The 70863-nt window shown below is 46.7% G+C and overlaps 3 protein-coding genes and 1 long non-coding RNA gene across 4 annotated transcripts in view; 2 read left to right on the top strand and 2 right to left on the bottom strand.

Annotated features, from left to right (window-relative positions):
- Window positions 1-7492: 7492 nt before the first annotated feature.
- On the bottom strand, window positions 7493-11910 carry PROK1 (prokineticin 1). The gene is made up of 3 exons (XM_059055689.1): window positions 11839-11910; window positions 9144-9269; window positions 7493-7612 (listed from the first exon to the last, which is right to left on the bottom strand). The coding sequence occupies exons 1-3, from the start codon at window positions 11908-11910 to the stop codon at window positions 7493-7495; spliced, it is 318 nt and encodes a 105-aa protein (XP_058911672.1).
- A 27189-nt stretch (window positions 11911-39099) lies between these two features.
- Window positions 39100-56209, bottom strand: LOC131751869 (uncharacterized). Its single transcript, XR_010841983.1, has 3 exons — window positions 55885-56209; window positions 43415-43718; window positions 39100-42784 (listed from the first exon to the last, which is right to left on the bottom strand). It is a non-coding gene; the product is annotated as an uncharacterized lncRNA (long non-coding RNA).
- Window positions 56210-56307: 98 nt separating this feature from the next.
- On the top strand, window positions 56308-60633 carry LAMTOR5 (late endosomal/lysosomal adaptor, MAPK and MTOR activator 5). The gene is made up of 4 exons (XM_059055700.2): window positions 56308-56418; window positions 57285-57346; window positions 59257-59374; window positions 60305-60633. The coding sequence occupies exons 1-4, from the start codon at window positions 56384-56386 to the stop codon at window positions 60363-60365; spliced, it is 276 nt and encodes a 91-aa protein (XP_058911683.1). The 5' UTR covers window positions 56308-56383; the 3' UTR covers window positions 60366-60633.
- An 8657-nt stretch (window positions 60634-69290) lies between these two features.
- The window catches only part of SLC16A4 (solute carrier family 16 member 4), a 21853-nt gene continuing 20280 nt past the window's right edge, over window positions 69291-70863 (top strand). The window contains 2 exon segments of the mRNA XM_067041640.1: window positions 69291-69440; window positions 70671-70789. Of these exon segments, the coding sequence (XP_066897741.1) occupies window positions 70703-70789 (87 nt within the window). The 5' untranslated portion in view covers window positions 69291-69440; window positions 70671-70702.

Raw genomic sequence — 70863 nt, 5'->3', positions numbered from 1 at the left:
AGTTCCCCGACCAGGACCGAACCTGCGCCCCTTGCACTGGGAGCACAGGGTCTTACCCACTGGACCACCAGGGAATTCCCAAACCTGTGCTTTTAAACGACATAATAATAATGGAGCGTGATCCAGACAAACCGGGATTTCTTCCTACTGTGTTCGAATTCTGGGGAAGTGAAACGCATCGAAGAACAGGTTTTTGTTTCTTCCTGGCAGTTTTATGAGTTTACCTCACTGAGGAGATGCCCCAGGTAACACTGGCTTAGTGTGTCAGGCAGAGAGATCCCAGTACTGACTGTCTGAGATGTCTTCATAAATAAACAACAAAAAAAATGTATAAAACATTCCCACAATGCTTCGAAGGGCCAGGGCCATCCTAAGCACTTTGTGTGCACTAACATTTAATACTCACAGCAACCCTAAGAGGTAGGTACTATTGTTACCTAACCAAACTTGGGTCCCCTTGTCTGTGCTCAGTAAAGCCAGTCTACCGACACCAGGTTGTGGTGAAGGAAAGTGCAGGGTTTATTGCAGGGAGTCCGGGCAGTTAAGACTCAAACGATGCAAACTCCATAATGGCTTTCAGGGAAAGTTTTTAAAGACAGAGTGAGGGAGAGGGTGGTGGGGTGTGTGATCAGCTCACGGACGTTCTTCTGATTGGGTTGTGGTGAGGTAATCGGGGGTCAGCATCATCAGCCTTCCGGTTCCAACCAGTCTGGGGTCTCCGTGCTCGTGGGCAGCACATAGTTAACTTCTCCCACCTGCTGGGGGTTTCAGTATCTGCAGAACAGCTCAGAGAACATGGCTCAGGATATTATCTCCAGTCCTTGACTTTGTTTAATGGCTAAACTATTATTATTTTGTCTTGCTTGACTGTTTTCCTTCCTGCATTTTCTCACTTCTCTGATTACATTTATTCTCTGGAACTCAGGGAAGGCCTAGGAGGCTAAAGTTTTTCTACAAACAAGAAGCAGGCGGAGGACATGGGGAGATCTGTCCCTGGAAGGCCCCATAGGGTACTGCTCAGTTACACCATTATTAGTATTGGCATTTTACAGACAGGGAAACTGAGGCAGAGAAGCTTAGTAAATTGCCCACAGTCCCTATCTAATTAGCAGCCTAACCAGGGTTCAAAGTCACACAGTCTTGTGCTGTTAAACACTGTGTCACCCCAGTAGCAAGGTAACTTTGCTGCTAATTCTGTGAGATTCGCCAACAGAGCAAAATGCAAAATGACAAGAAAATGTCAAGCTGCCATTTGACAGATTTGTTTACTTGGTCCTCGGGGCTTAGTTTCGTGACAGAATCTCACAGGCTCCTCTATGCCTTGTCTCTTGTCAGAACTGTGCCCACGACTTTGTACTCATCAGCGTTTCTCTCTGCTTAGACCCAGTTAATCCTCCTCACTAATCTTCAGCCCCCAAATAGAGGCCCCTCTGTCCTCACTAGGTCGGGAGCTTTTTCCTGCCCAGGATGAGGCGAGGCCCTCAGGGGGCTCTGATCCCTTTTAAGAACCACACCTATGTTTTTCCTCCAAGTTGCACTAATATTTAAATGAAACAAAAGTCCCTATGATCCATGGGGAGTGGAGCCTTCCAAATAGAGGGCTGAGACCAGAAAGAAGCTTCTGGATGGAGGATGTCCTGTGGCCTGGGCCCAGTGGTCCTCCTGAGGTCCACACACTGTTCTCTCAGGCTCATGGCTGGCTGCAGGCTCCCATGGGGCCCTTTCTTTATAAACTTTGAGTGGAAGTCTTCAGTGGCAGCTTGTAGAGGTCGAGAGGGCCCTCAGGTGGCCGAAGGGGTAGCTGAGTCTTTGCCCACCTAAAAGTTGTTCCCCACAGTGACTCTATGGCTTTGAGCTTCGGAGGCTAGGGGTGGCTCTCGACCAGGGTTGGAGCAAGGAGTGGGTCATATTTCACCCTTACTCCTACCCAGGATCAGCTGTCCAGAGCCTCTGTCCTCTGGCTGTGCAGCTGCTCCAGCCTGGGCCTCCACCATTCAACCCTGAGGACACAAACAGGACTCAGACAATGCCCTTCCTTCTCTCACAGTGGAGGCTGACCTAGACAGGGATGCTTTCTAAGAGCAAGTGCCAACTCGCTGTCTGCAGTGTGTCCTTCGTGTTGATGGATGCAGTGGAGATGGGGGATGCATTTGCATTGACCTGAAGGATACGTGGAAGTCACCAGACATCAGAGGAAAGCAGAGCATTCCCCACAGAGGGAGCAGCCCGAGCAAAGACACACGTGGCATCCTCCACAAACTGAGACAGTCCTGAGGCCGGGAAGCCTGGTGGGGAGGGTGGGAGAGACAGGGAGAGGGTGGCAGGGCTGGACCACAGGGGCTTTTCGCTCCCTGACAAGACTGGGCTTTCTCCTTTGTTGCTGAGAAGCCATTGGGGGAATTTTTCATGGGGAAAGAACCGGGCAAATGCGCTGCCTAGAAGGATGACTGGTGAACACGTAGGGGTGGATTTTAAGGGGAAACTGGAGGCAGAGAGGATAGATGGAAGCAGTTGCCCCAGACCACACCAGGCAGGATGAGGGCTCAGACACAGCCATGGCTGGAGGGAGAAGGGGCAGGGTCGAGAGATGTTTAAGAGGTAATAGAAACAGAATTTGGTGGCCAGTTGACAAGGAGCTCAGGAAGAAGGGACAGTAGGAGACAGAAAAGTCTAGACTGCTCTTGAGCTTCAGACTTGATACTAGGGTGCAGTGGAAGCACTAACCATCATGACCAGCAGAGAAAACGAAGATTTGGGGAGAGAGGCAGCTCTTCCTGTGCCGTGCCCTGGTGCACACAGACAGGCCAGGGGGGCATCCAGTCATCTTCCTCTGACCCCCATCCACCTCCACTTTCCTAATCCTGGAGAAGCCATGAGAGGAGATGTCTTACAGGAAGATGACAGAGGCTTCCAGGAAAGAAGTTGTAAGGTGGGACCAGACCCAAAGGGGCAATTAAGCATTTATCCTGCGCTCCTTAGGGTGGAAGCCCTCTTTACAGAGGTGGAAACATTGTCCCTCTAGACCTCTGATTGAATCTAACACTTGGAATGTCTGGGGAGTGGTCTCCATCTGCTTTGAGAGGTTTCATCGTTCCGATGCTTCCATCTTTCCCACCTCAGCTCTTCTGTGCCATCCCCACTTTAGCCAATAGATGGCACCAGACTCCACCAGTTAGGAAGGAAGGGTTGCAGCAAATAAGGGGAGGACAGACTGTCACCAAAGGGACCCACATCTTGAAGGGATGCCCATTTACTTCACCTAATTCTAACTCTTAATTCGTCTAGAATATATTCTTATTATGGATATATTATTCTTATAATTTGATTCTTTTTATAACTATGTTTATGAAGAATATATCCCTGAATATAAAGAATTCTCACAAATATACTTTTCTTAGCCTCCCCAGCCTCCCCTGTGTTCTCTCCAGTCTTCAGGAAAAAAAGCAGGGAACTGCAGCAGAGACCAATTATGCATTCCTTGAAATTCTGATATAGAAAGCGAGAATCGGTCCAGTTAGTATAAAGGGAAGTTTCGGCCCATCCATGGGTCTGCAGATCAGCCAGCTCCCTGTGGGGATGGAGAGGGGGGCCCCTAGTGCCTGCAGCCACCCCACCTCTCTGCTCCCTGCACTGAAGCCTGCAGCGATGCCCCACCCAGGCTGGCTCTGCTTGCAGAGGGTGGCAGGACTGAGAAAGGCCTCACACATAGCATGACCTGGCAGCAGCCAGCGGTTCCTGGAGATCCAAAGGACAGGATGGGCAAACCGGATTCCTGGACGTGGAGAGGAACTCTGTAGCCAGTACCTGAGCCTGAAAGTCAGGGGCAAGGAGACTCACGGGCTGGAAGAAGGGGACAAGTCCGCAGAGCAGGAGCCATTATCTGTCAACAGAGCCAAACAAGAACACACCCTGTGTGGGGCACAGGCCCGGCCTGGGTGGGTCCTGCAGTAAAGCCTGTCCTGAGTACACCCTGGGCAGAGCTGTGACAGGGTCAAGGGCAAGTAAGGGAAGCCAGGAGACCCTGGACCTCAGCAACCAGTTTTCTCAGAGGCTTCTGAGAAACACAAGGATACAACGTGTTTTCATCTTTTTTTTTTAACATCTTTATTGCAGTATAATTGTTTTACAATGGTGTGTTAGTTTCTGCTTTATAACAAAGTGAATCAGCTATACATATACATATATCCCCATATCCCCTCCCTCTTGCGCCTCCCTCCCACCCTCCCTATCCCACCCCTCTAGGTGGTCACAAAGCACGGAGCTGATCTCCCTGTGCTATGCAGCTGCTTCCCACTAGCTATCTATTTTACGTTTGGTAGTGTATATATGTCCATGCCACTCTCTCACTTTGTCACAGCTTACCCTTCCCCCTCCCCATATCCTCAAGTCCCTTCTCTAGTAGATCTGTGTCTTTATTCCCATCTTGCCCTTAGGTTCTTCATGACCATTTTTTTTCCTTAGATTCCATATATATGTGTTAGCATACGGTATTTGTTTTTCTCTTTCTGACTTACTTCACTCTGTATGACAGACTCTGGGTCCATCCACCTCACTACAAATAACTCAATTTCATTTCTTTTTATGGCTGAGTAATATTCCATTGTATATATATGCCACATCTTCTTTACCCATTCATCTGTCGATGGACACTTAGGTTGCTTCCATGTCTTGGCTATTGTAAATAGAGCTGCAATGAACATTTTGGTACATGTGTCTTTTTGAATTATGGTTTTCTCAGGGTATATGCCCAGTAGTGGGATTGCTGGGTCATACAGTAGTTCTATTTTTAGTTTTTTGAGGAAACTCCATACTGTTCTCCATAGTGGCTGTATCAATTTAATTCCTACCAACAGTGCAAGAGTGTTCCCTTTTCTCCACACCCTCTCCAGCATTTATTGTTTCTAGATTTTTTGATGATGGCCATTCTGACTGGTGTGAAATGATATCTCATTGTAGTTTTGATTTGCATTTCTCTAATGATTAATGATGTTGAGCATTCTTTCATATGTTTGTTGGCACTCTGTATATCTTCTTTGCAGAGATGTCTATTTAGGTCTTCTGCCCATTTTTGGATTGGGTTTTTTTTTTTTTTTTTTTTTTTGATATTGACCTGTGTGAGCTGCTTGTAAATTTTGGAGATTAATCCTTTGTCAGTTGCTTCATTTGCAAATATTTTCTCTCATTCTGAGAGTAGTCTTTTCATCTTGTTTATGGTTTCCTTTGCTGTGCAAAAGTTTTAAGTTTCATTAGGTCCCATTTGTTTATGTTTGTTTTTATTTCCATTTCTCTAGGAGGTGGGTCAAAAAGGATCTTGCTGTTATGTATGTCATAGAGTGTTCTGCTTAGGTTTTCCTCAAAGAGTTTGATAGTGTCTGGCCTTACATTTAGCTCTTTAATCCATTTTGAGTTTATTTTTGTGTATGGTGTTAGGAAGTGTTCTCACTTCATTCTTTTACATGTAGCTGTCCAGTTTTCCCAGCACCACTTATTGAAGAGGATGTCTTTTTCTCCATTGTATATTCTTGCCTCCTTTATCAAAGATAAGGTGACCATATGTGCGTGGGTTTATCTCTGGGCTTTCTGTCCTGTTCCATTGATCTATATGTCTGTTTTTGTGCCAGTACCGCACTGTCTTGATTACTGTAGATTTGTAGTATAGTCTGAAGTCAGGGAGCCTGATTCCTCCAGCTCGGTTTTTCGTTCTCAAGATTGCTTTGGCTATTCGGGGTCTTTTGTGTTTCCATACAAATTGTGAAATTTTTTGTTCTAGGTCTGTCTGTGAAAAGTGCCAGTGGTAGTTTGATAGGGATTGCATTGAATCTGTAGATTGCTTTGGGTAGTGGAGTCATTTCCACAATGCTGATCTTCCAATCCAAGAACATGGTATATATCTCTCCATCTATTTGTATCATGTTTAATTTCTTTCACCAGTGTCTTATAATTTTCTGCATATAGGTTTTTTTGTCTCCTTAGGTAGGTTTATTCCTAGATATTTTATTCGTGTTTTCCTCTTATGTTTTGCATTTTCCTAGACTAGGGATTGAGGTGAGAAGGGGCCATGGGGATAGTAGCCTGGCACTTAGGGGCTATTCCCAGCCCCTGGTTCAGACACAGGCTCAGGGCCTCACCAGCCCATCCTTGATATGGACTTTCTCACCCTCACACAGTGAACTGAGTGGCATCAAGTATTTGACACTAAACAAAAGCAACTAAATTGCAGAAAAGAGAGCTGCCACCATCCTGAGCTCATTAATGGTCTTCCCACTCAGATGCCAGCTCACGGCCCCCTCCTGCATCCAATCCATCTGAACCACACCCTCTCCGCCCAGAGCCCACTGAGCTGCCTTGAGCCCTTCATTAAAAGAGACCCTGAATCCACTTTCTCAAAAAATTGCCCCAGTTGGGTGGAGGAACTCCAGTCGCATCCCTCCCTACCTGGACACAGCCTAGTCCTGTCCCCACCCCACATCCCCACACCAGTGCAGCAGGAACATGATGGCCACTCGCCCCTTTTTCATGCTTTTATTCTGCAACTAGTGGTCAGTGTGCACAGCTTCCGGCATCAGCATGCTGACCTGGGCAAGCCTCGGGCAGGGTCCAGATGTGAGGTGCTGAGTGAGGCTTGTGTTTCAGACGAGATGGAGGCCAGTGATATAACACCCAGACAAACTGCTTTGAACTTCAGGCAGACCTCACTCTCTAGAGAAGATGACTTATCTAGATGCAGGGCACGTGCAGCCTGGCTGTGGTCCTGGTTGGTAGTTGCCTCCTGTGTCCGAAATCAGAGATCTGCCTGCCCCACCCCCGCTCCTGACCCCTCCCCACGCTGGCCAGATGCCAGAGGCCTCCTCAAGGTCACAGACCTGCTCTTGATCCTTGAAAGGAGCTGTTGGAGGTAACTCCCTCATAGCCACCTAAAATGTCAACAGCTGGTTTAGACTGAACCACCACCATCTGCGTTTCATGGGGAGGCGGTGGGATTGGGGGTTTCGCTGGGTAACTGGTAACTTGCGATATGAGGGACCTTGGAGGCCTGCAGTTCTGTCCCGGGAGGCAGGCCACAGGCTGGCCCCATAGAAGCCGTCTGGAGGCCGACTGACCTCCTGGCTCCCCACGCCTTCCTCGAGCTCACCGACTCAGGCAGAAGAGCACACGCAGGATGGGGAGAGGCAGGGCGGGCAGACAGAGACATGAGGAAGGAATATGTTCCTGCTACTTGCAGGCCCTCAGGCAGCCTGAGCAGCGCACACAGGCTACTCCCAGGACCACAGCTACCAGCCTGGACCCTGCAGGTCACCCTGTGGCGTGTGTCTCGTGGGTGCACCTGTGTGCGCTAGGGAGGAGGGGAGTAGGTAGGCGGTGCAGGGAGTGGGGATGGGACAGCAGAGGGTTGCAGGATTGGGCCACAAGGCAGAAATAAAAGTCCAAGAGAGACCACCCCAGCCTGTGCTCAGGAGTAGGCCCAATGGGTGTCCGGAGACCGGAAAAGCTCCTAAAAGTTGATGTTCTTCAAGTCGGTGGAGCAGCGGTACCTGCCACCCAGGCCTCTGGAGCACAGCAGGCTGGGCAGGCAGGGGCAGGTGTGGTGCTGGCGTTTTCTGAAGAAAGGGACCTGGGGAGAGAAGGGAAGAGGGTGGCACCTTCACCGAAGGGAGATGGGCTCCCGGGGCAGGAACCTATGGCCAGCCCAGCCCTGGCCAATGTCTCACTGCCACCACCCCAGCACAACAAAAACAGTTTTACAGAGGAGGAAACTGAGGCACAGAGTGGCTAAGCAACGTGCCAAAATCACACAGCCAACTTGTGGAGGAGGCAGGATTTGAACGCAGGCAATCTGGCTGTGACACGCTGTGATCAGCCACAACCCTAAAACCCCACAAGCCCTTACACTGCCCACCCGGGGCCCCTCGCTGACCCAGCACACGTGATCACTCACAAACTCACACGTACATCCGTAATTGAATATCACTTATAGCTCACCCATTATACTCTCCACCCCATGTTGGGTGCCGGGGATGCAGCTACACAGGACATGGTCCCTGCCGGGTGATTCACTCCCAGAGGAGGGCGAAACCACTGAGGTTTCCTCGAAGGGGGTGAATAGGAGAGGTTCAGAGCATAGGTAGTCAGGCAGCCTGGGCTCCAATCCTAGGTCTGCCACTTCCCAGCTGTGTGGCAACTGGCAAGTTATTTAGCTTCTCTGTGCCTCAATTTATTGTCTGTAAAATGGATTAATAATAGAGGCTACCACATACGGTTGTAAAGGGGTTTACACTACAAACCTAAAGAGGTTTAAACTTGCAAAGAGTACTTAATACGAAGGGTAGCACATAGTAAGCACTCCGCACTAGCCTGTATTACCTCTGCTGCATGCTTTGGGAATATAGATCTGCGGCTGAACCCCCTGGCGCACCCCAAGGCCACGAGGACTGTGCTCTGTCCCGTCTGTCTCCCCCCACCTCCTCACTCCCAGGCAGGCCCTGCCAGGGAGGACCACAGCCGGAGGATGCTCCTGGGTGCAGGTGTGCTCCCCAGAGGGGCTTGAAGGACGTCTGGAGCACAGGAAGCCCCGGGAAGGGGGTGCAAGCCCACAGTTGCTGCTGCATCCACCTGATGTTCAGAAGCAAAGGCCTTGTGGCCTTTCTGTGCCCTCTGGGCTGGGAGCTCCTGAGGGAGCAAGGCAGGCGCTGGGCACCTGGGACACAGAAGGGTGAACCTCCTTAAAGTGTGTGCACCGGGGGCCTGGCCAGCTTCACCCTGCCCCTCCCCCACCCCCAGGCCCTGGCTGGGAGCCCATTTTACAGTCTTCCCGCGTCGTGTTCTTGAGGGAAGGATGCTGTGCAGCAAAGGGCATTCAGGAGCCTCTCAGAGCTGCAACTCATCAGATCAGCAACAAACATCAGACGTGTCAGTCTACTCCCCTCATTGTATGCACGAGGTGACTGACGCCCAGGACCCTTCAGCAAATGAGGAGCTGGGGTCCCAGCCTCCAGGTCTAACAGGCTGTGTGATTGGACCCCACTGCACCCCGCCACCCCCAAAGCAAGGAGGCAGTGAGATATTCCTAGACTGGAATCAGAGCACTGCAGTCCAGTGCCGGCTCTGGCTCGTTGCCTTGTGCCCCGAGCAAGTGTGAACAGTACCTTGTGCCTGCCAGGGTAGCACTCCTCTCCTTCCCGCCCCAGCGGGGTGCACACCCGCAGCCCACGCAGCCACAGGCTGACTGCGCAGCAGGTGCCCGCCCCGCACTGGGCGTCCCGCTCGCAGGCCTGCGGGGTGGAAGACAGAAGGGGTCGTTAGTGCCCATGAGGCCCATCCCAGAGAAACCAGAAGGGACCGCACATCCAAAAGCCCTGAGAGACGTGCTGGGAACAGCACCCAGGCCGCGGCCTCCCGGGACACCCAGGGCAATGCTGTCCACGCACCTCTCTCGGCAGGATGCTCAGGGCTCAGCTGGGCAACAGACCTGGATCTGAGGAGCCCCCAAGCTCCTTCGAGGTCACTCGGTAGGGAGGCTGTCCTCTTCTGACGGGTCTAGAGCTCAGGAGATGGAGCTTTTCTAGCACCAGGAGATGCTCAGTGGATGCTTGTGGGATTGAATTAATTCAAATCCTTAGACGGGGGAGGGCCTCAATGGCCTGCACCCCAGGGTGTCAGTGCTGAGTTTCTGTGGATGGGGACCCTCCAGCCCTCACCCGGCAGCACTCAGTGTTGGTGCCTCCCCTCCCCGTGGTGTCCCCCTCAGTTCTCACTAGAAACCCAGCCTCATCTGAGGGTCCAGCACGCCTCGACAGTTGTTTCCCCCGGGGCTTCTCTGCTGGCCTGCCTGGCCCCCAGAGAGGGATGGACCCCTCTGGGCTGGGCTTCCAGAGCAGGGGCTAAGTGACCTTCTGGAAGGTGCCATCTGTAAAGCCACACAAGCCCACTTTAAACAAAAGCCTGGATTGGGGAAGACAGACTGAACAGCTCCAGACTCACAGCAGGCCACACTGGAGAAGCACCCAGGCTTTCCACTTCCAGAGAAGCTTTGCAGCTTTTCTGAGCCGAAATTGGGAGCGGGGTTTGGGTTGGCTCTTATTCCCCAACACAAGGCCATGGAGGGCCTTCTGGCTGCCTGGGGGGCAAGGCAGGAACTGTAAGACCCACAATGTGCTCGGCCCCAGGAGGAAAGCGGGAGATGCCGGGGCTGCTCGTCACGCAGAGGAGGTGTAGGTGGCAGTGACCTCACCACTCCGGTCTCCAGCCAAGTGAGGGCACTTCTCACACACCAGCCGGTCCCTGAAAGCTCAGGGTTAGGGCCGAGTAGACCCCATCTGACTATTCCACAAGAGAGATGGGGCATCGCTGTCGCCCTCTGGGAAGAGGGGCCCCCAGGCCTGAATTTGGGACGGTCACAGTCCTGAGAGCAGGGGAGTGCGGGGACAGTACAGCCCAGCCACTTCCTGAGGGTCAGACTCAGGGCAGCAGCAAGGACCGGAGCACAGAGGGAACAGCTCTAACAACTACCTGTGGTCGGATCTGTCACGTGTGTCCTCTTACCCCAGCTTCCTCTCCTTCTGTGCTTTCCAAAGGGTCAAACTGGAGCCTTTACTAGGAAGATCTTTCCTCATGTCTCAGACCTGCCTTCCACGCCCCTCCACTCCCACATCCCGGGCCAGACTCAGGGTCAACCCGCTGCTCCTGTCCCTCTCGGCGGGGTAACCATGGCTTCTATCCTCTGCTCTTACCCTCCTGATCTTCAAGCTGCACAATAGGAAGACAGCCTTTGGTGGTTTACATCCATTAGGTATAATTCTGCCCTGACAGTTGTATTTATGCTCTGGGTCTCCAAAGCACTGGCTTGCCTTTGATACTTCTTCTTTGAAACTCAGTCTTTTTCCTCTAAAAGGGAGAAGAAAGAAATTTTCCTTTCTGTGAACATTAAAATTAATCTAATTCCAGGAATGGTTTGGCCTTTCTTTACATTTCCATTCTCCGTGTAAAAAGTTAGAGGAAGTTGAAACAATAGTGAATGTCCCTCTTTTTTTTTTTTTCCTAGTGGCTTTTATCTGGAAAACTCTCAGGTAAGCCATTACTTTCTGTTTTGATAAGAATTGTCCCACCACCGTCACACAAAGTGTGCCCATGTGAGGGTAGGTCCAGGTGAAGCCAAACTTCTGAGAGAGAACCACAGTTGGGGTGTCTCAAATACTACCATGTGCCCGCCCGGGTGTGCCCACAGAGGGACCGGATTTCTACTTGTTATCCGACACTTGTTTCTGGGTCACTCAGCCAGATGTTGGCGTCGCCCTTATTCTTATCAGACCTGGGCACCGAGTGAAAACACATAAACCATAAGGGAAAGAAAGAGTTTCAGGACAGGCTTTCTTTAAGAGCAGAGAAAGCAGAGATTAAATGTACCCAATAGAAGCTAAATAAGGTCACCGCCTTTAAGTCAACTTGCTACGTAAATTACACTCGGCATGTGGTCTAGACCATATATGACAACCAACGTTTACACAAAAGACAGATTAGGGGGTGCTAATCCACTTTCTAAAAGAGTTCATTATTACACAACAGTAATCTTCCTTTGACCAAAGTTCCAAACTTCAGAATTTGCAATGCTCTCCTCATGCGTTGAGAGCAGAATTTGATTTACACACAGTTTCTCAAAAGCAGATCCCCTTTAGCAGAGTGAGGTCTAACTAACGTGAAAATCCTGTGAAATGCCTCTAGGAAGTGCTGTCTGGTGGCTGGTTCCCCACGCCCTTCATTTGCCTCCTGTTCGGTTCCTCCCAACCCATGCAGACCCTGACGTCCTCCCAAAACCCAGGGAGTAGAGAATATTGGACGACTTACCCCTGTGATCACAGCACAGTCGGACACAGTCACCAGGAGAAGCATGACTGAGACTCGCGTGGTACCTCTCATGGTCGCTTGGGGTGACGGCAAACACTGCCGACTCCGCTCAGCCTCAAGCCCGCCAGCTGGGAAGGCCAGGCTCTCCCCAGAGATTTATACCGTCCAATCCAGGCTGCCCGTGGATGCCTGTCTCCTCTATTCTCTTCCTCATCACACTGTTATTCAGATGATCTCAGAGATGGAGATGAGACCTGAATCCCTAATGACATCAAATCACCATCAAAACCAATAAATGAACCATCGGCGGCAGTGACAGTTGCTCTGACTCTCAGGACGCAGAGATCCAGTCGGCTCCATGCATCGCACCCCACAGTACTCCCTGCCTCTGGGACATCCTTCTGTTCTGCTTGGGGCAGGGTGGGGAGGGCTTTGGCAATAAATCAAGGGATTTACAGCATCGCCATTTACCTTTCCCTGCACCAAAGCATGTGACAGATGCTCAGGATCATCGGTTCCCTCACACACAAGCCAACAAGAATAATCTCGGCACTTAACTCTCCGCTCAGCACGAGCTGGGGGCTGAGAGGACACAGTGGGAAGGCAATGTCCCTGGTCCCCTAGAAGGTTAAAATTCCGATGGGGAGACATGAGACCGTGAGAAAACAAGGCCAGGCTTGTGGGGTTGATGTTCCTGAGAAACTCACAAGGAATCGCCCTCTAAGAGGCTCAGGAACCAGAGGGCAGAAGATGAGCCAGGCCACAGGTCCCTGTGGAAAAGCGTGCTTGGGCTGGGCTGCAGCTAAAAGGTACCAGGATCCACGCGCCTTCCTGTTTTATGGGTTGAGCATGAGAGTGGCCTTATCCAGGGGCGAACGAACACCGTGGATGCAGATGCCAGTCCTGGGGAAGGTGACTCTGGGCACGGCCCCTCCTGCTGTGTGGGGAAGCGCCTAGCCCAGATCTCCCCATGCCAGCCGACCCAGAGAGCTCCCAGGACCCTTTATCAGACAATCCCCGCTTCTCTCCACAGTGATAAAAGCCATTGGCACCCAAGGTACGTCCCCCAATATGCTAATAGGTGATAAGCACAGAAACACATAAACATAAGATTTCCACAGTTGAAGCTCTGGGAAACACTGATTACACAGTTCAACTAGCTTTTTTACTGCAGGATTTTTCAGAGCCTTTCATATGCTAACAAGCATTTGAAAAACCAAGCAGAGAAATGCAACTTGTAGCTATTTCCTAAACAGATTCATCCACCAAACGCTTTTTTCTTGGAGTGTCTCAGGGGAATAGGGCTCCCACATAGACACACTGACAGGCATTTATGAGTGCAAAGAGAGAGGACCCAGCACCGCAGCTCAGATAAGACCCCGGAGACAGACTGGGGCGTTGACTTCTTATCCCAGGGTCATTAGTTTTATGACCCTGAGAATAGTGAGAATCTCTCTAAACCTCAGTTTTCTCATCTATAACATGGAGTTAAGAGTAGCACTTACATCATGGGGTTTTGTGAGTATTCGTCCATTATTTATTCATTGACTACATATTTCTTCACAACTACTGTATTGAAGGCACCGTTCTTGGTGCTGGAAATAGATGAGTGAACAAAACAAGGTCCCTGCTCTCATGTGGGGGAGACAGGTAATAGACAAATAAACAAATAGATTTGTAATAACATGGCTAGGTTTGTGGAGTGCTATTAAAAAGGAAGGCAGGCTTTGTTATATAGCAGAAACTAACACAACATTGTAAAGCAATTATACTCCAATAAAGATTTTTTTTAAAAAAAAGGAAGGAAGGGAAGATGACAGAGCATGACACAGGTGGTACTTTAGATGGGGTGAGGGTGTCTCCAAGAAGACATTTGAGAAGGCTGATGAAGTGAAAGAGTGAGCTGGGCAGAGCCTTGGGGGAAGAAGAGGTGCAAAGGCCCTGTGGCAGGCCCTTCTTGGCGAGTTCCTGGAGCAATAAGGAGCGTGGTGAACAGGGGAAGGGAGAGGAAGGGATGCTGTTGAAGCAGGAGCCAGGGGTCATGCCATACCAGCCTTGTAGGACATGATAGGGAACTCACAGCAAGTGTGACGGGCGTCCTTGGGGTGCCTGGAGCAGAGGAGGGGCAGGATGTGATTTACACTTTGAAGGATTTCTCTGGCTCCTTTTGGAGAATTAAGCGAGATGATTCTTGTGAAGTGCTCAGCACAACGCTTGACACACAGCAGCATTTGCAGCTATTGGCAATTTCTATCATAAAAAGATGGGCCTGTCTGCTTTCATATGAAATTTTTGGGCAAGGTGAGAATCAAAATGACAAGTGTCTACAGCCCATCTGTACACCGTGGCACTGAGCCAGGCACACGACAGGGGAACCAAGACACCACCACCTGCCAGCAACTTACCGAGGGAGAAGGAGGCATGGTGCCGGGCGCTGGGAGGGGGCACAGAGGCAGCCCTGCGCGCTCGGGACGCCCCACACAGACTGCCCGCCTCACACAGGTCACATCCCAAGAGACAATGTTAGATGACAGCGATTCTCAGGCTAGCACCCCCACTCCGCCCTCACCTCCCATTCTCACCCCCTCCTTCGCTCCCCACAACCCCCCAAACTAATTATCCCACACAATGGCGTGAAGAATGGTAGCAAGAAATACTGCTGCAAACAGGACCAATAACATTGATTGAAAGCACTTTATTTCTCTCGAATACTGGTGCTTGAGGAAAAGCCAGTTTCATTAGAGGGAGGTGAGGGATAGGCAGTGACTTGGTGGAAATCCCAGAGGAGACTCCGGGAGCTTTGGAGTTTTAGGCCCAATAAGTCACGTAAGCCGACGTTCATGGAGGGCCTTCCACAAGTCAGGGCCAGGAGCTCACGGCCGTCGGGTCTAATTTCCCTCCAGAACTGAGAACTCTCCTGTCCTGTGCCAGGTGGATTTCAACAGTACCCTTGACACGTGTTAGCCAGATGAGGGTTACTTTTTGGCTGACAGGTGTAGTGCAGAAAAGGAGAGTGGGAAGGAGAGAAGGGCCCTGAACTAAGCCGGCAGGAACCGGAGACTGGAGCAGGGGGTCAGATGTGAAGACAGCGGTGAAAGAGGGGAAATGGTGACAAGTGTTGATGCTGTACTTGCCTCCCTTGAGGGAGAGGAAAGCTGGGGAGAAGATGTGCTGGTCAAACCTCTCCCACCTCCTCCATGGCCAGAGGGAGTGAAGCGGGTGGGCGTTTGTAGGAGAGGGCTGCCTCGTGTCTGGGCCAGGCCCCTGCTTCTCTGCATTAGTGCTGTGGTGTCGGTGTCACCATTTTGCAGGACTGTTTATACAGCCGTGTGTGTGTGTGTGTGTGTGTGTGTGTGTGGTGGCCACTCACTCGCTCCGGCATAGGAAAACCCTATGGCGTAGGAAAGCCCTGGGACGGAGGTGCAGGCTCAGGTAGCCCTGACCTGGCACAGTCCCTGAGGTCACTCACCCACCTACATGGGATAAGTTTGGCTCCTAGAGGGTCCGAGGCCCTTTCTAGCTCTACCATGAGGTTCTGCAAACTAGAAAGCGAGTACATGTCCAGGGGCCATACTGCTCCTGCCTGAGAGTGACACGTGTGATCACGTTATCAGTGGTTCATTGGTAGTTAATGATTAAATAAGAGCTGACTCTGACTCACTGAAGAAAGAAATAAGCAATCAGGGACTTCGCTTGTGGTCCAGTGGTTAGGACTCCACGCTTCCACAGCAGGGGAGCACAGGTTAAAACCCTGGTTGGGGAACTAGGATCCCGCGAGCCACGCAGTGCGGCCAAAAAGAGAAATAAGCAATCAAACAATGGAAACTGGAGCATCTAGGCCAGAAGTTCTTAACCTGGGGTCACAGCTCCCCAAGCAGTTGATGAACAGAATTCAGAGGATCCAAGAACTTGGGTAGAAAAAATAATTGCATCCTATTATTACTAACTGCTAACTGAATTTTAACACTTTCTTCTCTTCTAATTGTAGGCCACAAACACAGAACTATTAATAGTACCTGTGATGAACATTTTGGTACATGACTCTTTTTGAATTATGGTTTTCTCAGGGTATATGCCCAGTACTGGGATTGCTGGGTCGTATGGTAATTCTATTTTTAGTTTTTTAAGGAACCTCCATACTGTTCTCCATAGTGGCTGTATCAATTTGCATTCCCACCAACAGTGAAAGAGTGTTCCCTTTTCCCCACACCCTCTCCAGCATTTATTGTTTCTAGATTTTTTGATGATGGCCATTCTGACCGGTATGAGATGATATCTCATTGTAGTTTTGATTTGCATTTCTCTAATGATTAATGATATTGAGCTTTCTTTCATGTGTTTGTTGGCACTCTGTTTATCTTCTCTGGAGAAATGTCTATTTAATTCTTCTGCCCATTTTTGGATAGGGTTGTTTGTTTTTTTGTTATTGAGCTGCTTGTAAATTTTGGAGATTAATCCTTTGTCAGTTGCTTCATTCATTGCAGCTCTATTTACAATAGCCAGAAGCAACCTAAAAAGTCCATCAAAAGATGAAAGAATAAAGAAGATGTGGCACATATATACAATGGAATATTACTCAGCCATAAAAAGAAACGAAATTGAGTTATTTGTAGTGAGGTGGATGGACCTGGAGTCTGTTATACAGAGTGAAGTAAGTCAGAAAGAGAAAAACAAATACCGTATGCTACCACATATATATGGAATCTAAGAAAAAAACAAAAAAAAAGCTCATGAAGAACCTAGGGGTAAGACGGGAATAAAGACCCAGACCTACTAGAGCAAGGACTTGAGGATATGGGGAGGGAGAAGGGTAAGCTGTGACAAAGTGAGAGAGTGGCATGGACATATATACACTACCAAACGTAGAATAGATAGCTAGTGGGAAGTAGCCACATAGCACAGGGAGATCAGCTCTGTGCTTTGTGACCACCTAGAGGGGTGGGATAGGGAGGGTGGGAGGGAGACACAAGAGGGAGGAGATATGGGGATATATGTATATGTATAGCTGATTCACTTTGTTATAAAGCAGAAACTAACACACCATTGTAAAGCAATTATACTCCAATAAAGATGTTAAAAAAAAAAGAATAAAGTACCTATTGGGAAGTAAAAAAAAAAAAAAAGAAAAACAAATAGTACCTGTGTTCTTGTCACCAAGAGAAATCACAGATCTTTTAATACCATACAGCTATTGTTGCACATAGCTCAAAATATTTCTGCTCATCACTACATTGAAATCATGGTAGTTGTTAGTCTAGACTGTGTTATTTGATACGTTAATAAGGAAGCACATATATTACCACATCACAAATTTGTTTTTAATGTAAATATTTATAACTGTTTCAATATAATTCTTTCTAATCTTATATATTTTATTTTATACATTTTAAAACACTATTCTAAGTGGGAGTCACAGGCTTCCAAGGCACCCATAGTACAAAAATACCTAAAAACTCCTGAAGCAGAGAGTGAGGAGACTTAGAGAAGAGACTAGGTTTAGTGAGGTACAGGGTCATAAGTTCAGGCTAGCCAAACTTAGCTAGAACCTTAGGCTGGACACATTCGGGGAAAAAGTTGTCACAAAGAAGCAGAAGCAGCCAATTACAGCAGGCAGAGCGCAGGGCCTGGGGTCACACAGAAGAACAGGACTGATGCTGTTAGTGGCTGTTCCCACAAGAAGGGGTCACAGGGTGAACGGGCTCCTGATCAGGATCCAGGTAGATTCCATCCTAGGCCCCTGAGTCTCCCTAACCCACAGACAACTTGTACCCCATCTACCTCATCTTCAGAACTCGCTGGATTTTTAAAAACCAAGGACCAGGTTCCCATCAGTCCTTGAATCTTGAGTCCCCGCCAAGTTACTTCCATCCCAACTGTCTAACTGAGGTGCCAATGACTGACCACAAGACCTCTTTATCCTACAACTGGAAGACGTAGTTAAACGGAAGACATGATTACAATGTATCAGAGACTATCAAGTATCTAAGAAGAAACACCCCACAACCTGGACCTGTCACCCATGGTCACCCTGACACCGTCCACATCACAAGCTCTCGCTCACAGCCACTGCCCTTGAACTTACCCTTGAACGCGGCCCTGCTCTCTCCTTCAACTTAAACCTTGTTCCTCTCCTTCCCCATACAGTGAGCTTCTAGGTAGACAGACCACCTTCCTCTCTTCCTTATCCCTCCTCAGCCCTCTCCAGCCTCACTTCTCTTCCCACCCCACCAGTGAAACCACTTCCTCTAAGCTGCTCTTGTCCTCTAAGTGCCAAATACACAGCAGAAATTAACACCATATTGTTAAGTCAACTATACTTCAATAAAATTTTTTAATTAAAAGATAAAAAATAGGGAATTCCCTAGTGGTCCAGTGGTTAAGACTCCATGTTCATTACCGAGGGCCCAGGTTCAATCCCTGGTTGGGGATCTAAGATCCCACAAGCCACGAGGTGCAGTCAAAATAAATTAATTCAATAAAATATTTTTTTAAAATAAGTAGGGACTTCACCGGCAGTCCAGCGGTTAAGACTCTGCACTCCCAATCCAGGGGGTGTGGGTTTGATCCTTGGTCAGGGAACTAAGATCCTGCATGCCACACAGCCAAAAAAATAAAATAAATAAAAGATAAGAAATAAAATAAAAATGAAAAGCAAAAATAATGCCAAATACAAAGCACCATTTTCAATCCACATCTGGCACACTTGCAGGTGCTGACACAGGTCCCTACTCTTTCTTTAAATCCTTCTCTTAACTTTTCATGACATTGTTTTCTCCAGGTCCCCCCACCCTTCTCAATCTCCTCCAGAGGTGCCCTGGGGCTGCACTCCCACTAGCCCCCTGTCCCTCCACCCGCAGCCAAGGGAGCTTCACAGCCACCTACGTGCTGATGACCCCCGACTTTTCTCCACCCCGGGCACCCCAGCTCCTGCCTGTCTAGCCAGCAGCCCATTGGATGTCACACGCTGATACCCAGGCACCTCACTTTCACATGCCCCTGTTCTCCAGCATCCTTTGTCACTCTCATGCCTAAACCCACTCCTATTTCTCAGGGTTCTTAGTTGCAAATAACAGAATCAGTCTGTCTGGCTTAAGCAAAAGGGAATTTAATAAAGATTAGTAAGTAGTTCACTGAATGGCGTGGGGTCTGGAGAAACAGGATGGAGCTTCACATCCAGGAACAGTGCCCAGAACCACACCACAGAATCGGCTAACAAGGAAAGCGTCTCCCCCAGGGCAGATCTGCTGACACCCAGGCCCCATGCAGAGCCACTTTCTTCCTGCTGTTTCGTTCCTACAGAAAGGAAGGCACGTGTGGCCTGGTTACAGGGCGCAGGTCCCACATGTGCCCTTCTGCAAGGACCCTGGAAAGTAATCAACTCATAACTGAACACAGGGAAGATGTTCAAAGCTCTTGGGCAGCTACAAAGCCTGGGTGCCCGCCGCCCCATCCTTCCTGCTGTGCTCCCTTCTCCAACAGTGACACCACAACACACTCAGTGGCCCAACCTGGGAGTTTCCTAGATTCCTGAATTTCTCTGCTTTCATCAGTCATGTCATCCTGTCACTCAGCCCTCCCCTGGACCTCAGACTCTACCACCATTTCCATCTTCACCACCAGCATCTCCTAACATCTTCCTGACTGGCCCCCTCCTTCCAGGCTTACCCATCTTCCATACAGCCTAGAGATCTGGTCTTCACTCTCGGAAATTCAAAGTTCTCCAAGGAGTCCTCACCAACCTCAGGATCAAGCCCAAACTCCTCGAGCCGGCAGCCAGGGGTATGAATGGCCCAGCCCTGCTCCCCCTCCAGCTTCATCTCCATCACCCCCACCCTCACACATTCCCCTTTCCAGTAACACAAAACCTTTCACAGCTCCTCCCTGGGCCAATCTGCTTGGTTCCTCCATGCCTTCCACATGCTGGTCTCCTTCCTTCTTGTCTGGGTACATAAGCCCTAGGTTTCCATCCTTGTCCAGCCACTTACTGATGGGTATAAACTTACACAAGTTATCACACCTCTCTGAACCTCAGTTTTCTCTTCTGAAAAATGAGAATGATACCCTCCTCCCAGGTGCATTGTGAAAAGTACATGACACAACCGGGCAGAGTGCTTAGACACTACTGCAGGTTGAAAGGTGGCCCCAAAAGATATGACCCCATCCCACACCAACCTGTGAATGTGACCTTATTTGGAAATAGGGTCTTTGCGAATGTAATTAAGTAAAGGATCTTGACATGAGATCATCCTAGGTTACCCAGTGAGTCCTAAGTCCAATGGCAAGTGTCCTTATCAGGGAGAAAAGAGGAGAAGGACATGTGAAGATGGAGTTATGCTATCACAAGCCAAGGAATGCTAGGAGCTACCAGCAGCTAAAAGAGGCAAGGACAGATTCTCCCCCAGAGCCTTTGAGGGCAAATGGCCCTGCCAACACCTTGATTTCAGACTTCTGGCCTCCAGAACTGTGAGAGAATACTTTCCTGTTGTTTTAAGCCATCAGGTTTGGGGCAACTTGTTAGGCAGCTGTAGGAAACTAGCACAGACACTCAAAGGCTATCCATCTCTTCCTGTTCCTCATCTCTTCCAGTGGGGGTCCCATCAGGGATGCTCCTGGAATGGGGACCCATACGGCCAGGTTCTGGCCACCTGACAGCACATCAAAACACCCCATTTCCTCTACAAGCAATTGCCACAGAGATGGCCTCTCTGAAGAGCAAGTTTGAATAGAGACATTGCTCTGCCCTCACCTCAGAAAGCAAACAGGCTTCTCAGACGGTCCAGAGCAAGTGAACACAGGGGACCAGAAATAAACAGATAGTCCACCAGCTTCACCACTCAGGGGCCGGGCAGGATGACTAGTTCTCATTTATTTTGGCTTCTAGAAGATGCCCCAGGAATTTACAGCTTATGTTTGTTTGCTTATTTCTTTTTCTTTTTTTAAAATTTATTTATCATATTTATTTATTTTTGGCTGGGCTGGGTCTTCATTGCTGCACGCGGGCTTTCTCCAGTTGCAGTGAGCAGGGGCTACTCATCGTTGCAGTGTGCGGGCCTCTCATTGCTGTGGCTTCTATTGTTGCGGAGCACAGGCTCCAGGCACACAGGCTTCAGTAGTTGCAGCATGTGGGCTTCAGTAGTTGTGGCTCACGGGCTCCAGAGCGCAGGGTCAGTAGTTGTGGTGCACAGGCTTAACTGCTCGGCGGAATGTGGGATCTTCCCGGACCAGGGCTTGAACCCATTTCCCGTGCATTGGCAGGTGGATTCCTAACCACTGTGCCACCAGGGAAGCCCCTGTTTGTTTATTTCTTAACCTCTTCTAAGAAAAAGGAACACTATTTTCCTTATGGAAATCTGAGGGCCCGGTGGCATCTGATTATTTTAACTAAACTCCTCCATCACGATTCCTCAGGGTCTACATAGGAGGTTAAAGTCCCAGGCATTGTAAGGACACTGGTGTCACTGCCCAGAGTTACGATAGGCTTGGGCTGGCCAACGGCATGCGGGAGAAGCCAGCTATGGGAAGGAGAGGCCTTTTGTTCCACTCTCGCCAGCATCCACTGTAGGTACCACTTGGCATTTTCACTCTCAAGTCTGAGTCCCAAGGCAACCTAGTGTCTCCCTACCTCCTCACTCCGCAGAGAAGGAGCTCAGCTCAGAAGGGTTATGGAATCTCCTGGAGCCACATTACAAGACAGCAGCAGAACCCAAAGTCTCCACCCAGCTATGGGAGAGGAAGAAGAGAAAGAGGTGTAGAACGAAGAAGCCTGGTTTTGGATCCTGGCTCCACCACTTACATTAGCCAGGATTCCCTCACTCCTCCCCTCCCGTGTTTTTGATACACCCAAAGGGAGAGGGCGTGCTAACACACTTGCCAACTGTGATGTCTTTCCCAGAAGTGGGACATCGGTCCTCATCCCAGAGGGAGCCCCCATCATTTAAGTCTAAAGTCGAAAACGACAGTAACATGACCATCTTCTCAGGTCTTGGGGTTGGGACGCTTGTTAAAGAAAATCCGTGTTGATTTGGCAGAAGCCTGGAAAGGAGGCAGCCAGGCCAGCCCATCATAAGCAGTGCTTGTACCGCCTCAGTACCTGGCCAACATCAGACCCAGGATGCAGGCTCACTTGGGAACTGCCAGGCTGGCAGATCAGCCAGTGAGGACTGAAGAAGGGACACAGAGGAGATCAATAAACTCCACTGTCTCCTCCCAGCCCCACCACATTATTCCATCCCATGGCCCCTCCCCTCTCCCCCTCTGGGGCTCTCCCACCCACCCACAAAGCCAGGCTTATTGCCGTCCAGTCCAGCCCTTTCCCTGCTCCATGGAGGTTCCTATTCGAGGGACTCTGGGGCACAAAAGGGACAGGACAGCAAGGGGCCTTGAGCCCAGAGGCTTGCTCCATGGTCTGGACTTGGGGAGACTGCCTGGGGGCCCTTCTCTCTTGGACTCTGTTCCCAAACTGTGGGGATCCTAGTTGAGTTTGAAGGTTAGATGACGGGCAGGACAGTTTCCTACTCCACCTGCCTTACAGCCCTTGGGACCCACCCAGAAGTGCCGCCTGCTAATCTCCTGACCACCTGTCTCCCCAGACAGCCCATGAGCTGTTCTCTCTCCCATCACCCTCACCCCTCAGCTTCCAGACCCTCTAGCCCTAGATGGCAGAGTCCCAGGACCTGCGCTGGCTCCCTGTCTCACCACAGGCCCTTTTGTAGCCAAGTGAGGGAGAGGTGAGGGGGCTTTAGATGCTTAGCCTGGAAAAGCAGGCAGGAAGGCAACCTCAGTAACGCTCCATTACTGAGCCGTCTGCAGTATCATCTGATTTAATGCTTACCACAGTCCTGAGGAGGTATCATTACCCACTTCATAGCTGAGAAAATGGAAGCTTGGTAATTATCCAAGTCAAACAGATGGTAAGTCACAGGGCTGGAATCTGACCCCAGGTCTGACTTTAAACGCCTGCTCCCGACCACCATGCTACACGGCCTCTTACATAGGAGAACGGCTGCCAGAAGGAAGGTAGCTGAAGCTCGCTCTGCGTTGCTTCAGGGGGCGAAAGTGGAATGACAGTGTGGAAATTACTGGGAGAAGTTTTGAGCCCAGGACAAGAAAGACGATCGCACAGAGGCAGGGAGCCTCTTGTTTCCAGATGTGTTCAAAACAGGAGCACGGCTTACTGTCTGGGAGAGAGGCAGAGACAATTCTTGCCTTTGGTAGCTTTTAAGATCCTAAGAGACTGAATATACAAATGGGCAGTGGCCAGATCATATATAAAAATAGAACTCTGACCCCCAATATCTGAAGCCACCAACCCAGGAACTCACCCCTTAGCTAGAGTAACTGGCCCAGGAAGCCGGTTCGAAGTCAGGCTTGTAGGAAGCGTGATTGCTGTCTCTAGCAATAGTCCAAGAAGCCCAACAATAACCTGCAAAAACAATCAGCTCCAAATGCCCAGGACTGGATTAATAACGAACAGCTTCCCTAATTTTTGACCAACCAGAGAAAGTCAAATATACTCCCCTAGCCAATCACACAGGATGCCCCCTGTCGACTCACCTACAGCTTCCCTCAGCCAGCGGTCTCCAAACAGGGCACACCTGAAGCCTTCTTTTTCCCACTATAGAGCTTTCCCACCCTTCTGCCTGCCTTTGTGTCCCTGCCAAAACCCAAGCCTGGTGGCTGACTCCCTTGCAATAGTAAGCTCAGAATAAACAGTCTTTGCTTTTCTCCTTTGGTCTTTGTTCATTTCCATAGTCCTTGCAAATGCTAAGGGTCAAATGTCTGAGTGTGTGGATGAGACAGGGAGAGAGATGTGTCTGTGATTTTATGTCTGTGTCCAGTGGTGCATATTCAGTTACCTAAGCAGAAACCTCCTGTTATTCTTGCTTGGTGAGCCCTGCTCCTAGGTCCAGCTCACTGATTTTCTTGACCTTGGACAAGTCCCTCATAGCAGGCTCTGTTGGGGCCTCATGACGGATGTCACATCCCCTGGGCTTGTCTCTGATTTCAGGGTCAGCTGAGATGGAAAGTTCCACACGAGCTCAGCTTTACCTGTGCTGACAGGGTCTTTCTCTAGAAGACCACTTCTTCCCATCTGAGACCCCAACATCTTCTCTGCCCTGCAGGAGCTCAGCCTGCAAGTACAGGGAGTTAATTTCCACCCAGTCCCAGGAAGCCTTCAACCAGGAGGATGGGAGCCAGCCGATAAATGCTCCAACCAACCTAGAAGATCCTGGAAGAATCCAGGCTGCATCAGACAGAACACATTTTTCATTAGCATTCCCTCCTTCCCTGCCTCCTTTCCCCCACTCCTCACTCCTATTTGCTAGGATCACCTCCCAAATAAACCACCAGCAACCACATGTTTGTCTCAGCCTCTGCTTCCGGGGAAACCCAAGCCAGGATGTCACTCACCATCTTCAGACTTCATCTTCATCCTCCACAAAATAGGAGTTTGCAGACGCTGTGCCTCAGGGACTCTCCTGGGGGAGGGGGAGCTCCCACAGCTAGTGAGGTCCAGCCAAGGGCCCCCACCCTGTCCTTCAGAGCAGCTACCCTCAGCCGTCACATCCTGGGGTTCCATGTCAGTTCACTTTTTCAAAGGACTTGTGCTTTGACTTGTTAAAAGACCACAGGGCAACTGGTCTTGAATATTCCCTCCAAGCCCTAGAGGCAGTTCTAGAAAGGACAGCCCAGTCCCCCAGGACACCTGCTGAGGTGGAGCCCCCTCATCTGGGTGGCATTACTGAGGCCTCCTCTCAATGGGACATGCTCAGAGCGCTCTGCGTGTCTAGTCATGAGGTTACATCAGAAATACCGTATGCTAACACATATGTATGGAATCTAAAAAAAAAAAAACACAAGTTCTGAAGAACCTAGGGGCAGGACAGGAATAAAGACGTAGAGAATGAACTTGAGGAGGAAGGGTAAGCTGGGATAAAGTGAGAGAGGGGCACGGACATACATACACTACCAAATGTAAAATAGATAGCTAGTGGGAAGCAGCCGCATAGCACAGGAAGACCAGCAGCTCAGTGTTTTGTGACCACCTAGAGGGGTGGGATAGGGAGGGTGGGAGGGAGACGCAAGAGGGAGGGGATATGGGGATATATGTATACATATAGCTGATTCACTTTGTTATACAGCAGAAACTAACACACCATTGTAAAGCAATTATACTCCAATAAAGATGTTAAAAAAAAAAGAATAAAGTACCTATTGGGAAGTAAAAAAAAAAAAAAGAAAAACAAATAGTACCTGTGTTCTTGTCACCAAGAGAAATCACAGATCTTTTAATACCATACAGCTATTGTTGCACATAGCTCAAAATATTTCTGCTCATCACTACATTGAAATCATGGTAGTTGTTAGTCTAGACTGTGTTATTTGATACGTTAATAAGGAAGCACATATATTACCACATCACAAATTTGTTTTTAATGTAAATATTTATAACTGTTTCAATATAATTCTTTCTAATCTTATATATTTTATTTTATACATTTTAAAACACTATTCTAAGTGGGAGTCACAGGCTTCCAAGGCACCCATAGTACAAAAATACCTAAAAACTCCTGAAGCAGAGAGTGAGGAGACTTAGAGAAGAGACTAGGTTTAGTGAGGTACAGGGTCATAAGTTCAGGCTAGCCAAACTTAGCTAGAACCTTAGGCTGGACACATTCGGGGAAAAAGTTGTCACAAAGAAGCAGAAGCAGCCAATTACAGCAGGCAGAGCGCAGGGCCTGGGGTCACACAGAAGAACAGGACTGATGCTGTTAGTGGCTGTTCCCACAAGAAGGGGTCACAGGGTGAACGGGCTCCTGATCAGGATCCAGGTAGATTCCATCCTAGGCCCCTGAGTCTCCCTAACCCACAGACAACTTGTACCCCATCTACCTCATCTTCAGAACTCGCTGGATTTTTAAAAACCAAGGACCAGGTTCCCATCAGTCCTTGAATCTTGAGTCCCCGCCAAGTTACTTCCATCCCAACTGTCTAACTGAGGTGCCAATGACTGACCACAAGACCTCTTTATCCTACAACTGGAAGACGTAGTTAAACGGAAGACATGATTACAATGTATCAGAGACTATCAAGTATCTAAGAAGAAACACCCCACAACCTGGACCTGTCACCCATGGTCACCCTGACACCGTCCACATCACAAGCTCTCGCTCACAGCCACTGCCCTTGAACTTACCCTTGAACGCGGCCCTGCTCTCTCCTTCAACTTAAACCTTGTTCCTCTCCTTCCCCATACAGTGAGCTTCTAGGTAGACAGACCACCTTCCTCTCTTCCTTATCCCTCCTCAGCCCTCTCCAGCCTCACTTCTCTTCCCACCCCACCAGTGAAACCACTTCCTCTAAGCTGCTCTTGTCCTCTAAGTGCCAAATACACAGCAGAAATTAACACCATATTGTTAAGTCAACTATACTTCAATAAAATTTTTTAATTAAAAGATAAAAAATAGGGAATTCCCTAGTGGTCCAGTGGTTAAGACTCCATGTTCATTACCGAGGGCCCAGGTTCAATCCCTGGTTGGGGATCTAAGATCCCACAAGCCACGAGGTGCAGTCAAAATAAATTAATTCAATAAAATATTTTTTTAAAATAAGTAGGGACTTCACCGGCAGTCCAGCGGTTAAGACTCTGCACTCCCAATCCAGGGGGTGTGGGTTTGATCCTTGGTCAGGGAACTAAGATCCTGCATGCCACACAGCCAAAAAAATAAAATAAATAAAAGATAAGAAATAAAATAAAAATGAAAAGCAAAAATAATGCCAAATACAAAGCACCATTTTCAATCCACATCTGGCACACTTGCAGGTGCTGACACAGGTCCCTACTCTTTCTTTAAATCCTTCTCTTAACTTTTCATGACATTGTTTTCTCCAGGTCCCCCCACCCTTCTCAATCTCCTCCAGAGGTGCCCTGGGGCTGCACTCCCACTAGCCCCCTGTCCCTCCACCCGCAGCCAAGGGAGCTTCACAGCCACCTACGTGCTGATGACCCCCGACTTTTCTCCACCCCGGGCACCCCAGCTCCTGCCTGTCTAGCCAGCAGCCCATTGGATGTCACACGCTGATACCCAGGCACCTCACTTTCACATGCCCCTGTTCTCCAGCATCCTTTGTCACTCTCATGCCTAAACCCACTCCTATTTCTCAGGGTTCTTAGTTGCAAATAACAGAATCAGTCTGTCTGGCTTAAGCAAAAGGGAATTTAATAAAGATTAGTAAGTAGTTCACTGAATGGCGTGGGGTCTGGAGAAACAGGATGGAGCTTCACATCCAGGAACAGTGCCCAGAACCACACCACAGAATCGGCTAACAAGGAAAGCGTCTCCCCCAGGGCAGATCTGCTGACACCCAGGCCCCATGCAGAGCCACTTTCTTCCTGCTGTTTCGTTCCTACAGAAAGGAAGGCACGTGTGGCCTGGTTACAGGGCGCAGGTCCCACATGTGCCCTTCTGCAAGGACCCTGGAAAGTAATCAACTCATAACTGAACACAGGGAAGATGTTCAAAGCTCTTGGGCAGCTACAAAGCCTGGGTGCCCGCCGCCCCATCCTTCCTGCTGTGCTCCCTTCTCCAACAGTGACACCACAACACACTCAGTGGCCCAACCTGGGAGTTTCCTAGATTCCTGAATTTCTCTGCTTTCATCAGTCATGTCATCCTGTCACTCAGCCCTCCCCTGGACCTCAGACTCTACCACCATTTCCATCTTCACCACCAGCATCTCCTAACATCTTCCTGACTGGCCCCCTCCTTCCAGGCTTACCCATCTTCCATACAGCCTAGAGATCTGGTCTTCACTCTCGGAAATTCAAAGTTCTCCAAGGAGTCCTCACCAACCTCAGGATCAAGCCCAAACTCCTCGAGCCGGCAGCCAGGGGTATGAATGGCCCAGCCCTGCTCCCCCTCCAGCTTCATCTCCATCACCCCCACCCTCACACATTCCCCTTTCCAGTAACGCAAAACCTTTCACAGCTCCTCCCTGGGCCAATCTGCTTGGTTCCTCCATGCCTTCCACATGCTGGTCTCCTTCCTTCTTGTCTGGGTACATAAGCCCTAGGTTTCCATCCTTGTCCAGCCACTTACTGATGGGTATAAACTTACACAAGTTATCACACCTCTCTGAACCTCAGTTTTCTCTTCTGAAAAATGAGAATGATACCCTCCTCCCAGGTGCATTGTGAAAAGTACATGACACAACCGGGCAGAGTGCTTAGACACTACTGCAGGTTGAAAGGTGGCCCCAAAAGATATGACCCCATCCCACACCAACCTGTGAATGTGACCTTATTTGGAAATAGGGTCTTTGCGAATGTAATTAAGTAAAGGATCTTGACATGAGATCATCCTGGGTTACCCAGTGAGTCCTAAGTCCAATGGCAAGTGTCCTTATCAGGGAGAAAAGAGGAGAAGGACATGTGAAGATGGAGTTATGCTATCACAAGCCAAGGAACGCTAGGAGCTACCAGCAGCTAAAAGAGGCAAGGAAAGATTCTCCCCCAGAGCCTTTGAGGGCAAATGGCCCTGCCAACACCTTGATTTCAGACTTCTGGCCTCCAGAACTGTGAGAGAATACTTTCCTGTTGTTTTAAGCCATCAGGTTTGGGGCAACTTGTTAGGCAGCTGTAGGAAACTAGCACAGACACTCAAAGGCTATCCATCTCTTCCTGTTCCTCATCTCTTCCAGTGGGGGTCCCATCAGGGATGCTCCTGGAATGGGGACCCATACGGCCAGGTTCTGGCCACCTGACAGCACATCAAAACACCCCATTTCCTCTACAAGCAATTGCCACAGAGATGGCCTCTCTGAAGAGCAAGTTTGAATAGAGACATTGCTCTGCCCTCACCTCAGAAAGCGAACAGGCTTCTCAGACGGTCCAGAGCAAGTGAACACAGGGGACCAGAAATAAACAGATAGTCCACCAGCTTCACCACTCAGGGGCCGGGCAGGATGACTAGTTCTCATTTATCTTGGCTTCTTGAAGACGCCCCAGGAATTTACAGCTTATGTCTGTTTGCTTATTTCTTTTTCCTTTTCTTTAAATGTATTTATCTTATTTATTTATTTTTGGCTGGGCTGGGTCTTCATTGCTGCATGCGGGCTTTCTCCAGTTGCAGTGAGCAGGGGCTACTCATCGTTGCAGTGTGCGGACCTCTCATTGCTGTGGCTTCTCTTGTTGCGGAGCACAGGCTCCAGGCACACAGGCTTCAGTAGTTGCAGCATGTGGGCTTCAGTAGTTGTGGCTCACGGGCTCCAGAGCGCAGGGTCAGTAGTTGTGGTGCACAGGCTTAACTGCTCCGTGGAATGTGGGATCTTCCTGGACCAGGGCTTGAACCCATTTCCCGTGCATTGGCAGGTGGATTCCTAACCACTGTGCCACCAGGGAAGCCCCTGTTTGTTTATTTCTTAACCTCTTCTAAGAAAAAGGAACACTATTTTCCTTATGGAAATCTGAGGGCCCGGTGGCATCTGATTATTTTAACTAAACTCCTCCATCACGATTCCTCAGGGTCTACATAGGAGGTTAAAGTCCCAGGCATTGTAAGGACACTGGTGTCACTGCCCAGAGTTACGATAGGCTTGGGCTGGCCAACGGCATGCGGGAGAAGCCAGCTATGGGAAGGAGAGGCCTTTTGTTCCACTCTCGCCAGCATCCACTGTAGGTACCACTTGGCATTTTCACTCTCAAGTCTGAGTCCCAAGGCAACCTAGTGTCTCCCTACGTCCTCACTCCGCAGAGAAGGAGCTCAGCTCAGAAGGGTTATGGAATCTCCTGGAGCCACATTACAAGACAGCAGCAGAACCCAAAGTCTCCACCCAGCTATGGGAGAGGAAGAAGAGAAAGAGGTGTAGAACGAAGAAGCCTGGTTTTGGATCCTGGCTCCGCCACTTACATTAGCCAGGATTCCCTCACTCCTCCCCTCCCGTGTTTTTGATACACCCAAAGGGAGAGGGCGTGCTAACACACTTGCCAACTGTGATGTCTTTCCCAGAAGTGGGACATCGGTCCTCAGCCCAGAGGGAGCCCCCATCATTTAGGTCTAAAGTCGAAAACGACAGTAACATGACCATCTTCTCAGGTCTTGGGGTTGGGACGCTTGTTAAAGAAAATCCGTGTTGATTTGGCAGAAGCCTGGAAAGGCGACAGCCAGGCCCGCCCATCATAAGCAATGCTTGTACCGCCTCAGTACCTGGCCAACATCAGACCCAGGATGCAGGCTCACTTGGGAACTGCCAGGCTGGCAGATCAGCCAGTAAGGACTGAAGAAGGGACACAGAGGAGATCAATAAACTCCACTGTCTCCTCCCAGCCCCACCACATTATTCCATCCCATGGCCCCTCCCCTCTCCCCCTCTGGGGCTCTCCCACCCACCCACAAAGCCAGGCTTATTGCTGTCCAGTCCAGCCCTTTCCCTGCTCCATGGAGGTTCCTATTCCAGGGACTCTGGGGCACAAGAGGGACAGGACAGCAAGGGGCCTTGAGCCCAGAGGCTTGCTCCATGGTCTGGACGTGGGGAGAATGCCTGGGGGCCCTTCTCTCTTGGACTCTGTTCCCAAACTGTGGGGATCCTAGTTGAGTTTGAAGGTTAGATGATGAGCAGGACAGTTTCCTACTCCACCTGCCTTACAGCCCTTGGGACCCACCCAGAAGTGCCGCCTGCTAATCTCCTGACCACCTGTCTCCCCAGACAGCCCATGAGCTGTTCTCTCTCCCATCACCCTCACCCCTCAGCTTCCAGACCCTCTAGCCCTAGATGGCAGAGTCCCAGGACCTGCGCTGGCTCCCTGTCTCACCACAGGCCCTTTTGTAGCCAAGTGAGGGAGAGGTGAGGGGGCTTTAGATGCTTAGCCTGGAAAAGCAGGCAGGAAGGCAACCTCAGTAACGCTCCATTACTGAGCCGTCTGCAGTATCATCTGATTTAATGCTTACCACAGTCCTGAGGAGGTATCATTACCCACTTCATAGCTGAGAAAATGGAAGCTTGGTAATTATCCAAGTCAAACAGATGGTAAGTCACAGGGCTGGAATCTGACCCCAGGTCTGACTTTAAACGCCTGCTCCCGACCACCATGCTACACGGCCTCTTACATAGGAGAACGGCTGCCAGAAGGAAGGTAGCTGAAGCTCGCTCTGTGTTGCTTCAGGGGGCGAAAGTGGAATGACAGTGTGGAAATTACTGGGAGAAGTTTTGAGCCCAGGACAAGAAAGACGATCGCACAGAGGCAGGGAGCCTCTTGTTTCCAGATGTGTTCAAAACAGGAGCACGGCTTACTGTCTGGGAGAGAGGCAGAGACAATTCTTGCCTTTGGTAGCTTTTAAGATCCTAAGAGACTGAATATACAAATGGGCAGTGGCCAGACCATATATAAAAATAGAACTCTGACCCCCAATATCTGAAGCCACCAACCCAGGAACTCACCCCTTAGCTAGAGTAACTGGTCCAGGAAGCCAGTTCGAAGTCAGGCTTGTAGGAAGCGTGATTGCTGTCTCTAGCAATAGTCCAAGAAGCCCAACAATAACCTGCAAAAACAATCAGCTCCAAATGCCCAGGACTGGATTAATAACGAACAGCTTCCCTAATTTTTGACCAACCAGAGAAAGTCAAATATACTCCCCTAGCCAATCACACAGGATGACTCACCTACAGCTTCCCTCAGCCAGCGGTCTCCAAACGGGGCACACCTGAAGCCTTCTTTTTCCCACTATAGAGCTTTCCCACTCTTCTGTCTGCCTTTGTGTCCCTGCCAAAACCCAAGCCTGGTGGCTGACTCCCTTGCAATAGTAAGCTCAGAATAAACAGTCTTTGCTTTTCTCCTTTGGTCTTTGTTCATTTCCATAGTCCTTGCAAATGCTAAGGGTCAGATGTCTGAGTGTGTGGATGAGACAGGGAGAGAGATGTGTCTGTGATTTTATGTCTGTGTCCAGTGGTGCATATTCAGTTACCTAAGCAGAAACCTCCTGTTATTCTTGCTTGGTGAGCCCTGCTCCTAGGTCCAGCTCACTGATTTTCTTGACCTTGGACAAGTCCCTCATAGCAGGCTCTGTTGGGGCCTCATGACGGATGTCACATCCCCTGGGCTTGTCTCTGATTTCAGGGTCAGCTGAGATGGAAAGTTCCACACGAGCTCAGCTTTACCTGTGCTGACAGGGTCTTTCTCTAGAAGACCACTTCTTCCCATCTGAGACCCCAACATCTTCTCTGCCCTGCAGGAGCTCAGCCTGCAAGTACAGGGAGTTAATTTCCACCCAGTCCCAGGAAGCCTTCAACCAGGAGGATGGGAGCCAGCCGATAAATGCTCCAACCAACCTAGAAGACCCTGGAAGAATCCAGGCTGCATCAGACAGAACACATTTTTCATTAGCATTCCCTCCTTCCCTGCCTCCTTTCCCCCACTCCTCACTCCTATTTGCTAGGATCACCTCCCAAATAAACCACCAGCAACCACATGTTTGTCTCAGCCTCTGCTTCCAGGGAAACCCAAGCCAGGATGTCACTCACCATCTTCAGACTTCATCTTCATCCTCCACAAAATAGGAGTTTGCAGACGCTGTGCCTCAGGGATTCTCCTGGGGGAGGGGGAGCTCCCACAGCTAGTGAGGTCCAGCCAAGGGCCCCCACCCTGTCCTTCAGAGCAGCTACCCTCAGCCGTCACATCCTGGGGTTCCATGTCAGTTCACTTTTTCAAAGGACTTGTGCTTTGACTTGTTAAAAGACCACAGGGCAACTGGTCTTGAATATTCCCTCCAAGCCCTAGAGGCAGTTCTAGAAAGGACAGCCCAGTCCCCCAGGACACCTGCTGAGGTGGAGCCCCCTCATCTGGGTGGCATTACTGAGGCCTCCTCTCAATGGGACATGCTCAGAGCGCTCTGCGTGTCTAGTCATGAGGTTACATCAGAAATACCGTATGCTAACACATATGTATGGAATCTAAAAAAAAAAAAAAAAAAAAAACACAAGTTCTGAAGAACCTAGGGGCAGGACAGGAATAAAGACACAGACGTAGAGAATGAACTTGAGGAGGAAGGGTAAGCTGGGATAAAGTGAGAGAGGGGCACGGACATACATACACTACCAAATGTAAAATAGATAGCTAGTGGGAAGCAGCTGCATAGCACAGGAAGACCAGCAGCTCAGTGTTTTGTGACCACCTAGAGGGGTGGGATAGGGAGGGTGGGAGGGAGACGCAAGAGGGAGGGGATATGGGGATATATGTATACATATAGCTGATTCACTTTGTTATACAGCAGAAACTAACACACCATTGTAAAGCAATTATACTCCAATAAAGATGTTAAAAAAAAAGAAGCATGGGGTTAGTATGTGCCCTTGGCTGGATATTTCCAACAAATTTCTGAACATTCCTATCTGGGATGGATTTCTTCTTCCCATAAGAGTATCCCCCAGGCACCAGAAATCTCTCTGGTTCATTAACTCGTTGGTTCCCCCATAAATGTCAAAGACACCCCTCTATGGGAGCCTAGCAATGTCTTTGAAGTGGCAGCAGCCATAAACAGGCTCGTGCTGCCTTTGCTGACAGCAGGGCAGGGAGGTCTGGGAGACAGTTGGGCGACTTCAGTCTGCTTGTACTCTAATTACTCCCAGCTCAGCAAGAGGATGGCCCAGAAATGGAGGACAAAGAGGGCAATTGCTAACAGCTAGAGGCCCAGAAACAGGGAAACCTGTGGTGGGCCAGACCCCCTTTCCTGGGCAGCTGGAGAGATTTCCTCCCCTTTGTGCAGGTCAGAGCAGGGATCTCTGGAGAGGAAAACCCGGGGATCAGTACTCCCAGCCAGTTCCCATCTGGTCCAGTGCACACAAGTGACTCCCTAGGCATAGATGGAGCTTGAGCCAAAGAAAACTCAGGGTCAGGAGGAAGGTGGGTAGAAAGCCCCTGAGTGGCTAGAGCCCCTAATCCTGCCCCTGAGTTCTCGGAGTGGGGTCTCCTCTGATCCTTGGTTTTCCATCCATGGAATGAGGTGGACGTCCCTCTGAAAGTCACAGACTGTTAGGATAGCAGCAGCTCAGAGGTCTTCCTTCACTTTGACAAGAGGCAGGGGGCTTGCTGGGCTGGGCTGTGGTGGAACTTACAGTGAGGGCCGGGACTCCTGCCCCTGCCCGGTATGCCTCCGCCTCCCAGCATGGATCCTCCTGAAACTGACTCTGCCGGCCAGCTTTCTTCTTGCCAGACTCCTGCTCAGCCTCTGCCTGTTCATCCGGCACTCCCAGGTCACTACCAAAAACCGGTTTCATGGCCCCTCTTGTTAACTCAAGGCATCTGCCCTAGCCTCTCAGCACCTAGCCTCTCGGAAGCCCACGGAAGCCCAGAAACTCTTAATTTAAATGGGAGATATCGGACATCCAAGCTGACTCTCCCCTTTGACCCGGGAAAGAGTTTCTCATTCAGGCTGCTAAGAGCAAGGATAAAACAGAGTATTTAACACCACTGAATTGTGCATTCAAAAGATAATTAGGGCTTCCCTGGTGGCGCAGTGGTTGAGAGTCCGCCTGCCGATGCAGGGGACACCGGTTTGTGCCCCGGTCCGGGAAGATCCCACATGCCGCGGAGCAGCTAGGCCCGTGAGCCATGGCCGCTGAGCCCGCGCGTCCGGAGCCTGTGCTCCGCAACGGGAGAGGCCACAACAGTGAGAGGCCCGCGTACCACAAAAAAAAAAAAAAGAAAGAAAGAAAAAAAGATAATTAAAATGATAAATTTTATGTTATGTATATTTTACCACCAAAAAGGAAAAGGAGAAGGGAAAAGAGATAAGTGAGGGGCTCTGGGGGCAGCAGGGCAGGGGGGCAGCGTGTTGACATCCTACCTAAACTCCTTAGAAAGGCAGCCATGAAATACTCCTGCGAGTCTGTTGACGTGACTTCATTTCTAGGAAGGCCTGGGTGGGGACTGGCTCTGGAGACATTAGGCTGATGAGCTGGAAATACGGGGAAAGGCCTGGGGCTGAGTCAGTAGCAGCAACCAAAGCCAGACCCTGCCTGTAGCCCTCTTTCTCCCACACCCCAGGCTTCCACATCACACCCCTACCCCTACCAACACTGCCATGAACTGGGAGTCCAGGAGGAGCAACCTTTTATGTATGTATGTATTTATTTTTATTGAAGTATAGTTGATTTACTATGTTGTGTTAGATTCAGGTATACAGCAAAGTGATTCAGATAGATAGATAGATACATACATACATACTCTTTTGTCATATTCTTTTCCATTATACTTTATTGCATGCTATTGAATATAGTTCCCTGTGCTATGCAGTAGGTCCTTGGTGAGTATCTATTTTACATACAGTAGTGTGTATCTGTTACTAATCCCAAACTCTTAATTTATCCCTTCTCCCTCTTTCCCCTTTAGTAACTATAAATTTGCTTTCTATGTCAGTGCCTCTATTTCTGTTTTGTGAATAAGTTCATTTGTATCATATTTTAGATTCCGCATATAAGTGGTATCATATGATATTTGTCTTTCTGTTTCTGACTTACTTTACTTAGTATGATAATCTCTAGGTCCAGCCATGTTGCTGCAAATAGTATTATTTCATTCTTTTTTATGACTGAGTAGTATTCCATGGTATAGGTATACCACATCTTCTTTATCCAGGAGGAACAATCTCTTGGGAAATTACTGTCAGCAGGCGCCATGACAGGAAGGGCAGGGAGGTTGGAGAGGACTAAGAAAAATGACAGGCTCACCAAAGCCCTTGACTTGTCTCCACCTCTAACTTGCAGGTTCCTACTAGGGCCAGGAGGAGGGAGGGGAGGAAAAGGATGCCCAGGTCCCAGCCATCTGAGGCAGGGGCTCTCTGGTTTTACTCAGATACTGATGCTTGTGAGGAACATCAGAAAAGAGGGAGGAAGGCACGATCTCCCCTCGCTCCACCCAACAGCCCAGCCTGGCAAATGCAGGTCTCTAAGGGGATGGGCTCTGGTGTGCGAGCAGCAAGGCTGAGCTCAGGAAGCAGCTCCTCTCTGTTCTTGGTATTTGGGAGGAGAGAGGAGATGAGGTTAATAACAGTTGTCCCTTTCATCAACTACATCCCCACTAAGCAGGAGAAGGAGCCCTGTAATTCCCTATGTCCCCATAATGACCGGCTATCTGCTCTTTCCTTCAGCTTCTACAGGCTGAACTGTAGGGGTTTCCCCTAAAAATGAAATTCCACCACAATATAACAAAACATTGGAGGTGGTCGAGGTCTCTCAGTGCTAGGCAAGTAGAGTCATGGAATTAAGGTGCCCTATTTCAGAAAGAAAGAAAAATAATTTTTCTGGTTCTGGGAAGGAGCCATGTGGGATTTCCAAAGAAAGTAGGAATTTAGAGCTAGAGTCGAGGGAGGCCAGCAGCTAGGCAAGACTGCTGGGGGGCAAGATCCATCTTCCTGCCCCTGATGGATAGCACCGCCTCAGCATGTTGATGCACACACACACACACACACACACACACACACACACACACACACTCACTCACTCACCCGAAGGGTTGCCCATCACTAACATTTTCAATTTCGGACCTGACAAGCCAGGCTTCCTGACAGCTGGCCCAGTATCCAATCTTCCTGACAGAGCTTCATCTCTGACTAGAGGCTCAGCAATTTGTTCAGAAAAGTACTTTAGGTGTGGGAGGCAGGAGGCCAGAAGGACCAGGAGATGCACAGAAAATAAGAGATAGATGAGATAGGGGGACTCCCAGCCTGGTCTCTCATTCATAACAGTATGTATTGAGCTCCTGCTGTGTGTCAGGCATTATCCCCAATAACCCCACGAAGTAGCTATTCTTGTGGGGAGCAGGGTACAGGGTGGTGGAAAGGATGTAAGCTTGGGAATCAGCTCTTGGATTCAACTCCTGCTCTGCCATACATCAGGTGGAGAAGCTGGTGGGCAAACAGACGATCCATTCCAGGAAATGGACAGGCGATCATCAAAGCACTAGGTTCAGCGGCGGCCAAATGAACAGGCCCCTTGGAGGAGGGGGTGCTGGAGCCAGAGGTTGAGTGGAGTTCACTCAACAGACATGAGAGAAGAAACTCCAGCCAGAATAAGTCATGTTTATGAAGGCAGAAAGACAGACAGAGCCCAGTGCATTTGAGGGCAGTGCACAGGGATATGGACTGGAAATGAAGGGCAGCAGGGGTGGGGCTGGAGCCTGGCCAGGCAGGTTGATGCAGGGAGATTTCTTCCTGTGGATGATGAAGAACTATTATGTTTGAAGGAATCTTCAGCAAGGACGAGATGGATGAGCGGAGTCAAGTGTGGAGATGCTCTGTCAACCAGGAGGCTATGTCAGTAGATGGGGTGAGAGTGGAGAGAGCCCAGCCTTAGGTGGCAGAGGTGGGGTGGGACCATGGGACAGACTTGAGAAACTTGTGGGCGTGAGAGTAGGATGAAGGGGGAGGAAGAGTAGCAGATGATGGAGGTTTGGAGAACTGTGTAGGAGTCGATGTAATTCACCAATTCAGGGTGTGCAGGAGAAGGAACACGCATCTGTCAGGGTCCCCACAAGAAATGGGGAGGGACTCAAATTAGGATAGTGCAGGGAGAGTTTTCTCATAAACGTGTGTGTGGGCTTGGTGTAGGGGAAAGACAAGGGCTAGTGCAGCAACCTGGGGCTGGTAATGGCAGAGGGCAGGAGGAGTTCCAGGCCAGAAGACAAGGGAGAAGACAGTTGCATAGACCAGAAGGAGAGAGCCATGTAGAGGAGTTCTCTTGAGAGGTTCTGCAACCTTTTGGCCAAGGGACTGCCAACCCAGGTGACCTCACCGGGAGCATGCCAAAGGAATAAATGCCTAGTTCCATTTTCTTCCTTTCCTCCAGTGGTGTGAGGGCCCTACTAGCCAAAGCGAACTGGAGACCAGCCAGCACAGGAGCCCATGGATGCCATTCCCCAGGTCAGCCTCCAGGATGCAAAGCAAGGCCAAGAAGTGGGGGAGTGGACCTGAGAAGGAAAGAGCAGATTCGAGGGGTGCAGTGCTCTGCCTGAGAGCAAGCCCCATCTCTGCTGCTCGTCACTGTGTGGCCTCGGCCAAGTCACTGAACCTCTCTGATCCTCACCGAGAGGTTGGGTCTGAATACTTAGGAGTCATCAGTGGAAAGGTGTGGCCTTTGGTGTGGCCACCATTTCCTAGAGAATGTGTAGTAGGGGCAGAGAGACTGGGGACCTGGGGGAGGTTGAGGAAGGAGCCCAGGGAAGGGGGCTGGGAAGGAGCAACCAGAGAGTGGGCAGCGTCCTCCTCTGGACTCCTCAGCACTTATCCCTCAACCTCTCTCACTGGATTTTGTTGTCACTGTTTCCACGTGGCTCCCGTCAAAGTGTGAGCACCTTTGTCCCCACCCCCCAGCCCAACTAGGCTGAAACCTACTCAGTCCTCGTGGGTTGAGTGACTAAGTCAAAACACTGAAGAATCTGCTTCTGAGAACTGGGGGGCTGGTCAGTGGGCTCCAGCAGAAGGTAGAAGACCACCTGGGGTTGGAGTCAGGATCTCAGGCTGAGGAATGACCCCAAGACCTTGTGTCCAGTTGATGGACACCTACTAGGGATTGTGAAAAGGAAATCAAACTGGAGTCGGTTTTGGTAAGAGAGCTCTCTAAAACAGAGCCAGGAGGCCTCTGAGGAAGTGTGACTTATGCACGTCCCAGCCTGGGTGGAAGCTGACTTTTTGACCACTTAGTGTCCTGACAAAGACATCCAGAACTTCTGCCAGAAACTCAAGATGTTTATCAGACACTTACCCTAAAACAACTCGTAATGGTCTATCCCTGAAGGACAAATATTTCCTTTCTTGTGTCAGAAGGCAGCCTCATGGCTTTTGCCTTTATAAGCCCTTGATTGCTTTTTTTCCCCAGAACACTTTTTCAGTTTTACCCAAATCTGTCTCCCAAATTGCAATTCTTAAGACCCCAAATAAAGTTCTTTGTTCTTTGCAGCCTTGATATTGGTTATTGTGCAATAGGATTACCATGTGACGGGCACTGTGCTCAAGACTAGAGGCTCTGATCTGTGCTCGGAGAGATGGCCACTAGGGTAAGCGTGACAGTTCCCCACAACAGAGCCGTCCACATGGCCTCACTGAGCGCAGACCGTTGTTAGTGGGATGGGGGCCAGGGCGGGGTGGGGGTGGGTATTAGGCAGGTTGGAAGGTGAGGGAAGTTGAAAAGCATCCTGGGAATGAGCAGAGCCTGATTTTGGAGGGAGGGGGAGCGTGCAGGGGAATATGCAGAAATGAACTCAGTTGAGTGTTTAGTTTAAAGTTTTTTTAAATATAGTTAAAAATTCAATGCAAGAAGGAGTGAGAGACCAGATTCAGTGGGAAAGCAGGCAGGAGCTCATGAAGGAACTGAGTGCCCAAACTTGGACTTTTAATCAAGTTCAAGGCAATGGGGACCACTGAAGTGTTTTGAGAGGAGAAGAACATAGTCAGATGTGGACTGCTGCAGAGGGAAGGTTACTAAGCATCATACAGATTGTCGTTATAATAATAAGTACTGTGAAAAGCTTCTTTGAGTGCAGCTTTTGTACTTGCAAATGCTAGCAAGGTCCCAACCCACCTGGCTGGGATGCAAAGTCCAGGTCCCTGGTGAGGGCAAAAACACGAAAAAGAAAAAATGAAACAATTCATCTTCTCCTAATAGGAACCCATCCACCTGGAAGAGCTAATGTAAGCGCAAGACCCAACACAGCCCTCCTGCCCGCTCTGTGCTCTGCCATTAAAAACCCAAAAGGCTGTGGTCTGTGAGTTGCCGTGAGAAAGCAAATGGTTGTTTACCAGTCCCTGGAAAAGAGTGAGCTCCCCAATCCCTCACACAGGATGAGCCATGGAAACACGTAGAAAGTAAAAACTCAGGATGGTCCAAACACGGCGATGACGAAGCATCAGAGCAGACAGCTACAGGAGACACCTGCCCGCGCAGCCCGTCAGGACACAGAGGCAGGGCCTCACAGAAAGGAAGCAGGTATCATTTCCAGCCAGTGCTGACTGAACAAGACAATAAATGGAAGCTGCTCTATATTGGGTCATAAATCTGAGCTGGCCAATTTCCCACTGAAATAAGTCAGCTGCATCCTCCTGGAGAGCACTGGGGGGCCCCTGGCCCAGTTCAGGTCCTGCATTACTCTCTTCTCATTAAAGAATAATCCTTCAATTTCTGAAGCCACAGAGAGTATATGGGTGATTGTTTTAATATTATTCTTCAACCCATGTTGAAATATTTCATTAAATAAAAGCAGTTAAATTAAAAACAAATAATTCTCTTGGTGGCATATTGGGGACCCTCTTCAGCCAAGGGACATTTTCTACTTCCCTCTATTTTTTTTTCTCATTTAAGAGTTAGCGACTGAACATAACTTTTCTTGAGAACATCTTGAGATCAGCAGGGTATGGAGCGGCACAGTTGAATCCTTTTAAAATAGGGGATCTTGGGAAGCACAGCCAGCCAGGGGTCACTACTCGACCCGAGGGCATGGGCCGGCTGCAAATCACCAGGGACAGAGCTCTGCCCCTTGCCTACCCTCAGGAAGAAGGAAACCCCAGCCCCACTTCAAGCTGCCCTGCCTAGAAATGGAAAAAGTCCTAGGGCTGTATTAGGAACAGGCAGGAACAGAGGCTGCCTGTGGCAACGTGAGAAGAGTCATATTAAGTCTTAAATCAGAAAATGGTAGGAGCAGAAAAAGATGCGTGGCTCTCCTTAACCCAATTTCCTCCACCTTTCTGTGTTAGTTTCTGATGTACAGCAAAGTGTATACATATTCTTTTTCATATCCTTTTCCATTATGGTTTACTACAGGATGGCGAATATAGTTCCCTGTGCTATACAGTAGGACCCTGTTGTTTATCTATTTTATATATAGTAGTGTGTATCTGTTAATCCCAAGCTCCTAATTTATCCCTCCCTACTCTTTCCCCTTTGATAACCATAAATTTGTTTTCTACATCTGTGCATCTGTTTCTCTTTTGTAAGTAAGTTCATTTGTACCATATTTTAGATTCTACATATAAGTGATATCATCTGATATTTGTCTTTCTCTTTCTGATTTTCTTCACTTAGCATGATCATCTTTAGGTCCATTCATGTCACCTCAAATGGCATTATTTCATTTTTTTTAATGGCTAATAGTCCATTGTATACATATCAAACATCTTCTTTATCCATTCATCTGTTGATGGACATTTAGGTTGCTTCCATGTCTTGGTTATTGTAAATAGCGCTGTTATGAACATTGGGGTACATGTACCTTTTTGAATTAGACTTTTCTCCGGATACATGCCCAGGAGTGGGATTGCTGTATCATATGGCAAATCTGTTTTTAGTTTTTTAAGGAACCTCCATACTCTGCCCTCATTTTTATTGGGAAAAACAAACAAACAAAAAAGGAAATCCTGCCTATGATTATAAACTAATTCAGGAAAGTCAAATGATTTCATTCCATACACCAATGCTGATTGATTATAATGGCTGCCTAGAGGAATGTGTTGAGACTGGGTCTGAAGTCATCTCTGGGCTCCGTGGGAGAGAGTGCCAGCACTGATTGGTGATGTCTGTCATGCATACAGGATGGGAAACTGTTGGCACACGTGCCATGTATTTTCTAATCACGGGATTCTATTCAGAAATAATCCATTTATACTGGATTTATCCTGGAAAATATCAATGAGAAAACAGCCAAAGGCTCAGGATCAAGGGAGTTTCAACTCCTAGTAGGAGGCCCCAGTTGTGTTTTAGTCTCTAATCACAGAAATAAATTCTAGCAGTGCATTTAGCCTCCTGGTTCAGGTCAACAAGTTGGAATTACAGTTCTTCCTTTGAGAGCTATAGATTGTTGGTGCTGGGAATGGGGTTATGACTCATCAACATTTTCCCCAGCTCTAGTGGTTCATGAAATAAACCGCTTAAAACAAACAAAGAAACAAACAAAACACCTTTTGCCAAAGAGGTCAGGGCTGAGCCTTGGAAAGGCTGCCCAGGAAACTTGCCTCCTGGACTGCCTGTCCTTTCTAGGGAGGTGGCCTCCCTGGGCGGAGGCGAGGTGACACATACACACGGGCCAAGATGATTCCCGTAGGCTCAGAGGATGCACCACAAAGAGAAATACTCTTCTTTTCCCTCAGTTAGTGGTTCATTTCAGCTGAAAATAAGACCTAGCATGTTCAGGTCTCAAGGTCAACAGTTCCTACCACGTCCATGCAACAGTCGTTTGAGAATTCTTTCCCTGAGGCCAACAACTATTTCCCTTCAGGAAACAGGACTGGAGTGGCTGGAAGGGGGTCAGCCATCCTAACGAGGCTGTGCCCCATTCTCTGCTCTTGCTATTCTGGTTCCAAATCCAGTATGGACAGAGGGGTGTGCACACAGCCTTGGAGCGTCCTTGTAGGAAAGGTGCTCTCTCTCTCTCTCTCTCATAGGATTTGAACAAGATAACAGGCCCATCCTGAATACAGTTCGATAGATTTACAGACTAAAGGAGTATGTGTCACTTGCAAAGCAAGGCCCTCGGTACCAACAAGCTCAATCTTCTGGAAAAGGCTCAGAGAGGAGGCATATGACTGGACACAGAAGAAAACAAAGTTGGGCAGAACATGCCTTGGATGAGTTAATGAGCTCAGGACTGAAGCTCGTTTATAGATGTGGGGAAATGTTAACATTATATGGCTAAGTGGAAAAAGCTGGAAACAAAAAAGAATATGCAATGTAATCCCCATTTAACACGTGTGTGTGTGTATGAGAGAGAGAGAGAGAGAGAGAGAGAGAGAGAGAGAATGCATGGGCACACACAAAGAAGAAGATGGAAAAGAAAAGAACTAAAATGTTCACATTTTATCTTGGCAAGGAGGAACTGCTAATGACCCTGGGTTTGGTTTATTTGTCTTGGTGGTTCTTTTGTCTTCATACTTTCTACAGTTTCTGTTTTCTATTTGCGCCCATGTTCTTTCTGTAATAGAAAATGAAGTAAATGTTATTTTAGTATTATAAAAGGGTGGGAAAGGGAAAAATAAAAAAGAACATGAGTATTGGAATTATTTAGAACTAATAATAATCCTCATGCCGTCCCATTTTAGCTGGTGTCCTTGGACAAATTATCCTCCCTGGCCTCTGGTGCTCTCCCTAAAGCACCTACACAGTACATGATTAGACAGAGAAGACAGACCTACTGTTTTTATGGTGGTTGGTTATTGTTTTCAGAGCAAGGGTGCTTAGCAGCCAGCAAAAGATGATTGCGGTGCTAGGGGGGAGTTTTTTGGTTTCCTCTGCTGAGACCGAGGGTCTAGAGTGGACGTGAGGCAGCCTGGTGGATGCCAGGAAATGGTGCAGCTGGGAGGTGCCCACACTCACCATCCAAACCCTCTGCATTGCCTCTAACCCAAGCATGGGGAGTGCAGGCCAGCAGAGACCTTTGGGACCTGGTCAGCAAGATTCCAGCCGCATCCATGGCCATGACTAATGTGAGCTGACTTTCAAGAGTCTGGGACACAGCCAGCAGACATTTTCTTTGTGAAATACTGTGTAAGTGCTTATGAGTAGGGGGCCAAGCCAGGCTGGGAGGGGGAATAAATGGATTCACCTGCAAGTTGATGAGACCCACAGCCAAGTAAAGTGGCTGGACCTCCATGGCAGAGGCACGAGGGACACGGGGGATGCCAGGATGGGGCTGAGCATGGCTCCAAGGGCTTTAGGGACATTGTGCAACAGGGAAAGATCATCCAGTGGCCCAGCAGCTTCTGCCAAAAGGAGCAGAGTCCCAGGTCCATTCTGCCGTGTAAATCTGGCTCCAAAATGCTCGAGTTAATTTCAGCGAGAGCTCCCCAGAGTTCCCAACTGGGCACATAATTTCACCTTCTTAATAAATCACCAGGAGTCCTCCTGTCCTAAGAAAAACAAGAAGAGGAACAGCCAGAATCTGTCAAGAAATTAATTGAAAACAGCAGTATAAGACAATATAATTCCTTTCTCAAGAGCAGCCTTGGAGGTCGGGTACTGTCCCTCTGAGGCCTGCTGACCCAGGCCCCCCCAGCTGCTGGGAGGAGGTGCTCCTGCCTCCAGCAAACTGTAGCTCTTCCCTCTCTAGCAAAGCTACAAACAGCACATCTTTGTGCACCTCCCAACCCAGGAGCCAGGGCCGCAGACATCACGTGGCATCAAGGATGGCTCTTCTAAGAAAAGCTAGAAAAAAATGCTTCTGTGTATTATGTGCACCTGAAAAAGGCTCTTGTGTGTGTTCATTATATGTTTCACTTATGTGTTTGCATCTTTTCTTGTGTGATGATGACCAAACTAGGATCTGAGCATTTTAGAGCTGGAAGGAAACCCTGAGATTAGACAGCACCCCCAGTGCCCAGCATTGCACCCAGGACGCAGGTGCCATGTCCTCATTTGATGGGTGAGACTACGGTCATGGTCACAGACACAGTTAAACGCAGGTCTTCTGCTCCCAAGTGGCTCTATCCCATTGGTCCTTCTTCAGTTCCATTCAGCAAACCAGAGCACACAGTGAGAAGGCAAAGCTGAATAAGACAGAGCCCCTACCCTCGAGGGACTGGTGGGAAAAGCAAGGATGTACATGACTGTGATGTTTAGAAATAATACTAATAATTCAAAACCTGGAAATAAGGCCACAAGAGGACAGTTAAGTCCTTCCAACATCATTTAGTCATTGTTCCGCAAGTCCACCCAAGGATTATTTAATCACCCAGGGGAAGGTATCTTTGTTTAATGGCTATTTACCATTAATTAAGGGCTCAGACTCTGAAGTTACATGTTAACTTGTAGATCATGTCCAGTAAAGATATAAATAATGTCTATTCAATAAAAAGCATAACATTAAAGACTGATTTTTTTTAACTGCCTTGTAAGACATTAACCAGTTGTTTTGTTTTTAATTGGGGTAAAATACACATAACATAAAATTTTACCATCTTAACCATTTTTAAGTGTACAGTTGTGTCATTAACTGTATTCACATTGTGCAACCATCACCGCCATCCATCTCAAGGACTCTTTTCATCCTGCAACACTGACACTCTACACCCATTAAACATAACTCCCCATTCTCCCCTCCCACCAGCACCTGGCAACCAAAGTCTGCTTTCAGTCTCTATGAATTTGACTATGCTACATATCTCATATTAGTGGAATCATGCAGTACTTGCCCATGAGACTGGTTTCTTTCACTTAGTATAATGTCCTTAAGTTTCATTCATATTGTAGCATGTGTCAGAGTTTCTTTCCTTTTTAAGGCTGAATCATATTTCATTGTACATATACACCACATTTTGCTCATCCATTCGTCTGTCCATGGACACTTGGGCTGCTTCCACCTTTTGGCTATTGTGAATAATACTCGTATAAACTTGGGTGTTCAAACATCTGTTGAGACTCTGCTTTCAGTTCTTGGATATATATCCAGAAGTGGAATTGATGGATCATATAATAACTCTACATCTAATTTTTTGTGAAACTACCATACTGTTTTCCACAGTGGCTGTCCTGTTTTACATTCCCACCAACAGTGCACAAAGGTTCCAATTTCTCCGGATCCTTCCCAACACTTGCTACTTTTTGGTTTTTTTATTCTAATGGGTATAAGGTATCTCATTATGGTTTTGATTTGTACTTCCCCAGTGATTAGTGATGTTGAGCATCTTTTCATATGCTTATTGGCCATTTGTATATCTTCTTTGGAGAAATGTCAATTCAAGTCCTATGCCCATTTTTTAAATCAGGCTGTTTGGATTTCTTGTTGTTGAGCTGTAGGAGTTCTTTTATATATTCTGGATATTAACCCCTTATCTGATACATGATTTGCAAATGTTTTCTCCCATTCCATGGGCTGTCTTTTCACTCTGTTGATAGTGTGCTTCCATGCACAAAAGTTTTTAATTTTGATATAGTCCAATTTATCTGTTTTTTTTTCTTTTGCTTCCTGTGCTTTTGGTGTCATATGCAAGAAATCATTGCCAAATCCAATGTCATGAAGTTTTTCCCTTATGTTTTCTTCTGAGTTTGATAGCTTTAGCTTTTCCATTTAGGTCTTTTGCTCTGCTTTGAGTTAACTTTAGTACATGGTATAAGGTAAGAATTCAACTTCATTCTTTTACACATGGGTGTTCCACTTTCCCAGCACCATTTGTTAAAAAAGACCATCTTTTCCCCATTGAATGGTCTTGGCATGCTTGCCAAAAATCATTTGACCATACATGTGAGGGCAACCAGTTTTGTTCTTAACCTCGATATCTTACTTGAACATCTCCTTTTAAGTGCTTATAAATACCCAGTTCCTCAAAATGCTCTTTGAACCAGCTTTGCCATCTTATTGGTTCCCTCATTCATGAATTACTAAATCTTTGACACCTGCCCATTCCATATTTTATGAGAGCCATGTTTTTAAATGTTTGAACATTATGCTTTGACAGTAACATACAAAGTGCTGTGGGTGTCAGGGTGAAGATCATTTCTAATCGAGGGATTCAAACACCTTTTCACTTTTGAAATCAGCCTTATGATTAATGGGTAGACTTTTGGCAGATAGACATGGCGGTTTGGAGCGAACATTAAAGACCACAGAAACAGCAGGAAGAGTGTTTTCCTTCCTGTTTGCTTCCTTTCTTGTGTGTCTTAGCCAGCAAAGTCTATTGGCCAACACAGATATGACACTTTTCATGAGAAAGCCACAGGGGAAAAAAAGCTTCTTGCCTCTTTCATATGTCATTTCTCTTCACGACAGGTCCCTGCTACAGCTCCAGGTCAGTGCCTTCCTCTCAAGGCCCCACCTCCACCGCACCCCCTTCCCCTACCTGACAAGAGGCTAGAAAGGGCCTAGGCCTTTCCATCCATACTTTAGATTCATCTCTGATTCTGCCTTAAGTAGGGAATTGCATTTCCTGGCTGTCTCCATCCCCCCACATGGGGCACCCATGAAATATCTCCCTGACAGACTCTAAATGTTACCAGCATCAAAAATCACAGGGATAAACCACAAACAAGCCCGGGACGGAGCAGCCACCTCTGTCGGATCCAAAGTGGTATTAATTAGAAACCTTAACTTCTGGCCACAGAGGATAAGAACTGCCGCCCTCAAGTGACCTTTGCCTTGGCAGAGTGTCCCCAGCCACGGCTGGCGGCAAAGCCCCTCTCTTTGGGGATCTTTACTCTGCAGGGTACTTCTGCCCCACTTGAATTTAACGCTGAGACTTGTGTTCCCTGAGGATCTCAGGTGTGCACATTCCTCCTTGGGTTTTTGAAATCACATTGTCGCGGCCCCCAGGCCATTCCCACCTGAGCTCCCTAGCCCATGGCCGTGGTATTTCCTCAGGCTCTCGGCTGCCACAGCAGCCTGTACGGTGGCTTGACACTGGATGTCCCAGCTTCTGGCTTGCTGAGAGGCTGTCGCTGACCTCCCCCTCCTCCACGGGAACCCATGCACAGCGGGAACCCATGCACAGCGGTAACCCAGAGGAGCCTCAGCAGAGCCTGTGCCTTGCGTGCTGCTGAGACCCATGGCCTTGGGCTTGCCCGCTCCTCTACCCCGCTCCCAGAGCCTCAGCTGTCCAGACACCATGACTGAGGCCTCCAGGCATCCCAGCCCCTCAGACTTGGCTCAGCCTCTACCACTGGTAAAGACACCTCCCCACTGGGGTCAGCAGGGCCCCCTAAGGGGCTGACCAAGGAAGGAGTGAGTGAAGACTCAGTGATCTCGAAGCAGGGCTGCTGGGCTACTTTCCTGGCTGGGTAACCAGTGTGTTCTGTGAGTGGTTGAGGGCAGGCTCAGGGTGAGCCAGCCTCCACCTGATTTCACCCTTCACTAGCTCAGTGACCTTGGGCAACTCACTCAACCTCTCTGAGCCTCAGTTTCCACATCCGTAAAATGGTGCTCATAATAACACCTCAGAAAGCTGCTCGATAGTAAATATAAAACACTTAGTACAGCACCTGGCAATACTCAATCCTCAACAAATGTTAACTATTTCTTGGGGGTCAGGGGTGGGTTTTGTCCCACCTGTGCGGTTGTGTGTACACAAAGAACACAAAGTCCTAGGGGAAGGACAAATGGAACAAAGGCCAGAGATCATGCCACTCATTTCCCCAGGCCTTCTCTTTGCTGACCAATGTTTCTACCAACTCATAGAGAAGGCTGTCCTACTTTCATATTTGCTTGTCCAGAGAGTGATAAACTGTTACCTCCTTAAAGTAATCCAGCCTGCTTTCAGATGGGCCCTTCTCCACCTTGACAGATGGGATTACATTCATCTCCCTTCCCCTTTGGCAATTGGAAAGATCAATGAGACATTAGTCTCCCTGACTCTGACTTTCTCCTGGGGGAAATGCTGACGGCCCAGAATTAATGTGGCAATTGATTTACTCCTGGTGTCTAAAGGCACAAGACAAGTCCTCCCACTGCTGGGAGGGGAGATGGGGAGACAGCAGCCTCTGGCCACTTTCTGGGTCTGGCTCACAGACCTGTGTTGTCTAGACTGGTTGAGGAGACAATTGCAGAGAGACTGATTCACCTGGGATCTACATCCTGGAGACTGGCCGGCCCTAGCCCTGGAGTCCCAAAGCCACGGACCCTCTCAAGTTCTACGACCTTGACAAGCTATAGACCTCTCCAGACCTCAGTTACTTCATCCACAAAATGAGGATGGAGATCCCTGATGGGATGACTGTGGAATTAACAAGAGATAATGTGTGTGAAGAGATGTGCTTTGTAAATGTTAATTTTTTATCTTTAAGTACAAGAGTAAATGCAATGTTCTTGAGTGAGAAACCAACCAAGTTCACAGATATTAAAACTGAGGCCTAGAGAGATGAAATCCATTTTCAGTCAGGTAAGTTAGGAAGACTGTCCACTGCCTTCACTGCTTTTGACACTGTGATTGCGCCCCTGCCCCCCACTTTCTACTGGTTCCTTAGGAGCTAGAATAATGGACAGATGAAGGGTTGCAGAGGGTCACTTTCCTGAGATTTTCAAAGGGATTCCCCGCCTAACAGAACATCTACTTTCTGTGTGTTAGATGCTTTCCTAGGGACCGTGGAGGGCAAGGACAACACACTCAAGTTCTGATAAGCCCTCGACCTTGAGGGTTTGGTGTTTCTCTTTTCATCCTTCTCTCTCTCGCTCACTCGTTCGTGCATCTTCTCCCTCCCAGAAGCAGCTCTGCCTGCCCCACTGAGTCCTTTCCTTACAATGTGGCCCCAGACTCGGGGCTGGGCCAGACACTCAGGTTGTTGTTGGTAATGATCATTGGTTCGAACAGTTTCTCTTACCCAAAATAAAACTTGTTTTTTTTTTCTTTCCATGATCTCTAGCTTATTTACTGTATAGAACATAAACTCCTTGAGTGAGGAAGCTCTGCCTGATTTATTACTATTACCCACATGGAATTTGGCAAACTAGGAGTGAGAAATCGATTTTAAAAAATGCAACTACAGATCTACAGTGAGGACACAGCACGAAGCTAGCGGATATACATACCCTGAGATGCATTTTATGGTCCTTATCTCTAGAAGCACAAAGCAAAATGACCAACCTCTAGAATTCCATATTCTTATACTCAAGCAGAAGAAAGGGCAGATAGCTCTCCCCTCCCCTTCCCAGGGCATGGAACTTTGCCCAGTAAAGTTGCTCTCTGAGGTATGGAAGGAGCTGTGGGTGCCTCACCTAAGAGCTCTCCCTCATGCAAAGAAGGAAGACCCCTCCCTGTAGAAGACACTTGAAATTCTCTCTTGCTGCCGAGCCCCAGGTGAATGCCTTAGCTTTGCTCAGGCACTTGCAGAACAGATATAGAAAGCAAACATTTCCTCTTCAGCCTCCTTTGCAACTAAAGCCAGGGATGTGATCCAGGCTGCATCGCTTAAACTTACCCACACAAGACTTCAATTCAGAGGCTCTGGGAAAATTCCACTTCGCTGGCAAGGACAGCAGCAGAGGGGTCTGGCTTCGGGGGCATAGCAGGTATAGGGTTAGGTTCCTGCCACAGTAATGGCCTTGGTGCTGCAAGCTGTCGTGGCAGGGGTGGCATGGTGGGCTCAGAGCTTTGTCACTGGAAGCTTAGACTGAGCTCTCCAGCCCTCCCAACAATTGGGTAATCGTGAGCTACCTAGTGTCATTTTAAAATGTCCTTTCCTACTCTATAAGCCAAAGTCGGCTTCTGTTGCTTGCATCTAAGAGCCCTGAATGACAGTCTAGTTCAACTTTGCCTCAGCTATCATTTCCTGAGGTCCTGGCAACAATAGCAGCTCTCACCTGTTCACTGTCTGCCATGGCCCCAGAGACCGTGTGAGGGGCTTCACATGCATCGTCTCATGGAGTTCCCACACCACCGCTATGAGGTGGATACTATTCTTATCTTCAGGGAGAATTGAAAAAAAATCTGAGATATCAAGGCATTAGAGGACTTGTCCAAGGTCTTACAAGAGGGTAATTCAGTGTTGTAACAATAGGTAAGCTCCTGAAGCTAAATTCAGATTCCAAGAGATTCCTCTGCTCTTCATGGCAGGATGTGCAGAACTAGGTGGGTTATCTTGTCTTCACGACATCCTCTGCTCTGAGCTAAGGACCAGTAACACTTCACTAAGTTCGTAGATGCTGAAATAAAGACACAAAGATATTTCACTGCCCAAGAAGGATTTTTCGGGGACAGTGGCAGAGATGACTGACAAGGAAACACATTGTTACCCCACAAGCATGTTTTCTGAAACTCCCCAGGGGCTAAGGGAGTCCATACTGGGTAGACAGTGAGGGGTAGCCAAAGAAGCTGAAAGCCTGCGTTTAACAAAAAGCATCAGTGTGCAGGTCAGCACTGCAAACACATTTTAATACAGGTAATTTCTTTCCCATTCATTTTCAAGCACTTATTTCATTTACACAATCCCAAGGGCCAATAAATCGTGGCATTAAGGCTGATTTGATAGGTGATGCAGACAGTCTAATTAAGGATAGGGTATTTTATCAGCTCCTCTAAATTTCCTTTTCTCTAGTCTACAATTTTTTATACTGGGCTGATCTTTTTTTTTATTCATAAGGGTTTCATTCCCATTTGTCATGGCTGCATTAACTGGGCATCTAATGAAGACTTGGATATGGAAGTCTACATCTCATCTATCCTCAGCAGCAAAAGTAATAAAGCAGCAGGAAAATAGCTTCCTAAACTGAAATGTCCTTGGTACACCCTGAGCCATCTAAAATATATTTTGCTTGTGTCTTCCAAAATTGGGGCTTAGCTATAAACTTTAGGAGGCAGTGCTCAATTTCCACTTCCATCCACTGATAGCCTGTACCCTACTCCCCTGCCCAACCCATTGCTTGGAGAGGCTTGGACCAGAGTGGCCAGAAGCCTATATTCCCACTATTCCCTCTGCACACATTTATTGAGCACCTTTTATAGGCCAGGCTCAGGGAGATATAAAACAGGCTCTAGAAGGCCACAGTGAAATGGGTCATGCCACCACTGTTGGCCAATGCAAGAAAAACATCTTAGTTAGCCAAGTATCAAGGCTGGGAGCAAGCTGGAATGATTATCTGCTCTATCCTTTTGCCTCTGAGAGAGTGAGCCTCCCAACCAGTTTCGCTATAATTAAGGGCTGCCAAACGCCTTTGATCACAGACATTGACTTGTAGACTTTATGGATATATGATTATATTGGTTTCCCAGGGCTGTCATAACACAGTACCACAAACTGAATGGCTTAAACAACAAAAAGTTATTGCCTCACAGTTCTGGAGTCTAGATGTTCAAAATCAAGGTGTCCTTCTGAGGGCTGTGAGGGAGGGATCTGCTCCAGGCCTCTCTCTTTGGCTTGGAGATGGCTGTCTTCTCCCTCTGTCTTTTCACATTGTCTTCCCTCTACGAATGTCTGTGTCCAAATTTCTTTTTATAAGGACACCAGTCATATCGAATTAGGGCCCACCCTAATAAACTCATTTTAACTTGATTACCTCTGTAAAGACCCTGTTTCCAAATAAGGGGACATTCTGAAGCACTGAGGGCTAGGACTTCAACATATGAATTCTGGGGAGACACAATTCAACATGAGTGTCTCTAAAATTGGTTTAACTAAAGCTCTAAGACAACCTGTAGCAACACAATGTAGTTAGAACACTGCATGGAGGGTTAAGTATTCCATGTTCAAGTTCTAAATTAGCCACTTCCCCTCTCTGAGCCTCAGATTTCTTCTCTAGAGAATAAGAGAGCTGGCCTGGGCCTCCAGAACCCTCTCACGTCACTGGCATTGTGTTGCTGATGAAGTAAGAGAAGTTGAGGCAACACAGGGGGCAGGTTAATGGTGAGGCTCCACCACTCACAAGCTGGTTGATCCTGAGCAAGGATTGATCTTCTGAGCCTCAGGAAGTTTTTTTAACTCTTTTTTTTTTTTTTTTTTTTTTTTCAGTATGCCGGCCTCTCACTATTGTGGCCTCTCCCGTTGCGGAGCACAGGCTCAGCGGCCATGGCTCACAGGCCCAGCCGCTCTGCGGCATGTGGGATCTTCCCGGACCGGGGCACGATCCCGTGTCCCCTGCATCGGCAGGTGGACTCTCAACCACTGTGCCACCAGGGAAGCCCAGTTGTTTTTAACTCTTCAGTGAGGACAGTGACAATAGCTACTTCAAAAAGGTTCTCAGGACTAATAAGACCTGTGAAATGCCTGGCACGCAGCTGTCACTCCATGGGTATGAACTGCTAAGGGTATTACTGCTCTTATTACTATCAGGAGTTAGGCTTTGGATCTAGGACTCAGCTCTCAGGCAGTGTCCACAATCGGAAGACAGGGGTCTGCACCCCAGTGTCCTATCCAGTAGCTCATGTGGAGTGAGAGGCTTTGGCTGGCAGGATTCCTGTGAACCTTGTGACATGCCTTTCCCCATCTCCACCTTCCAAATCCCATCCTATTCCATTTAGTTTTTCACATTCATGTCATTAGGGTTAGGGCTAGGATTTTAGGTGATTTTTTTTTTCTCACGGTTTTATTAATTTTACACACCCTAGAAAAGTATAATAAAAAATATTTCATCATCTCATTTAAATGCAGCCCTGCGACCTCACACCCACATGAACACTAGATTGCTTGAGGTCTGTAGTGGTCATTCGGCTCTTATTTTTTTTGAACTGTTAGTTATTTGCTCATGTGTGTCCTCGCCTAGACTGCGAGCAACTTGAGGAGACAAATGGGTCTTCTTACTGAGATTTAGCAAACCTTATTGACTGACTCCCACAATGCACGGGCCCTCTTACATGAAAAATCTCATATCATCCTCCCCATAACCTGATGAGGCAGGTAATAGTGTTACCATGTCACAGATGAGCCCCTGAGGCTTGGGGGTCACATGGGTAGGCAGTGGCTTAGCCAGGATCCAATTCTACACTGCCTGACTCCGAGGCCACTAAGCTAGCCTTGTGCTGTCCTCAGCAAGCTGTACCAGCTCAGGAGGCTCTGGGTCCCTGTAACTCACTTAGGATCCTCCAGCCTGAGCAGAGTTTTCCATGGCCTTGGTGCCCCCTGGTGGCATGTGAGAGCTCGTTCCCAGCCCAGCTTCAGGCTCATTCCACTGCAGGCCTGCGACCGACCCTAAGCACTTGAAAGAGTGACCAAGGGGGCTGGCCCTGGCACAGCAGGGCCCTCTGCACCCAGGGAAGGGCTACACCCTCTACTAGAGTGTCACTTTTTAAATGGACTGCCCCTGCCCTGAGGATTCTGCTCCTGATAGGTCAAAGAAGAGCACTTAGGGTCTCAGGCCAACAGCGGTGAGATGACCTACAAGGTCTGGTTCACACCACCCAGCTTCTCATCTCACCCTTCCCAGTCAGGACATGTGGGCATGGGCAATCTCTGCAGCACCCTCTTGGGATTTCCATTTTCCAAGAGCTTGTTTATGGAGGGGGGAGGGAGAAGAGGATAAAGGAGGTTAAAGTTGAGGACTTAAAGCTTCTTTACATAACACAGAGTCTTTTTCGCAAAAAACCAATCAAGATTCTTCAGTAAATATTACTGGAGTCCTATTGTGCTCTGCAGCACTCAGGATGCAGAAATGGAGAAAACGCCCTTTCTGTCTTGAAAAGTAAACATATAAAAAATTACAAAGCAATGAGGCAAGTATGCTGATATGGGTGTCCTGGGACTTCTCCTGTCACACCCAAAATGGTTATCAGTACTCAAAACTGAGAACAAAGAATCACCAAATACCCCACAAGCTGAAGTAGAAAACAATTAGGGGTCAGATACCTTGTCCAACTAACCATCACTCCAGCCCACAGCACGTCCCCAGCTTATATAAGCCACCGCTCCTTCTGCAGGGACAAAACAGCAAGAGGACACAGAAAGAGGCGGTGGTGTGGAATAGCCTGCCTTCCCACCTCCAGAGCAACAAGGATGTTTGAGCCATTGGTCATCCTCTTCCTACATGCTCATTTTCTCTTCGGAGGCCTTCCTTAGCAGCGTAAAAAGTGATCACCAGCTTTTCCGAGGAATCCTATAATCACTGATCTGGCTTTGAGATAATCAGAGATATCCTAGAGCTGCATTAACCAATGGTAGCCACCCATCACACACATAGCTATTGAGCATTTGAAATGTGGCTAGTCTGAATTGAAACACGCTGTCAGTGTAAAATATACACCAGATTTTGAAGACTTAGTCCGGGGGTGGGCAGGGGAATGCAAAACATCTCTGTATTTTTTAAATTGATTACATGTTGAAATGATAATATTTTGGACATAGTATTTGGATAAATAAAATATATTATTAAAATTAACTTCACCTATTTTACTTTTTTTAGCGTGGCTACCAGGCCATTTAAAATTACAGCTGTGGCTCACATTCCATTGCTATTGGACGGCACCGCCCAGAGGGTTAGAAAGCCAGAGCTGAGATGCCCCAGTCCAGCAAAGCTTACACCACATTGGGACCACAAGGGGGCGGTACTGTGGTGCCGAGCTGCCTGGGGCAGGACTTCAGCAGCAAGCAGGACAGCTCCTCACATTTTCTGATGCTATCTTTTAAGGGTAGTTTTAAACAGCTTTTTCTAAAATTTAAATGGCCCATATTATGTGACCCCGAGGTTAATATAAATCATTTCTCTAGGGCAGGAGTCTAAAACTCCTGAATTACAATATTCAAGACTGGAATTTTAAAGCAGCTGCAAGTTCCTCACCATCACAGCTAGGGAATGAAGAGGGACTGTGAATTCAAGTCGAGAGAAGCCTTGAAGCTGGGCCCCAGAACAGAAGGTGGGCTGTGAGTAAAAGCTGGAGGTGAGAGGGTTGGAGAAAAGGTAGATCCAGGAGTGACGTTAGGAGGACTTAAGCACAGGGAGTGGGTATTGGCTTATGGGGGATGGGTGACCTCTGGACATACTCCCATTTTCATCAAAATGCTACCAGTCTGAGTGTAAACTGTTACCACCTTTCTGCGGGGCAATTTTTAAGTGTATTTTAGAAGCCTTAAAAATGTCAATATCCTTTGACCCAATAATTCCATTCTAGTAACTCATAAGGAAAATTTTAAACTGCACAAATATTTGGCTATAAGGATATTCATCCAGCACTTGTAATAGCCAAAGAACCCAAAATAACAATAAAACTATAAGCAACCTAACTGCACATTGATATGGGTTGGTTAAATCAATTAAATAACAGTTATAATATGGACTATTTTGTAAGTGTTAGAGAGGTTGTGTAAATGAATACTTACTGACATGAAAAGACATTTATGCTAAATTCTGTGAAAAGGGTCAGCTACAGAATTGTATGTCCAGTATGTGTGTCAATTTTGCTTAAAAAAGAAACAACATTAAAAGCATACATCTGCAAAGACAATTGGCTGAAAGAATATTCTCCAAGGCATTAATAGTCATCTCTGGACAGAGGCTATGGGTGGGCTTTCTTTCCTTATTTTTAAAACTGCTTTTATAATTAACTTTTTTAAAGATTATTTTTAAGTAGTCCTACCTAGTCTTTATCACAAGTAACACGTTCTTTCCCAAGCCCTAGCCAAAGGGGAAGAACCAACCTTTTCGTTAAAATCCCGACACTCTCCCCATACCTATTAGCATTGTTCCATCTCGTCCTCTAGTCCCTGTGTCCAGTCTTTTCCCCTACAAGCCTGGGGACCCTTCACCGGGGTCCTGTGTCTCTCTTGTCTCTCTCTGCCCCACCGCCTGGATGAGACCCCGTCGGACCGGCCGGGTTATTGTAAAACTTCAACAGGGTCTGGCCCGACTTCTTGGTGGAATTGGAATCCAAAGGTCTGTATGCAGGAGACAAAGGGAAAGGCCAGCAGGCCGGCTCCGAGGGACGACTGCAGACCTCCCTCCCGCGGCGGCATTTCGCGCCGTCCCCTCGCCTGTTGCACAGGCAGCAGAACCTCCGCCCGGCTCGCGACGCCGGGCGCGTAAAGATGTCATCCTGGACACAACGCGAAGGCTGCGCCGCGAAGTTTGTCCCTTTGGAGGCACCGTTCCTGCCCACGGCCCGCTCGCGTCATGTGAACGACCGAGGGGCACCCGAGACCAGCGGCGAAGAAGGAGGCGACTCGCGGCGGGATGGAGGCAACTTTAGAGCAGCACTTGGAGGACACGTGAGTAGTATTCTCGTCGGCCTGTCCTGGGGTCGCGGCTGGGGGATTTGAACGGGACAGAGGGCGCGAGCTGCGAGCGCCGGCCGGGCGTCTTGGGCACGCCCTGTCCCGGGGCCTCCGGGGTGGGTGCGAAATGACCCGGAATTAAATCCCGCCGGGGCTCCGCACACTCCCTCCCGAGCGGGTCTCCGCGGCCCGAGCCCAAACCCGACTCGTGCTGAAATTGTCTGTCTGGACAGGGTCGTTCTTCGGGAGTTTTAGGAACCGGGTTCGTTTGGGGGAAGGAAGTACCACTTCTGCAGAGCCCTGCCTTATAAACATAAACACACACTCGTATTTCCTTCCCTTCCGGGTGTAACCAGTTACTTGCTGAAAGGCATCCGTTAAATTTTTCGAATATCTGCGTAAAATCCAAAGTTGGAAAAATACAAGAAGGCGTACAGGGAAACACCTCCCTCGCATCAGTGCCCCTCAGCTTCCCACTACCCCTCCAGGAGGCAGCCCGCGTTACTTAAAGAGTTTTTCAACAGTTGTTTCAAGTGAGTTAGTATGTTAAAATGTGCATTTTTAACGAAGGCAGCAAAATCCCAACTATTGCAATGTTTGTGGCCCTCCAGAGCTCAACAGTTCCTGGCACGGCCTTTTTTCTCATGAGACAGAAACTGGTTTAACTATTTAATTTAAATCAGTTAATTGTAATTTAATTTTTCTTGGGGCAGGGGTGGGCGATAGTGAAAAAAGATTTAACACTGATTTATAAAGTACTACAACAATTCCTGGTACAGAGAGGGCATATTTGTGTTATAATTATTTAAATTCATTTTCCCACATCATTTGCTTTCTTCTTCCTGCGTTCCTGGAATTAGAATGAAGAATCCATCCATTGTTGGAGTCCTGTGCACAGATTCACAAGGACTCAATTTGGGCTGTAAGTATTTCACATCAACCCTTTGGTGGATTGCACAGCATTTGATGTTGACTGGGAGCCTAGTGTGCTATTATTCTCTAGTTTTTATTTCCTGTTATCCTGCCACTTTCTGGGGACTTTTGCAAGCATAGAGATAGATCATCCCCAAATAACAAACTTAGGAAATTGAAACTTCTCAATTGGTGTTTATAAATGTTCCTTGCAGTTCTAGCACTACAGAGTCGTTTCTACTAAAGTAGTATTTGAATCATTTTAAATTGGGTCTAGAAAGGACTTCAGATAATGACAGCAGTTACCATTTATTGAATTTATGCCATTTGGTGGGACTGTGAAGCTTTGTATACATTATCTCTAATTTTCACAGTAACCCTGCTAGATGGGTGGTGGTACTTTTTAGTCCAACTTCACTTGAGTAAGTAGGTAGTAAAAATGGGGGCTGCAGGGTTGGACACACCTAGCTTCAACCCCTTGCTCTTCCATTTTCTAGTGGTGTCAACTTGAACCAAAAAGAACCTTTCTGAGCCTCAGTTTCTTTACTGAGTTGTTGCTTAATAATAATTATTATTATGGAATTGCGTTTACTGAGCTCTTACTATGTGCCAGGCACTGTTCTAAGTGCTTTGTGTATACTAAGTCATTTAATCCTCATGACAACGCTGTTAGGCAGATAAAGAAATGGAGGCACAGAGGTTGACTAACTTGCCTAAGGTCATACAGCTAGTAAGTGGTTGGGCTAGGCTTTGAGTCTGGCTCTGAAGCCTCTTAATCAGAATACTATAAAATTATGTATGTAAAACACTCAGCACAGAACCCAGACATAATGCTCAATAAATGGTAACAATTACTGATGAGAAAATAAATCCAGAAAGGTAAATAATGGAAGCCTTCAGCTAAGTAATGTCAGAACTAGTAAACCCAGGACACCTTGCTCCTTACACCTCTGTACTGCAGGACTTTTTAAAGCTCTGAATTTTTGCTGGGAGGGTAATTGAAGGAGGTAGTCTGTAACTCAGGTTTTACACACAAATCAGTTTAGTTGTAAGAAAAAAGGCAGATTTTTTTTGAGGCACTTGCCAGGCTCACTAAGGAAAGGCTGAAATTCAAGTGCGGAAATGTAAAGCTAAATGTATTCCTTCAAGAAAACTTCAAGGCCCAAAAGACTGCACTGTGTGTCCAGTTAATGTTTTATGTAACAACAGTAAATCCATCAACTCTGCCATTTTGGCATGTCTATTACCTGAGTTAGTTTCAGGCAGATGGGCTTGTGTTGCCTTTATATAAAGATATTGTAAACTTAGTAATTACGTTTTGTACCTGACATCCAAGATTTAGTTATTATCTACAGGCTAAAACAAACATTAGTAAAAGGCCAATTCTGTTGCTATTTGAAAAACCAGTTTATTCTAGTGGAAATAATTGCTCACAGAATATTTATACATGCTGTTAAGGTGATCTTACAGCCAAATTCCTGAATAAAGATCTTTATATCCTTTGAGGTTGATCTCAGTAAACAGAAATCAGATTTTCCATGAGGAATTAATTAGTTTCAACAAGTCTCTTGCCCTTACTGGTTTTTGTCAGTCTCACCTCTGAATTTCTTCTTCGTTTCAGTTTGCTTTCAGATTGTCTTGAATTACAGCTTCCTTATATGCTTGAGAAGGTGTTTAGAGATGGTGATGGGAATGACTTGGAAAATTGAGTGTTACGGCCTTTTACTGACTTAAAAGCTGTTATTGGCTTTCTCACTGATGTAACCACTGAGTGTCAGGGCAGAATCATTTTATGTCAGTACCTAACCTAAGAGACCATGAGCTGAACCTTCTTTTTGTGAATCATTCAATTCAGTTCTACTATACCTCTATACTCATTTTTGGACAGTCAGGCAGCGTGATATCATCTCTGTCTTCCAGGCCGCGGAACCCTGTCAGATGAGCATGCTGGGGTGATATCTGTTTTAGCCCAGCAAGCAGCTAAGCTAACCTCAGACCCCACTGATATTCCTGTGGTGTGTCTAGAATCAGATAATGGGTGAGTAGATGGCAGCAGATCCCTTCCTTTCCTTTTCATTCAGAAAAATCAATCCCTGGGAAACTTGACTGGGGCTTGCCCTGTGTTCATCAGTGATTTCTCAAAGTACTTGGAGGAAGGTTCCACCCTTTGGACCACAGGAGCAGATGGATTGATCTCTAAAGCTAATGTGGTTTCACACCACAAAGACATTTAAATGAAGAGTAAGAGTCGTCATGAACTATCAATAAAAGAAGCAATAAATAACAGAGGAAGACTAAACAAAGAACAGAAACAATATCTGTAGTAATAGAAATACCAAAGACATTCCAAGTGAGAGTCCTCCGAATAATAGTAAATGAAAAAAGCAAAACTATGCACAGGAACTTCCCTGGTGGTCCAGTGGTTAAGAATCCGCCTTTCAATGCAGGGGACGAGGGTTCGATCCCCGGTCAGGAAACAAAGATCCCACATGCCGCGGAGCAACTAAGCCTGCACACTGCAACTACTGAGCCCACGTACCACAACCAGAGAGCCCATGTGCCACAACGAAGAACCTTCGTGCTACAATGAAAGATCCCACTGTGCTGCAACTAAGACCCAACACAGCCAAACATAAATAAATAAAAATTTTAAATAAATAAACTATCCACATTATGATCACAGTTCTGTAGTGAGAAAAAATGTATATATGGTATACATGCAGATTAAAAAAGGAAAATATTAATAGTGGTTGTCTTTGAGTGATAGGATTATAGAATTAATTTCATTTTTATATTTTATACTTTTTCTGTATTTCCCAAATGTTTTATTGTGTTTAAGATATTGCTTTCATACATAGAAAACTAAGTATTATTTTTTTAGTTGTGTCCTAAACCAAACAGCATCTTTAATCTTACATTGACTCCCACTTGCAACAATTCACTGAATATCTTCCACTTTGCCTTTCAGGAACATTATGATCCAGAAACACGATGGCATCACAGTGGCAGTGCACAAAATGGCCTCTTGACATCTTGTATCAGTTCTCCAGCAGCTTGTCATGGGGACTCAATCATACCTTATGTTAATTATCTTATAGAGCTATTAGAGTTCCAGTAATTAGGCCATTCATGTAAAGTGCATTGGGCACTCTTCTATTAATTTTAGAATAAGCTGCTTTTTGACACTCTGTGGATTGACTTATCAAAATACTAGTTAAGGGAAGTATGTTTTGAAGCAAGTTTAGGTCACTTTGTATACAGAATTTTGTTATGTTTAATAAAACTGGTTGGAGGAAAGCTTGGATCTTTTCTGAATTCTTTAAACTCTTATCAAATGTTTATTTTTTCAATTATCAAATTGTAATTTTTCTTAAAAAGGTAACTGCTCCAAACCATTCTGTTTTCGGAAGCTCCTGAAATACATAGATTCTCACAGAAACATCCATGGATATATAAAGTCAAGCATACTCCTACCCCATAATAAAAACATAATAGTAGATATCGTAAGTACTTACTATATGCCAGGAACACATTCAGTTCTCGTTAACAACCCTATATGGGTTCTCAATAACAAAGAGGTGGAAGCAACTCAAATGTCTGTCGATGGGTGAATGGATAAACAAAATGTATATACATACCATGGAATATTATTCAGTGTTAAAAAAGAGATTTTGACACATGCTACAGCATGGAGGACTCTAGAGGACATTATGCTAAGTAAAATAAGCCAGTCACAAAAAGACAAATCCTGTATGATTCCACCTATATGAGGTACCTAGAGCAGTCAAATTCATAGAGATAGAATGGTGGTTGCTAGGGTGAGGGGAAAAAATGGGGAACTACTGTTTAATGGGTAAAGAGTTTCAGTTTTACAAGATGGAAAGAGTTCTAGAGATGGATGGTGGTGATGGTGGCAACAATAATATGAATATATTTAATACCGCTAAACTGTACACTTAAAAATGGTTAAGATTTTTAAAAAAAAATGGTTAAGATAAAAAAATGGTTAAGATAGTAAATTTTATGTTGTATGTATTTTACCACAATAAAACAGTTTTAATTAAAAAACATGAACTAATAAAAACACCACCTGAACTAATAAAAAATTCAGCAGAATTACAAGATGAAGATCAACTTACAAAAATGAAAAAGATTCTTCTATACCTCAAAATAGAAAAGAAAACATTTGCAATAGCAACAAAAACAATAATGCATTTAGGAATTAATAAAGGATGAAAAAAAACCTATGTGGAGAAAAAGTTTAAACTCTTAAGGATTAAAAATTGAGCAGAACTAAATAAATACAAAATATTGAATACAATGTAACAAAAGGATAACAAATCTGCAAAGAATTTTTCCTGAATTCAATGTGTTGTAATGAAGATAGCAGTAGGAATTTTTTTTTTTTAAACTTGACAAACTTCTAATATTACAGGGAAGCATAAAAGTTTCATAAATAGTTGTCAAAAAAACCCCCTGTATGGTAGGTACTCTAATTTGTCCCATTTTGCATTTGTGTAACTAAGGCTAAGGAGTTAGCAGAGTCACCATTTGGACCCAAGCCTCCAAGTCAGAGCCTTACTTTTAACAGCCAGACTACTACAGAAGTAGGTATGTTTGGCCAGAAGAAAATCTACCAGTTTGAAAGTATAGGACATTATCTTCTCTTCAGCCTTAATCATTCTCAACAGAATGGTGCATAAGAAGATCCAAAATACTTCATTTTGTTGAATTTGAATGCAGCTCGTATTGCTCTCCAGCAATTTAATATTCGACAGTATACAAGGAAATCTCCAGAATAATTTATCCAAAAATATCAAGTACCTACAAATATAAAGTGCTAGTTTAAGCACAGTGATCTCTTATAATTTAAGAAATGGTGGGAACCCTCCCCAAATCTTAACTCATTTCTTCACGAAGAGTGAGGACAGGGAAAATAAAATCTTGGTAGTTCTTGTATTATACCCTAAGTCCCTAAGTGCCAAAAAGCTTCATGGACTGTATTTATCAGTGGGGTGAGGGTTAATAGTGGTGACAGGAAAATCATGCTGCATCCTTGCTGAATAACTTTAGGGCCAAGAGTTAGAAAGTCAGAGGTTGAGGGAATTATTTTAGTTAAAAATCGTATAAGCTTTATTAAGTCGATTGGGTACAGATGTCAAAATTTAACTAATATCCCAATGGTGGCTTAAGAACTCTTTGCTCTTGATATAACGCCCCACACGATTAATAAGAACATTTTTAATGAACTAAGTACCAATAGCAGGTCTCTTAATGCACAGTTACTGTATATACATAGTCCTCACAACAAACTTGTAAATAATTATTAGCCACATTTTACAGGTTTGGAAACAGATTCAGAGAGGGTAACTTGCCCAGAGTGTGCAGGCTTAAATAATGGCAAAGTTGAGATTCTAATCAAGTCTGCATTTCCCACTATACCTCAAAGCTTTCTGTATGAAAGACATGTTTCACGGGGTTCATCTCTGACAGCATCTTTGCAGTTTTCCTAACCTCTGGGAATGACTCATTGTTCTGCCACATTTCAAATGTGAACCAGCCCTCAGCATCAGAGCTCTCTAGCAATACAAAGCTAGCCTCATGTCATCCTGTGATCAGAATCATAGATAGCCTTGCTTTAAAAGAGCAACAAGTACCTACCAAAAACAAAACAAAGTCTTACAGATGTTTACTAAAAAATGCTTTCTAGATTACGTTAGTAACTACATATAACTCTCTGAAAAACGCTCACCTTCCCTCTTTTGGGTTTTGTCTTCTGCTGAAGGTTTGCTTGATCCTTACCACCAGACCCACGTAATTGCATAATCCTTTCCATTGTTAACTTAGAGGCCATCTTCCCAAACCACTAAGCTGTGCTTCTGCTAGAGCTTGAATCAAAAATATTATAGAGTTGGTTTTAAGAGCCTTAGAAGCCCCTTACCTTTTAAGGAACATGCATAAATATATGCAGATTTTCCAGACAAAACAAGAAAAACGCACATCAGCCTAAAATACACTCTGGTTTAAAACCTGGAACGTTGGTGCTGGGAAGATGAAAGGCAATTTCCTGTTGACTTTTTTTTTTTGATGTGGAGCATGGAGCAGAGGAAGGAAATGGGATAAGAAAACTGAATTGTCCCAGTAATGTTCTAGGAGACTCAGCCTTAACCATTTCCAAAATGCAAGAGAAAAAAAAGTTTCATTAAAATTAAATATGAGTATATACCTTTCATAGGAGGTGTTTGGAGTTAAGGTAACATGTATAGAAAAGTAATTAAAAGAGGGCTTGGAACTCCAAAGTTTAACCAGAATCTTCAGTCATTACACAGAAGGTACACAAATATGCTGCAGATTGCCATTTATAGCCCAGGAATGTATTGCCCAACTCTGGGGCCCCACTCCCTGCCTTGAGCAAAACTGAGGCATATTAAAAATGATGAGCTTATCTGAGCAAAAATCGATCTGAAGCTCGCACTGACAAACCAGAAGAGGTTAGGAGCACTCTACCATTCAGGAGTTCAGGGAGAGGCTTTTACAGAGAAAATGCAGAAGCAAAGCAAGGAAATTATTGATTGGCTACAGCTTAAAGCCTAGTTGGCTGTATGTGATTGGTTGTCCTTAGGTTTTAATTTAATAACCTTGAGGCATTTACAGGCTTAGGTTTGGTTTGCTTATGTAGGCCACACAGCACTAGAGCCACCTTAGTCTAAACAGCCTCCTGTTGCCTTAGCCAAGTGGCTTGTTAATTTCTTCCATTTGCTACAGTACCAGAGGTGTTGATCCAGCTACAGCAAGAGGTATTTGCTATGGCACAGACTCTTCCTTGTTTAGCCAACAAGTAATCTAAAGCAACTCTACTATCTCAAATCATCTCACCAAGAAAACCTAGGGACTTCTGTTCTGTAGGTATGGCCTTAGCAAGATTCAGCGATAGTTGCCAGAGAAGCATTGTCTTGCCGTGCATTAACAGAGAGAAAAAAGCAAGTAGTGAAAAGGCAAAAGGAATAAAGGTTTCAAATAGGAAATAAAGATCTTGATCCATGATCTTGGGAGAGCTGTCCACCTCAAGATGCTATCTGCTTCTGGGGAGGAACCTCCATAAGCCAATTCTAATTTTAGGTCTCCAGTTGTTGTACAGTTCCAAGAGTCTGGAGGAGCCCTTTTTAACTGGGAGATATGGACCCAAGGTTTAATTAAGGCCCTGAAGTTTGATTGCTGACTTGGTATGGTCCCTTCTAAGGAGGTTCAAGGGTAGTCTTTGTTCTTAGTGATTTCAAATCAGAAGGGTAGGAGAAAACTGGAAATCTTAGTTTGGAGAGTAGCCAGATATTTGAGAAAACTAGAACAATTCAGGATCCAGTCCGGTTTACAGGTATATAACAAAAGCTCAAAGACAGTGAATAGGACTACAATATGATATCCACAAGATCGTATTATAACTTTCTAGTGCAACATAATTTTTTTTAATAATCACCCCCATTTCTATCGAAGATAATCACAGTAAGACTAATTTGTTTGCAAAATAAGTCTAGTCTCATAAAACTTGGACTGATTATTTACAGAGGTGTAGTAGGAAGAGTAATTGACCATATAGGCTCTTTTTAAATGTTTTGCTAGGACTTTTCATAAGGAATCTTATATTGAACTTTTAGAGGCTCTCCAGATTGAGAAGTCAAGTCAAGGATTTGTCATTTCAGACTTCATCTGGAATACCTATAGATTTGGGTGAATTCCTCTCTTCTCAAGGTCCCCAAGATATCCTGAGGTTCTCGGGCCTGCCAGGAAGTGACTTTCCTTACTCACCTGGTAAGGTTTCTTGGAACCCTATAAACAAGATGCCAGGCCAGTTTTTCTCAGGAGCTTTATTGCCTCCATAAAGTCAACCTTAGTTCCTTAAAACTATCTGGTCATATCTGATTTTATGCATATTCTCAAATATGACATTCCAGTCAAAGCCTTGGTAATATAACCAAGGCTTCCAATTGTGTCCTGTTATAAGAACATATTCTTATTGGGCTTATGTAAATCACTATATTGCCATGAAAATAAGACTACACAACAAATTTCCAAATTCTGGAGGGATCAGGTAGGGGAAAAAACGTTTCACTTTTGTTTACAAAGGTATAATTTACCAAATTGCCTTAAGTCACAAACAGCTTAAGAGAGAAAGATTTCCTTAAATTTGGAAAACAAAACATTAAGGAATCAGCAGTGTTTCAAAGAAAAAGTTATAAAAAACATTATAATCATCCTCATCAGTTCATTTAATCATGTTATTAATTCTTATTCAGGATGAATCCAGTTTTTTCATTAGCTCTGAAAATTCTTACCCAGTTCACTTTTATGCTCTTAAACTTATCAGAAACCTGTATTCTAGATCTTTCCATGAGTCTCTAAAGACAAAGAAGCACTTCTGTGAAAGCATCAGAGTAAAACAATAACTCTCTGCAAATGACAAAAAGACTTTTAATAAAGTCCTTCCATACCTTTCCTTACCCCCTAGACACATTCTACTTTCCTTCCTACTTTTCACAGTAGGAAAAGTTGTTTCCTTTCACCCCTATATTTTAGTAGTTTTAAATTACATATAACGATTAGAATTTGTAACCCTTAGAATCCTTACTTCCGACTGAAAACTAAGAAGTAAGCAATTGTGGACTGTTACACTAGCATTCTGTGGATTGGCACATTTATAAATACATTTCATAATTTCCAGAAGTATATTCTTCTTCACAGTAAATTTTTCAATGTGGCATAAAACATGTTTACCAATAAACCCAAATATCTTTAGTTCCTCTGTAATAAGAAGCGAAAGTAGATAAAATGCCAAAAGTAGATAAATTTGTGTTCAGTAATTTTCAGTATTTTATCTTACTTGTAAATGATCTAGTCAATGAATATCCATAATTTAACTTAGTAGAACTTTCACCTAGTTTCCAAATCGCCCTCCACATACTTTTGTTTTTGTCCTTCTAATAAGAATCACCTCCCTGAAGTCCACATTTCCCAAGAAATGACTCTAAATACTTGAGATGCAGAATGCTTACATCTCAAAGCTCAAAGGCACAGAAAAAGGATGTAAGCTCCACCAAGGACTCTTATTCCCTAAATGCAGATGTTTTATATCATCTGCAAGCCTTTTGAGCTGAATAGGGGAGGTTTTGAGATTGGTAAAAAGGATAGACTTTTCATTGTTTCTAGAGCTGCATTTCTGTGCTTGTCAAAACTCGATTTGTAAGACAAGTAGTTGTTCTTTATTCCTCAAAGAACTGGGTTGCCAGCTGAATGGTATCAAGAGGCCCAATGAACCCACCCATCCAACTATATTATCTTCAATTTGCTTCTTTATGTCAGGGAGATTTCCAATTAAGATGAAAATTAAAAGATTCCTATGTTCCAGATTTGGAGCTGTGCATCTTTTGAAAGTTTTAGTAAATTCTTCCACAGTGGCTTCAGAATGTTTTTCTTTCCCTCTGGATACATAATTTCATTTCAGCTTGGTGGAGAAGCCCTTAAAAACAGCTCCTATCAGGCTCTGAATATCAGCTTCCAAAGTAACCAACTTTTTTTTTTTTGCATTTTGGCCGCACTATGCAGCAAGCGGGATGGCATGTGGGATGGTTCCCCAACCAGGGATCGAGCCCCGGCCTCCGCAGTGAATGCACCAAATCCTAACCACCAGGCCATCAAGGAACTCCCCAGAGTGGCCAACTTCTAACCACAAAACTCACTAAAAAAATCCTTTTAAATATTTTATTAACATGTTTTAAGTGGGACAAACAGTAATTATTCCTGGCAATACTGAACAAACTTTTCTTTTACTTCTAAACCAAAGGTATCCCTATCAAATAACTCAAAAACAAAACCATGGTTTAACCATGGATGCAAGAGGCATCCCCAAAGAAAGTGCAAAAGATATTACTCCCCCAGCCCCAAGATCCAGAGCCACTCCCAAAGATAATCAAAGAAAGAAAGAATTAGACAATTCCCCTGGTAGCTGGTGACCCACATTTCTGTCCAGCCATATTTTGGGGGTCCCCAATGTGACCGCTGAGCTGCCTGCACACATAAGAACTGCCAACCTGTGTGCCCTGATAGGCAGAAAGCCAAGCCAAGTTCTCAGGACATAAAACAAGATAAATGAGAAAGCTATAGCTGTCCCTGGGAGGAAAAAGACCAAGAACCAATGGGGACTTAAATGAAAGTTCACAAGCCACCACTCAAAGATCTAATTCTTTTTTATTTTTTTTAAATAAATTTATTTATTTTTGGCTGCATTGGGTCTTCGTTGCTACACACAGGTTTTCTCTAGTTGTGGCGAGCGGGGACTACTCTTCATTGCGGTGCGTGGGCTTCTCATTGTCGTGGCTTCTCTTGTTGCGGAGCACGGGCTCTAGGCACATGGGCTCAGGAGCTGTGGCTCAAGGGCTCTAGAGCACAGGCTCAGTAGTTGTGGCGCACGGGCTTAGTTGCTCCGCGGTATGTGGGATCTTCCCGGACCAGGGATCGAACCCATGTCCCCTGCATTGGCAGGCGGATTCTTAATCACTATGCCACCAGGGAAGCCCCCAAAGATCTAATTCTGACAAACATTTTTCTCCTGCCAATCTGAATCTAGAATGGAAGGAACAGTGTGAAATTGTACCTTCCTCTCTCAACCAGGCACCACAGGTGGAGGTCCAGGAGAACTGACTTTGGTAAGAATTCTCACCCTTTATGGGCTTCTGCCAGCTTTCCCGGGATCCCATCAGCAGGCTCTAAAGCAAGTGGGGTGTCCCAGCAGGTGTCATCCGGGTCACCAGAAACTGTAGAGGAGGAAGAATAATTTTCCCTCTACCCTTATTGTAAGGGTTGGCTGGGATCCCTTTTTCTCTAGGGCACCTCATAAGTGGATAAACTGTGGCTACTGTAGTACAAGATTATCTTTGTTAAGGATAGCCTAACTTGTTCACCCTTAAAACAAAATTTCATTCACCAGAGACCTCACACAGGACCAGCCCAGTTTAAGACCAACCCAGTCTGACCCTGGACCCAGGCTGACTCCAACCAGTTTCTGGACCCAGTCTGGAAAAAGAAATGCTCAACTAAAGTCTGACAGTTCATACTGCAAAAGCTGTGGAGCTGGGGTGGGAGAGGGGCTTACCCAAACCTCCAGAGGCAGCTAGAAACCATCAAGCCAATGGGCTCAGCAGATACCTACCTCTGGCTGCTCGGGGTCTCCTTCCTTTGTTCCCTCTTCTGACACCAGAACTGTTTTTTTTTTTTTTTTTTTTTTTTTTTCCCGGTGTGCGGGCCTCTCACTGTTGTGGCCTCTCCCGTTGCGGAGCACAGGCTCCGGACGTGCAGGCCTAGCGGCCATGGCTCACGGGCTTAGTTGCTCCGCAGCATGTGGGATCTTCCCGGACCAGGGCACGAACCCGTGTCCCCTGCATCGGCAGGCGGATTCTCAACCACTGCGCCACCAGGGAAGCCCTGACACCAGAACTGTTAAAAGACAAACTGAGGCATATTAAAAATTTTAAGAGTTTATTTGAACAAAAATGGATTCAAACCGGGCAGTGTCAAACTGGAAGATGTTAGGAGCACTCCACCAATGGGAGCTCAGGGAGAGGCTTTTATAGAGAGAAGGCAGAAGCAAAGCAAGGAAGTCATTAATGGGCCACAGCTTAATTCCTGACTGGCTGTCTGTGATTGGTCATCCTTAGGTTTCCATTTCATAACCCTGTTTCGATTTTGGTTTGCTGACATAGGCCAATTTGGCATTAGAGCCACCTTAGTGTGACGGCCTCCAGGTTTAATCAACAACAGTTACCCAAAGGATTTTCTACTTGGTTTACTCCCATGCTTGCTTTTGGGTGGAGGGAGGGCCTAGGATGATGTCAAATTACAGTCTTTCCTCCTCCCCTCAGGAAGTAAAGTCCGCTGGCAGGAGTGCCTAAATTGGCTCTAACCCTGGGCTCTGACAATGCTTGCTTGTTTTCACAGGGCAGAAGAATGAAACGCCTTAGAAAAAGAGCAACATTCTAGAAAATTGTATAGTTTCTTTTTCTTCCCAGGTTGCCTCAAGTCCGTGGAGGATTCCCTTGCTACACACCACATCAAAGGTAGGATGAAAATGGGACTGTGTGTTGGGGTCGGTCCTCTATAATGTTTTGAACAACCGGCATCTCTCCCTGCACGGCCTGCTCACCAGACAGACGGCCATACCACACGCCGTGCCGGCAGATTCTCCTTCCCAGGAAGAAACAGCCTGCGTGCCTACCTGCCGGTGGCAAATAAAGAATGCCGCCCTCTCCCTCAGAATATCTACATTTTCTCTTCGCTTTTCCTCTCTCTATATATTTATTTTACTGAACCATTTGTGAGAAGGTAGCAGACTCTATGACACTTCACTCCTGAGCTTCTTAGCACACGCCTCCTAAGAACAAGCACATTCTTCAGCAGAACCACGAGACCACCATCACCCCCAAGAGATCTAACCTGGTCTGCTATACAGTCCTCATTCCAATTTCCCCAACGCAGCTCCAAAAGTCCTTTCCAACTTTTTTCTGGCCTGGGATCCATTCGAGGAACAGTCATTGCATGTTGTTGTCATGTCTATTTAGTCCCTTAGAATATTTTCATTTTAGCAAGTGCTGTGAAAGGGAATTTCCAAACCTGAAGTTCCCCATCCCTTTTTTATTTCTCTAAAGTGAAGAGCTTACCCAGAGGGCCAGAGGGTGGTTGGTGCACAGCTTGCCCTAGGATTTGGTTTGCAGACCTGGGGGGAGAATAGTGCAAGGAATGGCCACTCCACAATCAGTGAGGTCAGGCTTTGCGATCAACTCCTTTGCTATTCCTGCCTGAAGTGAACTGAGTGGTCATCTTTCGGAGGCCATTCAAATGGGTGGAAGAGAGATTTCTGTGGTGGCTTTGATGTCCCTCACATCACAGCCTTTTGTTATCTTTTTCTCATTTCTCCCATGGTTCTGCCTGGATCATGATTATGGAATAAACGAGGATAAGGGGACAGTCTAGTCGGGCAGACTTTATATGTAACTAAGGACATACTCCACGAGAACTGTCAGCTCCCTGTGGACTTCCAGGGGAAGCCAGGCAGCAGACCTCCACAAAAATCCCCCAAATGGTACAAAGCCCTGCTTGTATTTTTGAGGTTGAGATCAGAGAGTCTATAAACTCCAGAGAGTCTGTAAATTTTAGAAACGAGGAGAAATCATCTATTTTTAGAGGTGGGCCAAAAAAAAATTACAGTACAAGTGGTTTTATACTGCAAAGGAAATAAAAGTTAGGATCATTTTGTCAACTGAGTCAACTCTGTCTTGGATTCGTCACAGGGATCTCCTGCATTTAAAACAAACGAAGCATCATGCTGAAGAGGGAGGGGCAGGTCCGACCCTACACGAAAACCCTGGATGGAGGTTGGGGATGGATGGTTGTGTTTCATTTCTTCCTGGTAAGAATTTACTTTCCCCTTTGCTACTGCCTGAAAGAAGGCTCCCTGAGAAAGGCTCAGAGCAGACTAAGATC

Source organism: Kogia breviceps, chromosome 1 (assembly GCF_026419965.1).
Source record: "Kogia breviceps isolate mKogBre1 chromosome 1, mKogBre1 haplotype 1, whole genome shotgun sequence".
Classification (NCBI taxonomy): Eukaryota; Metazoa; Chordata; class Mammalia; order Artiodactyla; family Physeteridae; genus Kogia; species Kogia breviceps.
Note: the sequence above shows the minus strand (reverse complement) of the source record. Positions and strands in the feature narration are given on the sequence as shown.

Coding starts and splice junctions, on each gene's coding strand:
- LAMTOR5 (XM_059055700.2), top strand. CDS start 56,384: ATGGAGGCAACTTTAGAGCAGCACTTGGAGGACAC. Junction 56,419..57,284: donor GAGCAGCACTTGGAGGACAC/GTGAGTAGTATT, acceptor TCCTGGAATTAG/AATGAAGAATCCATCCATTG. Junction 59,375..60,304: donor TGTCTAGAATCAGATAATGG/GTGAGTAGATGG, acceptor TTTGCCTTTCAG/GAACATTATGATCCAGAAAC.
- PROK1 (XM_059055689.1), bottom strand. CDS start 11,910: ATGAGAGGTACCACGCGAGTCTCAGTCATGCTTCTCCTGGTGACTGTG. Junction 9,270..11,838: donor ACTGTGCTGTGATCACAGGG/GTAAGTCGTCCA, acceptor TCCACCCCGCAG/GCCTGCGAGCGGGACGCCCA. Junction 7,613..9,143: donor GCTACCCTGGCAGGCACAAG/GTACTGTTCACA, acceptor TTCTCTCCCCAG/GTCCCTTTCTTCAGAAAACG.